The sequence below is a fragment of the Felis catus genome, chromosome C1 (assembly GCF_018350175.1).
Source record: "Felis catus isolate Fca126 chromosome C1, F.catus_Fca126_mat1.0, whole genome shotgun sequence".
Taxonomy (NCBI): Eukaryota; Metazoa; Chordata; class Mammalia; order Carnivora; family Felidae; genus Felis; species Felis catus.
The window spans coordinates 66,449,936-66,522,024 of record NC_058375.1 but is presented as its reverse complement, the minus strand read 5'-3'; positions in this window follow the sequence as shown (position 1 = coordinate 66,522,024).

Sequence of the window (72,089 nt, the reverse complement as noted above, 5' to 3'; positions counted from 1 at the left end):
TTTTACTCTATTCCAACAGAAACAGCGAACTCCCTATTTAACTGGATAATAAATGAACTTTTTAAAATGCCTAAATCTATGTTTACACACACAAGATGAGATCGGTGTTTACCTAAAGGGACCGTCTTTACTCACTAATGTGCACTTCACAATAACCTAAGAAAACAAAAACAACCTTCTCACTCTCCCGGAAGATTGTATTTGTGATAATTACAGCAATACTACACAGCTTTGCTTTCCCAGACACTATAGAAATACATTTGGTTGAACACATTTTTGTTCTGTGTCTATAGAAAGATTTCTTTATGTTTTCTTTGGGTAATTGTTAACGTTATGGTCGTTTATACCACAGGACTTGAGGACAAGGCTTGCATTTCTGAGGGTCCCAGCTTTTGCTGATGTCTGCCACATGTTGGTTTACTTTGCATTATTTCCCTCCACCTCCCCCGCCCCCAAAACATCCAGCATCACAGATGGCATTTTATAGACAGCTATTTTGGTGTAAGTGTGGGTGTTTAAGCTTGCATTCAGCTGAGGACAGAAAATGTCATGAGGGCTTTGTCCTCCAAAGTGCACTGTTACATTGTTGCTTCCCTTTAAAGCTAATTGTATGTTTCCTTGTCACTGATTAAGTAGATGTCCTGAATGTGTCTGTAAGAAGTCCTTTCTAGTTTCTCCTGTTTGTCTAGGTCAGATTGCAATTGTAAGGACTCAGGACAGCAGCTATTTTGAGATCTTTATAATCTGAGATCTAGAAGAAGCTGAAACACACTAGGACAAAAATTATAGACATACACTAAGGGCAAAATGTAAGCTATTTTGCTAACAAAAATATTCATTTTCATATACAGAGTAGTTATACCTATGACTATTTCATCGGGTGGAATCCAAACTGTGACTGTCTACCTCATGATATAATCTTTTCCTGAACTGAAGAACGCAAACAAATGAACAAGACAAAAGGAATATTTTTATGGTATTTTTAGCCTAGTGACCCAATCATTATTGAACAAATATGTTGTAAACAAATGACAATTACAGAAATCAAGGGGGTTATAGTAAAGACGATATCATTAATTTGTCTTCCAAAGAAAGAAATATTCTTATTGTTTAATGACATCTTTAAAAATTTAGCCCTTTCCACATAAAACCAAGAAAGTTCAAAGAAAAACAGGCTACAGGAAAGAAGAAAAGTAGACAAAAAGTGAAGAAAGAAGATATCAAAGATTATAAACCATCCGTGGCCGGCTTGTCAGCAGAAGTTAGAAGTAGCCACTAAACAATAAATATATAGTCACAAACTCAGATGCCTATGGGGCAGGTAAATAACATAAGTGAAGGTGGAAGTAAGGTGATTTAAGTCATGATCCTGCAGCACTTATCATTTAAATTCATAAGACTATCCTTTCCTCCACAAATAAACATGCTCTCTTATTTTTCTTGTGCACTGCATGTGATTTTCTCACTTTTGATAGAGATACGGGGACGAGGGGGTATTTCACTTACCTCAATGCCGGGTAATAGGAGTGCAAGTGTGCTGATAAGCGGTGCTTGGCAATAGACCCCACCGCAGAGTTCGGGAAACATAAAGCACAGCTGCTAATTCAATATTTTTTTTTAAAGTATAGAAGATTTTAAATTCACCATGGGCAGAAACATCCGTTATCCATCCACAAGGTTCACTCTAGGGCTGGACCCAGAGAAGGCATTCATCAAAAGTTTATAGAATTTAACTAATGTTTACAAATATAAAGAAGAGCCAGTGACGGGATAAACTGGAAAGGCTCCTCAAAGAATGAGAGATGTAGGGAAATGATAAAATAAGGTCCCTTTCCAAACTGTAACATATGAAAACTGTTTCCACTCATAGAGCATGTGTGCTTGAGTATGTGTGTATTTACTTGTGTGTCAACATTTACCTACAGAAAGCTTCATATCCGGGGCCACGTGGCCACAAACTCGCACTCATCGGGATAATAGGGCAGCTTGGTTAGGGGGTAAGGCCTGGAAGGAAAGAGCTGGATGGTGCATCATGACAACTTTATGCCGCCTGCCCTCATCCCCATATCAGTGTTTTGATACAATAATATGTACGCCCATAATGTGTCACTAAGGAAGTCTGAATTATGCTCCCTGGATGAAGATTCAATGAACAAAGAAATGAAGAATGCATTGTTTAAACACCTCGAGTTAGAATTGTAAAGGCTCAAAGTAGAAGGGAAATAACCCCGCTACTCCTGAAAATTTTTGCACAAACTCTTTTGTGTCTTAATGGCCCAGGTTAGCAGAGGTTTGTGTAAAGTGACCCTATAGATATTGTCTCTCAGCAAGTCTTGAGGGATGCTAGTGTTTTGTTTGAGAGAAGAGTAAAGCTCAAGTCCTTACCCAATTACATTTAACATTTTACCTTTGAAGACTTCCATTATATGTGAAATAATAGCCTGTCCTATGTTGTCCTGAATAGATAGAAGAAGTGTGCAAAATTATTATTAAACCAACTTTGCAGGGTCAAGTGAAGTAGGAAAACAAGGTACTTATCTACACAAATCAGTTCAAAAAACTTCTATTTGTTTATACTACGCAGATTTTGAGGAAGCATTATATACCTGTAAGATTGACCTCCATACTCAATTTTTCTTAGCGAGATGAGAACCCACCTTCATATTCTTCTCTAAATTTCTTGATTTGTTTGAATTACGAGGGGTATTATCACCAGATCACTTAACTACACATATTTTAATTATTTTATTTGATGCGTACACATTATTCAGGAAAGAAAAACAGCCTCCTTCCCAGTGAACAACTGATTAGCTAATTAATAAATTACTTCAACAACCATTTACTAGATAGCTAGCATGGGTCAGGCATTGGGTGCTTGTTGGCAACGTGAAGACATTGGTCCCTGCTTCCTAGATCCACGGAGAGCTCTGACTACTTGTTCACATTACAGTTGGTAACATTGTGATTTTTACTCATCTAAATGATTTATTTATTCTACAGATCTATTCTTTGCACCCCTTGTTTATAGCATGCCTGTACACCATAAACTCTTAAATTATTTTTCATCTTGGTGTGGAGGAAAACATACAGTCCCATGAGGTAAGATACTTATTTGCCTCTCAGATTTATAGCCCTACAGAATTTTTGGAGCACACAGTATTCCTGTGCTGGGGAATTTTGTTATCTATGTTTCATTAATATTTTTAGCAAAATCATTGCCTCCAAATTTGATAGGAGTTAAGCTATATTTGTTTTCTATAGGGCACAAAGTGAAATTTGCAGTGGAAATTGATAGCATCGTTCTGGTCAATTAATAATTGATCAAATTTATATACACAAACAGTTTAAAACAACGCAAAACAAACTAAGGGTGCTACGCCACTCTTCTGATTCCTTCTTCAATTGTTTGCCATCTGTTACTAGATAAGAAGAGAAGGGTGCTTCTTCCATTCTAAGATAAATGATCTTCAGTATTCATTTCATAATCTAAGTGGAAAGTTTGAGGTACAAAAAGAGAATAACAGAATAAAAAGCCTGTAGCCCCTCTTCCTATAAATAGTGGTTCTCAGGCACAGCATGATTTTGCCTATAAATATATATATTATATAATATATATATTATATAATATATAATAAATATATAATATATTTATTAATTTAAAAATTTAATATATAATATATTATATATATTTCCCCAGAGAGAGAGAGAGAGAGAGAGAGAGCAAGTGTGAATGGGGGAGGGGCAGAGGGAGAGGGAGAAAGAGAACCTTAAGCAGGCTCCTCCACACACAGTGCACCCAGAGCCCCATGCGAGTCTCATGACCGTGAGGTCATGACCTGAGATCACGACCTGAGTCAAAATCAAGAGTCCACCCTCAACTGATTGAGCCACCCAGACCTGTTTGTCTACCAATGTAAACAACTCGGGGATAGTGGCGTAATACTGTGCATGAGAAAAATGGGCACTCTTTAGCAGTAGCTCATAAACAGGGATAATCATTGCAGGTTAATACTTCTACCAATTTGGGCATTTTTTTCAAGATTTCTTGAAAAGTGCTTTCTAGATTTGTACTTCTGTGGTTCCACCTAACAGCTAGATTTTAATCCTAAATCTCCTACAAACTAGATTATATCAACTGGTGAGGGTTGTTTTGCTTTGTTTTGTTATTGTTGTTGTTGTTTTTTAATTTATTCATGGCTTAGTTTAATGAACAGATAAACCACGTGATCTCTAAAGCTACTTTTCAGATCTCTGAATCTACATTTTATTGCTAATTTATTTGCCAGATCATAGCAACATGTATTATTTTATCGTCTTACTATGGCAGCCAGTTCACCTTACCTGACTTTATGGGGAACTGCCTCAGAGAGGGGTTAGGGAAAGTATTAAGATACTTTCTTAAAAAACAAAACAAAACAAAACAAAACAAAACAAAACAAAACAAAATAAAACAAACAAAAAAACCTTGGACCAGTTTCCTGGCCATAAAATGCATTGGTATGAATCTTGAACCTGTGACTAATTGTTTCCAGGGGCCAACATTTTATAAAGAGTGGAATATACTAATGAGATATTGTTCTAATTCCATAGTTATCATGTTTTTCTGTTTTCCAAAGGGTTAGTCAAGCACTAAGACATCTTGTTCATTGTAAAACAAAACAAAACAAAAAACATTAATTGCTTTACTACCAGAAATAAATTTACTTTATTTTTTGCCATTTCTCTCTAAAGTACAAACATTTTTTTTTTCCAAAATGCATTTGGCACGTGACAACTTTAAAATGTATGAGATCAACTCCTTCCCATAGATACCTTGCATGGTGCTCTTATAAGTAATATTCTCTTACACAGTTGAAGTCCCAATTAATAAACAGTGTAGAACTCGACCCTCAAACCTCTCCCACGATGCAATCTACTACAAAGATTCTCACTGTACAGTGTCTTGAATAACTGAACTCATCATAAGGATTACAACACAGAAGTGAACTCTCCATAAATATTAAAAATTATCTAGCCCTCACAGATGTTCACTCTGCTTATTATCTGCAAACTTTCTGGATCAAATGTTCAATATGAATATGTTAGTATCCACCACAGATTGGTTTTGGCAGGGTATATGTTGATATCAGCAGGAAATAAATAGGAAAACATTAAAAGGTATGAAACTTTAAAACAATAGCTTAAAGGTGTTTTATAAACTACAGATGGCTTACACCATTTAAGCAAATATTTGCTGTGGGATGAGAAACAGTCAGGACTGGGAAAAAAGGAAATCATTTGAAAATAATGTCTCCCATGCAATATGTTGTAATTAAAGCAGAGATAAGCAATGTGGAAATTGCCTCTTATTATCTCTCCTCACACTATAGGAGAGATGAAGTATGCGAGGATATATGGGCATATTATCAGGAAAAAATTGAAAAAATGTTCAAACAAGTAATTTTAGAATTCTAAAATGGGATTCCTTTATTAATGTAATGCCAGATACATATGCATACACACCACAACACCCAAATACACTTAACCCCACGCACCTACACAAACCAGCTTTGACTATTTCCTTTGCAGTTACTACCGTTGGTTAAAAACTTTTTTTTTAAGGTGAGGGTAGAAAAAAAAGAATAAAAATGAAGCGTAGGGACACTGGGTGGCTCAGTGTGTTGAGCTTCCAACTTTTTCCTTCGGCTCAGGTCATGATCTCACGGCTCGTGGGTTCAAGTTCTGCATCAGGTTCCGCGCTGGCAGCACGGAGCCTGCTTGGGATCCTGTCTCCCTGCCTCTCCCTGACTCGTGCTCTCTCTCTCCCTCCCACCCCACCCCCTCTCTCTCTCAATAAATAAATAAACTTTTTTACAAATGAAGCTTAGTCTCAAGGCAGATGGAAGCTGAAGGCTGAACAAGTCAAGTCGGCAGGCCTCAACGGCCTTCCTCCTCCAGAAATACTTCCGGAGTTGGGCAAAGCACCCCACACCTATCCCTCCTCTACTGCTGAATGGGTAGATCAAAATGAACCGAAGCCTTCCCATTCTAGGTTGTGGTCTCCCCAGTGCTCAGAAGGCGAGCAGCACAGAGCACTGAGGGCATCATCAGGGTGTGGTGGGAGATGACTGTTGGGGGTAGGCAGAGGAGAAAAGGTGCCAGTTCATGGATGCTTTCTTCATTCACAGCTTAACTAGGTACTGGCACTGGACTAGAAGGCACTCTTGCTCCAAGTATTGTCTCTGTAAAGTGACATTAAGCTCTGTTCCCTAATAAAACTGTACAATGTTTTTAGAATAATTAAGGAAGTCTGGACTTTGTAGTAAAATCCTGATGAGTTCTCTGTTATATTCATACATTCCTGCCTAAAAAAAAAAAAGTTTCTTTTTATCCCTACAATGAGCTAATGCATTATGTATATACTTAGCATTTCTCTGAATAAAGGACTGTTTGTATTAATACATAAAGGAACACACTGTAATACATTAAACTAAATATATGCTTTGGGTGCTGGGGTAGGACAAGGTATTGGGTAAAACATACCTAATGATGCAGAAGCTAATATAACTATCATGAATCAACAGGTTTTAGAAATTATTGCAAGGTTGGGTTAGCATAATATATGCAAGCATTTTTTTGCATAAAAACTGAAGTAAAATTACAGAGAAAAACTTTATGTTCCCCCCAAAAGCATCTTTAACAGTTATTTCCACATCCAAATCACCATCTATGACACCCCTCCCATCTTAGATGCCTTCTATATTACTATATATATTGTAACTCTCTTCATCAAAACACTCTCCTCAATATTAAATCTATGTAGCTTTCAGGACGCCTGGGTGACTCGGTCAGTTGAGCATCTGCCTCTTGGTTTTGGCTCAGGTCATGATCTCGTGGTTCCTGAGATGGAGCCCTGAGTTGGGCTCTGGGCTGACAGCTTGGAGCCTGCTGAGGATTCTCTGTCTCCAGGTCTCCCTGCCCCTCTGTCGCTCATGTGCACCCTCACACACACTCTATCTCAAAGATAAATAAATAAAACTTTAAAATAAATCTATGTGGCTTTGATTATTTGCCTGAACCAACCAACCACTGTTGATTCTCCACCTTACAGGTATCCCTATCTTGAAACACTTAATGGAAGATTTACTTAAACATAAAGTTCCCTACGGGCTGCTGTGTTGTAAGCACAGGGGACTTTTACCAAAACACCGTATGGAATTCTGGAAATTGGTCTGATTCAAATGTGATTGATTAAGAAATGGTTCTTCACAAAGTCCTCCTAAAACCCTGGGAATTGGGGGAAAATATATAACACTCAAGGAGAGAGCACATGCACAAGCCCAGGAGGAGCAAGAATTGCCCATCATAAATGGGGGGGGGGGGCAATAAGGACTTGGTTTTCATTTGGTTTTAGTCAGCAGAAAAGTCATGACCACCAGAGTGACGATGGAATTATACCTGGACCAAAGAGCAGCAAGGAAGCTTTCAGAAACAGAAGCCTGAAAGAAGAATGCAAAGAATGAAGAAGAGTGGCTGAGGAAAGCAGACACACATAAAGTTCCTGGAGAGACAGTCAACTCATTTTATTGCTTGGGGAGCAAAAAAGAAGATACCTCAAATCAAATCAAGTCGTGCGATAGATGTGGGATTTCAATTTTTACAGGTTGATTAGATTCTATTTTCACTGAACCCTGTGGACTTTCTGAGAGGACTTGAAACTCCTTTCAGTGCATTGCAAAATTTCTGTACATGTAAATTTTCTGCAAAGGGATTGCTCTGTATATTAGCCACCAAACAATAGCGTGGAGAGGATGGATGCCACAAAAGATACCGAGTCAAGGGTCTGAACCACGTTTGGGATTCTCCAGCTCCCAGACCATCTGAGTGAAAGGAACACCCCCCCACCCCGACCCTGCCACCATTAGCAGTCATATGCTGTTCCGGAGCAGTGTACTCTTCCAAGACTACCCTTCCTAAAGGGTAAATATCCCCCCCCACTGTTTTTTAATCCCTTAACACCATGTGCACAAACACAAAAGAGCGAGTGGTTCTGGCCCAGCGAATACTTGGCATAAACTGAGGTATCAAGAGGAACAGAAATTCAACACAGAGAAATGCAAAGCATGGCCGCAATTGAGCTCTCAGGTGAGGGCGCATAGCTCCTGAGGACCTTAGCACCTGTGGCAGGTGCAAGACACCAAACGTCCTCTTGTCCAAGGGACTATAAGCAGATGCATTTGAGGGTCCCGACCGCATGCATGCTAGACAGAACTGTGCGGTGTTTATTAAAGTTGTTATATTACTAGGCACTCAGCGTAGCTACAGGATCAGAGAAACATGCAAGTATAATGCAACAGAGGGAAATCAATTTCTCCCTGGCCCTACTCCGTATAAGCCATGTGAATACAAGTGGGGAAGAGCCGAGCAGTGGCAGACTTAGGATTCTGAGCTAGCTAGCCTGTTGAGAGAGGAAGTGTCGTGTGCCACGTTGTGAATTATTATGGCAAGACCCAGGTGGGTAAACGGGAAGTGAGAGGTCTATGCTCTCGGGTTTTCGTTTGCAAGATGACTTCGTCGAGGTCTTTTCAATTTAATCCTAGAAATAAACAACTGCGGAGAGCAAGTGGTGATTGAAAGAGGAAGGAGAAGAGGACTTCAGCGGGCTGTTTCTGAGGAGGCTCGGTCCCCAAGCCCTTTAGGATCTAAAGAGGAGGCCAAGGGTTTTAATTGGATTTTAAATTGTATTAGTAGTCAGGAAAGGGTTAGGGTGCACTGAGGCCTGCTCTGTGGGCACAACAGGCAGCTGTGTTTCCAAGCTGACCTTTATCAGATGGTGGTGTGTTTACTTCTGTCTGTCACAGAAAAAGGATGAGAAAACACTGCTCCTAGGCCGTGCAATTTTAGTTACAATAAAACAGAACGAAATTCCACACTGAGGGTACTCTGCCACCTTGGCTAAACTCCTAAATGAGGTGATGGGGGAAAAAAAACCAACTCAGTAGGGGTCAGGGATGGATGAAAGCTCTATGTGAAGGGAAGGAGGCTGGACATTCCTTGCCCAGGAACTGAGGAGAGGAAAATCAAGCTCAGGTAAAACAAAAGTAGAGAAACTTAAAATAGGTGGCAAGCAGGCTTTAATTATTCGATAGAATTCAGGGCAGAACTGACAGTGGTCTACTTAACTTCCCCTCCAGCTCCCCTTCCCTCATCAAGGTATTTTTTAGGTATCAAAAACTCCAGCACCTTCAGAGACTTGGCTCCAAGGTTAAGAAGGAAATACTACGCTGTACTTTTATATAATAAAGTTCGGCTATATCTCAAACTCTATTTCCTTTTTAATTACAATTTTCTTACCTGAGCCTCAAGTGATTCTAATGTTACCATTAACCCTGGAGGCCCGAGTTATTTTATGTTCAGCGACAAGTATTGGAACTGCAGTTTCTACGTGGGCAATTTCTCCCCTCTGTGAACTTTAACCAAGTGGATAGCATCAGACCAAAGTTCCTAGTTATTCATGCCCTATAGAGAGACAGGTGCCCCAGGGAAAGCTTAGAAATTTGAAATAAACTGAAGATTATATTGCTTCTGAAATATTTGGGCACTGTGGAATTAGAGAACAGACAGCAGAATTTTAAAGTGAGGGGTATTCTAAAACTGGGCTTTTTATAAAAGATGCTTTAGTGCCTATTTTAAATTTTAAACTGTCATGTTGAGCCACAATTTATTTGGAAAGTGTTATTAAGGAGGATCATTAAGAAAAAATGAAAACTAGACTATTTAGAAACCAGTCTATTTGTATAACTGAGAAAAAAAAAAGAACTATTTACAAATCTTTAAGAATATTGGATAATGATCGTCTCCAACTGCATCGATGAAGACAAAGATGGAAAATACAGGGCACAAAGACGCCCGTGCCAACACTTCATCTGTGGCAGGTCCAGTCCATCTATGCCTCTATGTGTACCAGATATTGCTACCTGGATCATTAAATGGATTTTCCCTTCCTCCTGGGCACATAGCTAGATTTCTCTTCGGAACTCCACGCCCCTTCCCATAGTTAGGAATGACCACGGGACAGCTCTAACCATCAGAATGTAGCAGAAAGGATATACAGTATATTTAGCAGTGACCCCCCAAATACCATTTACACACGATTCTTCCTGGTGGTCGGAATGGAGATATTCCCAATGTGGCCAAATTTATTATAGAAGTGCTACTGGAAGGTAGAGCTGCCAGAGCAAAAAAAAAAAAAAAAAAAAAAGCACCCGGGCAGGCGGCAGGTGGCGCTAGAACTGATATCGGAGCCTGGAAGACTATAGACCTTGGCTGTACAGTAAAATACCTTACAAATTCGCTGTCTATGATAATTTGAAAGCATACCTTACCTGTTGAGCAAGTAACTCTAGGAGGAGTGTTGGAAAGAGCCAAGCGTTGGCCACTATTGCCTAGTTTTAACAAGCTATTCGAGAATGAGATAATAATAAAAATGGAGAACCAAAGATTAAAAAAAAAAAAAAAAAGTCTTATGGATTTGGAAAACTCAACTACTTCTAGACCCCATACAATTAAGTCCTAAGATTGAAAAAAGTCTTTAGTGACAAAAATCTAGTATTGTTTCTTGGGTAAACAAGTGACTCAGCTCTCCCTGAAAGACCATATTAAGGCTGTTCCCTTCCCACTGAAGTGTATTATTTCAGGTCGCCTCTTTGAGAAACACACACATAGAAAGAGAGAGAGAGTCTGACAGAGACAGGGAGGGGGAGGGAGAGGCTGAGAGGCTTTTCTATGAGGCATCAATAGAGTCTCAGCGGACCTCATGGGGAATTCTGAAGGTGGGATGAATCTTTGTTATCTCCATCTCATTAACTTCTCTTACTTGGCCACGAAACTTATTTTTCTCAGCTTCTCTGAAACCCCATCTCTAGCTCCTTGTGCCGTTTAAAATCTTCTCTCACTATAGAAGGCGAAAGTTGTCTACAACATACTTGGTATGTGTATTTGATTTCTTATATGTTTGTCTTTCAGGCAGGGAGTCTTATTTCCTTATCTAGGTGTAAATATCTAAGTCAGGGTCTATATCTTTTATGCCTTTTAGAACCTCTAAAGCTTCTAGCTAAGTACTCTGAAAATAGCTTAATACAATTTTGATGCATTAATAAATTTCCAGTGCATTCAGTCATTCCCTGCTTTGTTTCTCTTGGCTGTAATTAGTAACTGATTTAATCCCTTCACCTACTTCTTAAGCCTTCAGGGACTCCTTACTCCCTGAAGTTCCATGACTGAAATACACATCTCTGCTCTCAGGCTCAAAGTTTTCTAAGTTCCCCTCTATGTCTATACTGACATTATCATCTCAGTTCAAATGAATCATCCCCACTCAGGGTAATAGAACATTTAGAGCCAATCTAGTCAAATTCCTCTTCCCCTGTTACCCACCTGGTTTCCTTGCTTTCCCTTTCTTTTCCTTCCTCCCCCCACATCCGCCACTCCTCTTCTTTTCCTACCTTCTTTCCTTTCTCTTTTCCTCTTTTATGTGGATGAGAAAACTGAATCACAAAATTGGTAGAGAGGTTTGGCCAATACCACATAGTGATCAGTCAGGGCTCGTGTCTTCCTCCTCCCCTTCTTCTTCTTCTTCTTTTTCTTTTGCTGCTTCTCCTCCTCCTCCTCCTCCTCCTCCTCCTCCTCCTTCTCCTCCTCCTCCTCCTTCTCCTCCTTCTCCTCCTCCTCCTTCTCCTCCTCCTCCTCCTTCTCCTCCTTCTCCTCCTCCTCCTTCTCCTCCTCCTCCTCCTCCTCCTCCTTCTCCTCCTCCTCCTCCTTCTCCTCCTTCTCCTCCTCCTCCTTCTCCTCCTCCTCCTCCTTCTCCTCCTTCTCCTCCTCCTCCTTCTCCTCCTCCTCCTCCTTCTCCTCCTCCTCCTCCTCCTGCTTCTTCTTCTTCTTCTTCTTCTTTTCTTCTTCTTCTTCTTCTTCTTCTTCTTCTTCTTCTTCTTCTTCTTCTTCCTCTCCTTCTTCTTTTCAATGTTCACTCATTTATTTTTGAAAGAGAAGGAGAGAAGGAACAGGCAAAGGAGGGGCAGAGAGAAAGGGAAAGAGAATCCCAAGTAGGCTCCACACTGCTAGCACAGAGCCCGATGTGGAGCTCAACCTCACAAACTGTGACATCATGACCTGAACCGAAATCAAGAGCTTGACACTCAACTGACTATGTCACCCAGGCGCCCCAAGGCTCGTGTCTTCTAGTTCTTTGTTAAATATCCCCTTTACAACATCCACTTTGCATCTCATGTTAGCTCACACCCAAAACTAAAAGAAGTGCATGCCTTCAACTGTAAACTTTTAGCCTTTTCTTTATATCCATTAATTGTTTGGAAGATAAAAACTTGCCTTGGTATTCAATCTACCATGCATGGATTATATATGGCATGTTTATTCAGATTCTACAATACTGATAACATTCTGTCCCAAATTATAAAGAGACACTGACTCCATCATCATGCATCACCTTAGGAATCTATCCATGGGGTCCAAGGAGCCAGCCCTCAAAGGAATGGGACCTTCTGGTTATACTGACACAAATGTACTTTCTGTTCTCCAAGCATGATCACAAACTGACATATTAAAAAGCCCTTAGATTTAGAAAACTAGCAAATTAGAATTCACATACCTTATCTCAAAAATATAATATTTAAAATTTTTTCTTTTACCAAAATAACACATGCACAGGCTAACAAAGAGTATGGAAGTTTGTGGTGAAATCTGATGTCCCGATTGCCTCCTTTACCACCTGTTCCACTCCGTGTACTCTTTAAAGAGATCTTTTTTGGCTCTTCTAGTGCTTACCTCTGTTAAACACCATACCACAAAGTGTCTATGTACTTTTTTTTATACATGAAGATCTAATTCATTTGCATGCTCTTCTTCTTCTCTTTGTGATTGATAATCAGCAGTTTTATTTTAAATCCCCCTATTAGTTGCTTTTAAACCCAGTTGCTAGTTACAGTGACTTTGAAAAGTGTCTCTTGATTCTCCATTTCATCAGTTAAGTATTTTAAAACTTCTGCATTTTCCTCAACTTCTCCCACTCCTGTTTTTCATTACACCATGTCTCATCCACACACACACACACACACACACACACACACACACACACACAATAACATTTATGCTATCTATCAATCAATGAAGGACATATTTACAATCTATACTGAAAACACACAGAAATCTTATGGGAATGCCAATTGATTCGAAATTTGAGAATCTGCATGGACATCACTATGGCTGTGTGTATGTTGTCCACTACTGGCCAGGACAATGGTGCTCAGATCAGGGCCAATTCCATCGACCCTGGACTGTTGTGAAAAGGAATGTTCTGAACATCAATATCTGGTATATTCTCCTTTCTAACACTCCTTCAACTTCTCAGAACTATGCCACTTTTCACTTCAGTGTATAACTCAAACATGTTGAACACATTTCTGCTATTTTGAGAGCTGCTAAAGTGATTTTTATTTTATAACTTGTATACCTTTTTTTATATTTTCACGTTTTCCAAAACAACTCCACTTTTTGTTCTCTTAGACTTTTTTTTTTCCTGTTCATCACTATCCAGAGCCTCTAACTTCCTGTTCCCATCGGAACTCATTTATTTCATAGACTGCTGCGTAGCAGCCTCCTGGGAATGCCTTTCTTTCTTCCTTTTCCTCCCCTAGGTTGTGTCAAATGTTTCCTTGATCCCATTCATCCTGTGCATTTCTCTTGTTTTGTTTGACTTTCGTTTCGCACACCGCCAGATACTTTCTGAGAGAAGTTTTGGAGAGATCGATTTTTCCAGTTCTTGAATGTCATAAAAGGCCTTTATTTTGTCCTCACATGTGGCTGATTGCTTGGTTTGATATAAAATCTGGATTGAAATCGTTCAGTCTCAGAATGTAAGTGCCTTACTGCTTTCTGGCTTATAGCACAGTTGAAAACAAGTCTGATTCCTCTCTGGTTTTTACTAAACTGTAAATGACTTTGTTTCTCTCTCCCTCTGGAACCTCTTCCTTATTTGTTTGTTTGTTTGTTTATTTATTTACTTATTTATTTATTTATTTATTTATTTAATGTATGTGTGTATGTATGTATGTATTTTTCTTCTGGGAAAAAGTAGAAATGGCTGTATAACTGCCAGCTCTTTGGAAGCAGGTCTTTGTTATTTAGGCCTGCATCTCAGTTCTGCCGCTTACTTGCTGGGAAACATGTGTCAGTTACTTAACAATTGTGTCCTTCAGGTTTCTCATCTGTAAAAGGAAATGCTAGTATACTCATCTCAATATTGCTGTGAGGATTAAATAAATTAATCCATGGAACATGCATACAGTGGGCCTGCATAAGGCCAGTGCTATATAAATATGATCTATTAATACCTTCTACTTCTATTGACTTATTTTAAGTTCAGCTTTCATATTTTAATCTCCTAAGAGCTCGTTCATGATTTTTCTATCTTTTTTGATATGCTGATAGCTTCTTAAATATCTCCGAGAATATAAATAAAGAATTTCTAAAACCTTTTGGTGCTGTGGATTATCTGTTTCCTATGAAACAAATTTTCCTGTGTGTTTATTTGATGTTTCCTGTGTTGATTTGTTTTCTCCATAGACTTAGTGATCTTTATTTTTCAGTTCATCTTGAAGACAGAAGGATTTATAGCTGGTGTTGGCTTCCTCCATTTTTACTTCTGATACATCTCTTCCCTGAGTGAGGAATTCTGCCTGAACACTCACTCCTACTCGGGGGCAGGATGCAGTGTAGCCTGTGAATGTGTTGTTCTGCTTCACTTTGAGAAGAGCAAGCAGACAGTGGGGTCAAATGGATCCCACATGCCACACCAAAATAACAAGGCATTTATTGAAGGCATCATTGGTCACCCTATAAGCCTAAAGTTTGCCCTCATTGTAGAAGTTAAAACGAACTTAGGATATAACATAGGAATCAAATACAGATTCAATATTTCATTCATGTTTCTCTGTGCTTATTTTCCTTAAAAACCTAAGTCTGTTCATTCTATAACAATACCAACAATACTTATTCAGCATTAAACTTGGCAAATTCCTCTCATGCGGGATATTGCTTGATCCCATGAGATTTTTAGAACAATTGTTATAATCAAATAAATAATATACATGAAAAAGGTCTTTGAAACTCTAAACCATTATGCTAAATTACAAGTTATTACTTTCGATCTCATATATATTTATTGTATGCTCTATTTGGAAAGTACATGTTCTCGTCAGATAACACGTGATTTATTTTTGTTCTACACTGACCTCCCTCTAAAAACAATTGATGTGAATTATGTGAAAAAAAGATACTAACTAGAATACGAGAATGATTGGACATCAAAGGGACTTAGAGCTCTTCCCCTTCTACCCTGTACTGATGAAAACTCAGAAGCCCTGTGAGGCAAAGCTCTCCACCCAAGGTCACAGGGCCTGCAAATGAGTCAGCGCCTCTATGGCAGGACCAAAACCACCCCCAGTCTACGTTTTTTTTCCCTTTAGCTTTCTTTCCCTCGATAAATTTTTACCTAGCAAACACCCTAAGACATTCAATTCTTCCCAGCACTCCAGATTTCAGAAGTTTGCGGGAAAAGGCACAAAGGAGTACAAAGATAAGAAGGCCATATCATGAGTCCATGGTAAATGTCCCGCACCCCAACCGCAAGACTTAAGGCACCCTCATCAGTAATGCAACAAAGGCAGTCGCTTCTGCAGCCTTTCAGGGTCACAAGCAGCTTTCCAAGGCCGCCATGATTACAGCCAAGCTGTGGCACTGAGCTCTGTCGCTTGCAGCACTTTCCGCTGGAGTGTAATAGAATACTGGAGCGCTATTGTATTTTTAAAGGCAATTAATATTTTATTATGCACAGACTTTTATTTGCACCATTTGGATTCCTCTTCTCTAATTAAATCTTGTGATTTACACAAACAGAACTGCTGTTCTTTAAACTCTGCAAATTATAAAAATTAACAAATACTTGTTAAAATGAAGCAAAAGCTGCCAAGGGTCCTATTTTTGTGACAGAAACAACTGGAGGCTACGGAGTGAATTGATAGTGTCTCTTATTTGAGTGGGGCAATGTGGCAATTACATACAAAATACCTTAGTTAAGTAGAACTGATAGAAATTCCATCTGTCTGTGAGAGAAAGGTTAATTCTTTAAATAAATAAAGCCAGAGTATTTTATGTGTCCATGTAGGATTTTTGCTTCATGACCTTGTGTACAGCATTTTTTGTTATGGGATTTATAAATCAAGAGTGTAGTTTCAGGCATGCATTACCCCAACTCTGCATTTGTGGAATGTTTCCTAGGGCCAAGTGAATGATCTTCAAGGGAACAGAAAGACTCTAAGCTTAGATGCCCACTAACAGAATAGCCTTGTTGCTCTTTCTGTTTCTAAATGAACTGTTCTTAGGTAAATCTCAGAGGCATCAGTGTTACACCCACTGCCACCCCTGGGAATTTGTGGAGTAAAGGAGAATACACTGTAGGGGAAAGACAAAAGCCTCTCACAATCTCATGGTCTCATGATCATCTGGGAAGACAACAGATGGGGACTGGGTTGAGGGTCAGGAAGAAGATAGGAGTGGGACAAGAAATTGTCCCCATCCATGGGGCGCCTGGGTGGCTCAGTCGGTTAAGTGGCCGACTTCGGCTCAGGTCACGATCTCACAGTCCCTGAGTTCGAGCCCCGCGACGGGCTCTGTGCTGACCGCTCGGAGCCTGGAGCCTGTTTCAGATTCTGTGTCTCCCTCTCTCTCTGACCCTCCCCCATTCATGCTCTGTCTCTCTCTGTCTCAAAAACGTTAAAAAAAAAAAAAAAGAAAAAAAAAGAAATTATCCCCATCCTAATTAGCCTGGAGGCTCTTATAGAAGCTTCCCTAGAAACTGTCTGCAACATCTGTGAAGGGCATTACCCCCAAGGTCTCTGGTGAAGAAGAGGAGGGGCATCAGGAAGAAGGTTGGGTGATGAGCAAGGAAGTCACATCATGAAATAAGCCAGTATCTGTTTTCTTTATGGCTCTTTTTCCGCCCTCGGCAAAATGCAATTTCAGTCCAGTAAACAGAATGAAAAACAAAGGGTTTAATGTGGAGAAATTCACTTTCTGGACAACATTTCAGGGCAGCCCTTATTCCATATGTATAGGGCTACTATCCAGTTCTGCAATTTCTATTCGCATTTTGCATGGCTTCTCTGCATTCAATTTGTAAGTCACATGCTTTTATCCTTTGTGTGCCAGCAGATTAATAAAGGAAAAACTCCACATGAAATTTTTATAAAAATAATTCAACATCCACCTAAGCGAATCTATTTTCTCCACTTAAGTATATTCCAGATAGCTTTATTATAACCTTTATTGATAACAAAGACATCAGGATACCTTTCTTATAAGGGTCTTGCAATACTTTTGAAATATAAAACAGACACAAGTACACACCATGCATATAACTTTATAAATTTAAGTACAGAAAGTCTCCAATGTAAAAACATCCCACATAAGAGCAAGACTCAAGTTAAAAAATAAATACAAGCAAAGAATAAATAAACAAACTTTCCTATTTCTCTGTTTTATTATTCCCCGCTGTTTCTACTACCTTTATAGAATTACTGTGAAAAATCTTGATTTTTTTTAGAGAACGTCCATGCTACATGCCTGAAAAGCTTGCTTTGTGAGCCTTCATGAAAGGGGCAGATGGATTCGGATGGCAAAGAAAGTTTCATATAATTCAAACTGTTCCCCAAAATTAACATTGTACCCCAAAAGAACAGAAAGTTCTTTTCTTTTTTCCCATCCTTCTCCTCTTTCTATTCTCTGTTTCCCTCCTCCTCCTTTTCCCCTAAATGAGGCAGCATTCAAGATTAAGAACCAAGGCATATGATGCCGATATGATCCTGTAGTACGTTTTTAGAGCGATTGGTGTTTAAGGACTACCCCAAGAAATTAGCTACTGGTGGAACTTTGGTTTTAATGAGAATATGCATTCTACAACATGGATGAAAGCAACCACTCTAGCTATGCACTCGCTAGAAAATGCCTACACCAATAACAGCAATTAATGTTTTATGACTACTCACCACGTGCTAAACTCAGTACTGAATTGTTTACTGCATTTATCCCATCTCTTCCTCGCAAAAATCCCATTTTGGAAGGGATTATTAGGATTCCTTTATAGAGAAGAGATGAGGGAGGTGTAGAAATTTAGTTTCATATACAAAGCCATGCAAAGACTAAGTAGAAAAGTCAAGAGTGTAAAAATGAGAATATAGGTGTATCTGATTTTGAATACGGTGCTATTTAACATTGTGCTACCCCAAAATAGGTGAAGGTGAGATAGTTTATTTAAGTATAAAGTTTAAATATATATAGAACACCTTAATTTTTTTTTAATTTATACTATTGGTAAGATAAATAGGCAGGTTAATTTTTTTATTACTTTAACAAATCACGTCATTTATTTTTGCCAAAAAAAAGATTAAATTGACATATGTGGGTAAGTGTGAATCTTTCATATTACTTATGCTTATGGATTACTGCATAAAATTCATAGTTAATCTTTTAATAAGTAGTGTTACAATGGTGTAATGACACTAATAAATTGCTATTTTTCTCTACCACAATAATAGGTGTTTATCAGAGAACCACACTTTATAGGTACCACACTACAAGAGGCCCATCTGCTTAGTTATAAGTCTCTACTTTTGCTGAGTCCACAGAGGTGTTTAATAAATATTTTGATTGTCGGGCGCCTGGGTGGCTCAGTCGGTTAAGGGACCAACTTAAGCTCAAGTCATGATCTTGAGCCCCGTGTCTGACTCTGTGCTGCCAGCTCAAAGCCTGAAGCCTGCTTCAGATTCTGTGTCACCCCCCTCTCTCTTTGCCCCTCCCCCACTCTGCTCGTGCTCTCTCTCTCTCTTTCTCTCTCTCTCTCTCTCTCCCCACTTCTCCAAAGTAAATAAACATTTAAAAGGTTTTTAAAAAATAAATCTTTTGATTGAACAAATCAGGTATTCAATTTTGAATAAATGAAATATTTAATTGAATAAATTATAAAGTTATCTTTGAATATGGCAGAGAGGACTCAGCAATAAAACAATGCACCCAAGTTTAAAATGAATGGCTCTGATATTTACAGTGGTACTTAAATGTAATAAGATAATGGTTTCTATATGATAAAATTAATAAGTGAGCATGGTAAAACAATTTCAACTAATTACAAAAGTTCTATAAATTCAATTAGTGTTCTTTCCCTGGCGGGGATTCAACGTGTCGGGATCCAGAGACAGCGTCTATGCAGCCTCATGGCCAATGCAGCGTTTTCTCTGCCTCTTTCTTGGCAGGGCTGGCCAGGAGGAACAGGGAATGTGTCCTCCAGGACCCGGCCAGAACTGGAAAACCACACCTCTGCGAGTCATATTGATTCGCAGATAGCTTTTCCTTCTGTCTTCACTAGATGGCTTGAGGCAGTGGAAGGGGTAGTAATCAAAAGCAAATACAAGTAGAATCCAGTATTTGTCTTTTCAGCCTTTACACTTAACTAGAATTCTTGAACTGAATTCAGAAAGAACAGATCAAAGCACAAGTGCCTGGTCATTTTCATGGAACCCTTTGTACCAATGAACTTAAAAGGTAAAAATCAAACAAACAAACTTTTGTTGATCTTTTGGAAATTTGAGTCATGGTTAGCATCTCCTGGGCATGCCAGCACACAGTCACCACCAGCCAATGGCAGTAGTCGATAGCTGTAATCTAAGTGAAGAGTCATCATTGACTTCAATGTTGCATTTCGAGAGGTCACAGAATAACAGTGAAATGGATATTAATAAACGAATGATAATACTAACAAAAGAACAATATTGAACCTTGATAAATAGCTTACATTCATCATGTCATGAAATACTCACCACAGCCCTGGGAAGCAGGTAGACACATTTCTCATTCTTCTTTAGAGACGAATGAACTGGAGCTGAGGAGCTTAAATAAGTAGCCCAAATTTTACAACTAGAAAGGAAAGGAGTTGAAATTCGAATCCAGATCAGAAATACAGGCTACGCAGCTTCACACGTTTGTATATGTGTTTTGCTAACAAACAAAAATAAAGCATTAAAAACAGATAAAGAAAGGCCTTTGAGATTCGGTAATAATCCACGGAGGCGGTACTTTAAGAGTTGTATATTTTTACCTAGGAGACGCCCCAAACTCTCCCCAAAGGAAGAGCAATGACAACTACCTTATTCACTTTACAGAAGCCTATCTCCTTTCGCTAAAAGCCTTTTAAGAGAATTGGCTTTGCCCAGAGTCAATGTCACTACTTTCCATGGGAATTATAGAGTTTTCTGTAAAAGCTTTTTTAAGTAAGCTGCAATATTATACCCAATGTGTTTTGACTATTCACACTGAACACTGTTGATGAGGCAGAATGTTTCCTCTGTCTCTTTGCCTTACTAGTTTCTCACTGAAAGTGAGAGCACACAGGAAAACCAAACAAAAAGAAGTAAATAAAGAGATGATTGTTTTCTGCCCACTTAAATTCCCAGGACTCTAGTTCACGTAACATGGAGCCAGCGTGGGTTGTCCATAGCAGCCAGTTTCTTTGCCTCTTTCAAGGTCCTGCTCCTTGCCCTGTGATGCTCCCGTGGACTCTCTAGAGCACACATCTGGAGTAGTTATTTCCCACTGCTCAGACATGCTGACACCTAGACAAACTTTCTCTGCTGACAGAAAGGGCTTTTTAAAGAGTTCAAGACTCTTTTGTAATGAGTTTAAACATTGAGTGTAAACAAGACTTAATCTACACAGATAAGCAATGCTTACTTATACAGGAAGAATATTATTTTTGTGTGCTCCAGGAACTAAGAATCTTTTCGCTTTTGGACAAGGAATCCTTCTTCCTTGAGTTTATGAAACAGGGAGAGAGAGAGAGAGAGAGAGAGAGAGAGAGAGAGAGAGAGAGAGATTCAACCTACAGTATCAAGGACAAACTACAAACCTCCACTGAGAAAACTTTCTCTACTGCCAACGTTCCCAGCCTATTCCCTCACTTGGGGACTCTACAGATTCTCTAAATCCATGAAGTTAATTTTAGATAAGAAACATAATTTTAGGTTCTGAATTCCAGTGTTACTTCTATTGTTTGGTAACAACCTGAATGTAAGCAAATTATTAATACCATTTCCTCTTCTGTAAACATGGTCAAATAATCTCTCAGATAACCTTTTGGGGCCATGGTAGGCATCCGATGAGAAAAAAAAAATATGTGCAAATTTGTGTGTACCATAATGACACATAAGAAATCTGCATTGCTATTTGTCACTGAAAATATGTGTACAACTGGCAATGGGGTATTAGGAAGGAGTCCCTGGGTGTATAAAGGAGGAAGAAATCACGATGCATAGCCAATTTAGGTTCAAGTTTTAGCTTCTGACAAATGTTACGCACTGGGATGAGCAAAATAATCACCCAGCATAAGCATATAACTTCAATGCTGTGAATGGTGCTCTTCCAGCATTTTATGTGAATCAAATAGTTTTAATAAGGAAGTTTGAAAGTAGTGACCAGTTGGGATGATGAGCTGACTAATAATTGTAAAAAAGTGGTTGAATATTCTAGAGAGTTTTGTACCTGGGTGAAGTTAAGAGCGTGGGAGAAAACAAAAGACTTTAAAATACTAACAGCTAATTTCTATGCTAGCTACAGTTTAAAGAACTTGCTAGGGTGCTTGACCAGACTGTTTGCCTAACACCTTATATGTCCTTTAATTGCTAAAGCACCTTTGATTCAATCAAAGTCTTATAGTCTTAATAAAATGTATTTGTAATGTAGTATTAATCCTATTGTTTATTTTGTCCTACAACCGTGTCTAAATATTTAGCAGTCATAATTAGAAGGCTGAATATAGTAATTTAATGGAAAGAATTACTGAGCACTTTTGTTTGATTTTAGACATTTTAAAAGAATTAGTCTTTACTAAAATATATATAATTCATTCTATTTCCATTATTTAAAGCCACTGGATTCCCTTCAATAACTTATTGTCTAAACCTTATTTTTAAAAAGCCAAGTGTCTATAAATAACAGATAGCCAAAATATTTGATAGTAAAATAAGAGGAAAATATTTTCTTTTTTTAATCTATGTCTCCAAAATGTACAGGGAGGTAGGTCAAATCAAATGTAATTGTCTGGGCCTCATTCTCTAATGGATAGACTTTTACACCTTAGACCTAATGTGCATACATAGGCCTCTTGGAAATAGCATGGTTTGTGAGCTAATGATGTGCATTGCTAAATATTTTTACATCAGGGTGACATTTATAAATTATATTTTAATATTACAATTATTTTAGATGATTGCCCCCAAAGCCCTTTTATATTTAGAAAATACGAAGCACGCCTGGCCCACAGACACTCAAAACCCAAGATGTTCCAAATTGGACTCATTATCTCTCCACCCCCCGCCCTAGAGCTGCTGCTCCTTGGTGTCCCCTTGCTCCAGTAATGGGGCCCCTCTCCTCCCAGCCACTCAGGCTAGCAAACTTCCATCATCTTTTACTCTGACCTCTCCCGACCCCTTAAATCTAATCAACCAAATCCTCTCAAGTTTATCTTTGAAATGTCTTTGGAATTTGTCCTCTAGGCTCCCTCTATGCCATTCCTTCTGTGGTTCAGTCCCTAATTGTCAGATGCCCTAAATTATTCCAAGGGGATCTCTGCCAAGCTCCTAGGAACCAGTGCATTCTATCTCCAAAATACCCTCCTTATATTGCTAGTGTGATTCTTTTAAAACACAGACACAAAGATATAACCACTCAGATGCTAGAAAACATCTTTGCTGATAGCATTTTATAGATAATGACATTTAGATTCCTTAGCAAGGCACCAATCCCTTTACCTTTTTCCCATTGCTAATTTTTCTTCAATACTTCATCTTCTAGCCCAACTAGACCATTGGCCATCTGTAACTATTCTATATTTTTTTCAGACAACTTCCTTTGAATGGGTAACCATTGCTACTTTCTACACATTGGGAAAACCTAATCACTCTTCACATCACAATCCACCCTCTTTGTATCTTTGGGAAGAATTAATCATCTTTGGCCATCCAGGTGCCTAGCAGTTGGTTTATTCTTCTCTTATAACACTTACAATAATCTAATAAAAATTAAAATTTATCAGGTAAGTGTTTGTCAAGCCCAGTAAGCAGAGAGTTCTTTAGAACTGCACGGACCTTGTCTTTCTAATGGTTATATGCTTTCTTATTTCCTTTTCCATAGAAAGTCCCAAATATGTGCTTATTTTTAAGCCTTTTTTTAAAACTCTTTTGCAAATTACTATTGATGCTGTTCACATTGTATCATGAAAATAGCATTTTTTTTCTTAGCTGCAGATCTGTGTTATGTATGGGAGAGATCAATACAAATCAAGCATTAGGAAAAAATACCCAAACCCCTGACGTGACATACAATATTTTTCATCATACCTTCGCATTAGGATAATTCATACACTTTTAAAAAGCCAAAGGAGCACATATATGTTGCAAAATGTTATGTTTCCTCAAAAACCTAATGAGAAAAGATAGAGACAGATGGAGTTCAATGGGCTAATTTTCTGCCCAGCTGCCTAGATGAAAAATAAAGATGCACTGACCCTATGCTTCTGTGTGCTAAACTGTTCAAATATTCAGTCTGCGTTATTTAACCATTATGCCAAGGTTGAGTGGCCAGTATCTAGATTAGCAGACACTATTCACCTGGCTGTCCCTTTTGTTCTCAGTTTTTAACGTGAAGAAAGAGAGTTCTAAAAATAGAACAAACCCTTGCAACTGGCTTGCGTTCCTGAATACGCAATTAGATCACTGTAAAGTGATAAAATTATATCACATTTAATTGAAGTAGTTCAAACACTATACACATGTATACATATATTTAAATTGCTTGTACTTTTTCCCCCTTCTAGACCTTCCCAATTTTTAGAACTCTTGCTGTAAAAAAAAAAAATAAAAGTTCCAATTTGCCCTTTAAAAACCAGGCAATCTCTAGATTTTTCTCATGTTGAAGTAAAATGGGAAATCATGTCCATTCCTATGGGGTAATTCAAGCCTCAAATGATTTAACTTCAACTCCCTATATGGTTTAATATTGTGTGTGTGTGTGTGTGTGTGTGTGTGTGTGTGTGTGTGTGTGTGAGTACATTTTGTGGGGCTCCTTCCTACCAATATTTTAAGTGGTAGTAGTTGTGTATGAGAGAAATCTTCTTTCCTAAAATCATCTTAAAAAGCCTGACCATCCCAATCTCCCTGATTCAATGGCTTCTTCTTATAGGGTATCTCTTAGGTTCTCTTCACACGATCAAAGCTTTAACTGTCTCGTGACTCTACACACCTTTCTCTGCTTCCTCATTTATCTGTAGTAAAATTAGAAATCTGTCAAATTTACAAAATATTTTGTCCACGTGGTGATTTTTGCGTGAGTTTCCAATATACACAATTATAAGATTTCACAGAAAACATCCCAGCTTCTGTGAAAAATCTGAATATCTAATAACATGTATTCTACCAAGCAACAGTTAACTGGAGGTGATGGGGTATGTATCATTCAGGGGCAAGTCAGAGGAGAGGAACCATGACAGTTATTTGCCCAAGAAGAATTCAATATGGAAATTATTAACTAGTAACAAGGGATAAATTACTAAAAGGTGTAGAAGAGAAACCTGAAGTATATACAAAAATAGCATCTGTGTGCATCTGCTCTGATCCTAGGAAGGAGACAGAGTACCCACAGAAGAAACAAATTGAGAGAGAGCACTCACACCCCAACCCCTAGGTTTCTTACAGGAGAGGGTACGACTATGGCAAACTGAGTAGAGAAGAAGTTCACGGAGGTGCCAAGAATAGGACTGGAAACAAAACTGTCTGCTGGACTGCCAGCAGGGCTCACGAGGAGGCCACCCACCATGGTGCCCGCAGAAACTTGCTGGAGAAGTTCCACTGAGTGTCCAGCATACTGCCGGCCGTCACACACTACGGAAGCAAGAAGGAAAATTACATCCTAGAACCTTGGAGAGATGCCTCTTCCTCCTGCAGTGCCCTTCAATACTCCCTCCCGTCAAGTTTGGTATTGTGCCAGCTGGCACAAGACAGGTTAACAGGCACCAGCCCCAGTATTCCAAGACAGGGCAGCAGACGGTGGATTTAGAATGGAGAGCCCCTAAGCTGATAACTGGCACAGAACACATAGTCTCCTTGAGTATGAGAGTAGGCATTTGACTTCATGGCCATTGGCCCAAAATATCAGCAACTCACTTGGTATGCGTTTCATGTCACAAAGCCTCTTAGAGACTGGAGACTCTGAGGCTCAGTAAACAAACAAGTAGAATTCCCAACACTACTGACATGTAGAACTCCATCTAAAATAAGGCAAAAAGTATTAAAAACATGAATCCACTATATATTTACCTAAGAGGTATTGCTTTGCTGTTGTATGCTGAGATACCCAATGTGAAAAGCATTACATTGAAGTGAGACATGTTTTTATAATCTGACCATAGTTCTATGTTAGCTACAAAGACATTACCACCTCTTTATTATATACTTGGATACCTTTCCAAGAAATTTTTGAAACCTGTATTTTTGTGTTCTTCAAGTTGTTTTTAACACTTTGATCAAAAATATTTGTTTCATCTTCATTTCAACTCGCTACTACTCCATCTACTCTCAAATCTTATCAAACGTTCCCTGAAAATGGGCTGGAATGAAGGTAAGTGATTTTGATATTGCTTTCTCTTTCCTTGGATTCTTTGGATGAAAGGAGACATAAATTAAATTTGGTATTTAAGAGGAATAACTAATTCTTTTGGAGCTGCTTAGGGACCTTCAAGAAAACAACATGTGAAGTCTTTGAAAGTATTCTGCGGAGAAGGCTTGTAACTTTTGCCTCTGGCTTCTACCCATGGTTTATGGGCTTTTGAACCTAGAAAAACAACGAGCCCGTTTCTTCTATATATTCAGAAAACTTAACTGGATTGATTTTCAATAGCTATGAATTTTTGCCTGTGCCTCTAGAGAATCTTGCAGGTACTGATAACAACTTGGCAAGGTATCTGTCGTTTATATATGAGCAAGTCAAAATAATACCAAAGTATCACACTTCTGTAAAGTAAACTAGAATTCCCCCGGGACTTTAAGTAAGATGCTTACCTCGCAGCATCATCCATACTGACTGCAGGTGCCTTTGACAGGTTCAACACATGAAAGGACAGTTTTAACCATCTAGAGATACCAGGCCCCCAGATTCCTGCCCAAGAGTTACATGAAATAATCTATTTCCCTCTCATGTTTCCTAACTTTGGTTGATAAATGCTTGATCATTTTATTCTGAAGACAATAATATCGCTTCTCAGCCTTTTGACTAAGATTAAGTGTATTCTGAAGACAATATTTACTATTTTTTGTTTGATTTTATATCCACCACCCCTCCCCCCACACACACACACATGCAAGCACACACACACACATACACACAATATAAGGCATGGCTTTTCCTGAGTATCACTGTACCAACTTTGCAAGATAAAATATTGAAACATGAAAACATTAAGTATCTAGAAGAATCTCTGTTTTTTCTCTCTTTCTTCAATTTAAGTGTTCTCTTAAAATATATATAATTTCAGTATCTTTTCATGAAAGAAAGTAGATATAATGAGGGCATTATCCTTTGTAAAAGAAAAATAATTCATGTAGCTCTAAGAAATATGCTGCATGCTATTGGGAACTTAGTATTTTTAAGAAAAGATACAGAAGTATAAAAATATAACTAAACTTCAAAAGCCCTTGTGATAGCCTGACTGGTGTTACATAACCTTCCTTGATCTCCCATAAATAAAGAATCATTTCTGCAAACCTTAGAGGTAAGAGCAACAAGGTTTAAATTTTAAAAATGTTCCTATTAATGAAAACTCTGAGAAAACATAGGGAGTGTGGGGAATTAATGGGAGATTTGGCTTTATGTTGCACTCAGTACCGGCATTGTGGCTCCTTGCCAATGGGTAAAGAGCACCTGTCAGGTATTTATTTAGTTAAAACCTTCTAACCATTATTTAGCTCATTTATTAAGTATGTTGGAAGGTCTCTGGGGCTGCATAAGACATTTTTAAAACTATTGTCAGGGTAATAGTGCCAATGGAAATTCAGTGTTTGAAGGAAGCTACAGTGTAATATCCCTGAACCTCTTTAATGGGTTTCCTTGAGGACTTGTAAAGCTCCCTTTGTGTAAATGTACTACTTGCATTAACCTATCAAGAGACATGTTTGGCTTGCATTTCTTCAAAGAAAAAGGCATATGGATGGCAAATTTGGATGCTATTATAAATTGGGGTCATATACTCAGACAGATAATGAAATGAATATTATCATTTTGCACTTACTCGAGATTGTAGAATTATTGAAAACAGAGGGGAGAGAGAGAAATCAAATGACGGTATAGAAATATGGTCTCTGGTAATCAGGCTTCTTACTATTGATTTATTTATTTTCTGATTTTTTTTCCTCTCAATTATTTTACATCCTATTTTCTCTACATAAAATTCAATAGACATGTGAGATGAGCCAAAAAGTTAACGGTTTAGATTTAGGTTATCCACTTGCTTTTAAATGCTTATTTATTTATTTTGAGAGAGAGAGAGAGAGAGAGAGCAGGGGAGAGACAGAGAGAGAATGAGACAGAGAATCCCAAGCAGACTGTCAGTTTTGTTAGCGCAGAGCCCCATGTGGGGCTAGAACCCACGAATCATGAGATCATGACATGAGCCAAAATCAAGTCTGACGCTGAACCAACTGAGCCGCCCAGGCGCCCCTCCACTTGCTTTTACAATCCAGCTGTGTAATAATGAAATTTAAACCAAGTACAGTAAAACAGAAAAAGACATTTTCAAAAATTTATTGGGAATGGAATAAATGAATAAATAAATCTTATTGCCTTCAATCAGCATTTTTTACTATATACTTATTTGTATTGTCCTCTGTTGAGGACTATTCTATTTTAATCCTCTAATGTTTAGGTCACCACACTAATATCGAGAAAGTATATACACTTGCATAGGAATGAGTACCTCATACCTAGTAGTCACTCAATAAGTATTTGTGACTAATCAGAAGAAAAACAAATAGCATGAGTTGGGTAAGGCGAAAACTCTAAATACGTTTCATGTTCAGATTTTTAGCTGTACCCCAGGCAACCACATACATTCCTTAAATTCAAAATGTCCTCAAAATACATTGTTATCTTTCCCTTCAGTAGGGTTCCTCCCCTGCCTTTTCCTTCCCCTCTGTCAGTGAATAGAATTGTATACACCCGATAAAAATGTCATCCAACTTGGAACTGACAGAGACATCATCCTCCCTTTCAGTGCTGGCCACCAGTCTCCACTCCAGATGCACCCTCGCATCATTTCTCACCTTGGTTACTGCCTCTGTGGGCTAGCAATTCTTCCTGATTATACTTTTGTTCTTTCTTAACATTTTCTCTATTGCACAACCAAAGCAATCTTTCAGAAATGCAAATCAAAGTACGACATATTCCTTCTTAAATATTTCTTTTAATTCCCATTACTTACAAGATAAATCCTAAATTCATTTGTGCAACATGTAAGCTCTTTTAAGAGACAGGCTCTCTCAGTTTTCTACTTCAAATCTTCCCTTTATCCTCATACTCACCAAATAACCCCTTAGAATTCCTTTTTATACTTTCCCCGATACAACGTGACTTCCCTTGACTCAGTGGCACTGTTCAGCTAGCCCCCTGTTCTTGGAAACCCATTCTTGCTTCTCCTCCCATCCAACCTCGCTAATTTCCACATCATGACTCAGCTCAACGTCACCTCCTCAGAGGAATGTGTTTGTAACTTCTGCTAACCCAGGTGCTTTGCCACGTGCAGGTTTAGCACTGTGCACGTAATTCTATCATAATTCTCATCTCTGGATAGATTAATTATTTTCCCTTGCATATAATTATCTCTAGATTGCAAGCTCTGAGAATACAGAAAGAATTAGTCATCTGTGTATTTCTTGATGTATGTGATACACGTGTCGTAGGAAAGGTGCAGCTGAGATAGAGTACAAAGGAATAAAGAGCAGAAGGAAGGATGGGAAGGAGTTTGGGAAGGAAGGAAATAGCTTCTGTTTCTTCATTAAATAAAGTGATTGGTTATATTAGCCACCTAATAAAATTAGCTTATTGATTGATTTCACCTGAGGCTCTTATCACTCTACTCCCCAATTTCCCAAAATGCTGTGATAAATCCTTTGGAAATGAATTTGCTTCTCCAGCGATGCTCAGCATCTATCCCTCGTTAGTAATTTTAATGCATATTGAAAAACATTTTTCTCTCAAGTGTACTAAGAAATAAGAACTAATGATATTCAAAGACAAAGAGCTGAGTCACACATAACCTTCCTTGAGTTAAGTAGTTAAAGCCAGGTATTCTGATGTTTACTTCTCTATTTGCATTCTCTCAGCTTTCTCCTTCTCTTTCTCTCTTGCCACAAGGCTTCCATTCTGGATGTGGCCGTGGTTATTTACTTGTAGAGTAATAGTATTAACAGAAAAATAATTAACATATATAAGAGCTGACTCTATCACAATCCCAGAGTTGGTGTTCTTATGAGCACCATCTCATCAAAAAATACAAAAATTCTATGAACTAAATAAATGGTATTATCATCATTTGAGTGATGAGATGAAATAAATCTCTATCTTAACAGCTAACACCAGAGTTTCACTTATGAAGGCAACTTGTTTTAATAAGCTAAGAGACCCTAAAAGAATAGGTGGTGGCAGGAGCCCAGATAACAAAATATGAGAGTAAAACTTTCTCTTATAAAAGAAGGGAAGAGGTAAGTGTAAGTCTGTCTGTGCTGCTCTAACAAAATGCCACAGAGCAGCCTATGAACAACAGAAATTTATTTCTTAAAGTTCTGGAGGCTGGAAGTCCAAGATCAGGATGGTAGCATGGTTGGATAAAGGCTTTTTTCCATGCAGTGTGTGTGTGTGTGTGTGTGTGTGTGTGTGTGTGTGTGTGTGTTATCTATATAGTACCACCATATAAGCATTAAGTGTTTTATGAGGTAAGAGATTAGAATAATCAGTGTATATTTAAAAGTTACTCATCTATGTTGGTTGCTTAGTTCTCTGTACTGAAAGTTTATGTTCTCCCAAAATTCATAGGTTGAAGCCCTAATCCTCAAAGTAATGTGATTTGGAAGTGGAACTTTGATGAAATTGATGACATTATAAAAAAGAGGAAGAGACAGGAGATGTCTCTCTCTCTCTCTCTCTCTCTCTCTCTCTCTCTCTCTCTCTCTCTTTCTATCTTTATCTCTATCTCTATCTTTCCCCTCCCCTCTCTCTTCTCTCCTCTCTTGAGCAGGCACCAGGGATCATGTAAGGACATAACAAAAAGAAGGCCATCTGCAAATCAGGAAGAGCATCCTCACAGATCTGTCAGCACTTTGATCTTGGACTTCCCAACCTCCAGACTTGTGAGAAATAAATATTTATTGTTCAAACCACTCAGTCTATGGTATTTTATAATAGCAGCCCAAACTGACTAGGATAGCCTTTAAATATATAAATATATATTTTATATATTTATATATATAAGTATATATATATATAATATATATATATATATATATATATATATATATATATATATATATCAGGCATCTGAGCTAATTATATTCTTTACATAAATTATATAGATTGACTCAAAAATGTAATCCATTAAAATTATACATTTGTGAGCTATAATTGTGCCTCACTTCCTCCAACCTTTAATATTGCATATCTTAAGAGTAAATCTAAACTTAAGTATTTTTAACAATTCAAAATGGACAAAATGTGACTTGTTTAAAAAAGAATATAATCCAAAAAAAATCAACTTAACAAAAATAGAAAAATCCATACACTAAGTAATAATCATAGATAGGACACTATAGTATTTCAGACAAGTTTGAAAAGTAAGATTTTTTTAAAGAGAAGGTAGGAATACTATAATATATCAATGCTACAGTCTACAACTAATATTATCTTACTGATTCCAATTGTGAAAAGGTTTTAGGTGTCTCATCATAAACTATAACGTTCATTATGTCTGAAATTCTGTCTGAGGCTATGTTAGTCAAGGCTCTCCAGAAAAATGAAACCAATAGAATATATCTATATATATACAAAGAGATTTATTTTAAGAAATTGGCTCATGTGACTATGGAGGCTGGCAAGTCCAAAATCTGCAGACTGGGCTAGCAGACTGGAATCCCAGGAAAGAACTGATTCTGTAATTCAAGTCTGAAAGCTTTCTGCTGCAGAATTCTGTCTTGCTGGGAGCAAGTCAGTCTTTTGTTCTGCTCAGGCCTTTAACTGATTGAATGAGGTTTCATGGGGCTATGGGGGGCAATCTGCTTTACTCAGAGTCCATCTATTTAAGTGCAAATCTCATCCAAAAATACTCTCACAGAAACATCCAGAATAATGTTTGACCACATATCTGGGCACTGTGGCCCAGCCAAGCTGACATATAAAATTAAATATCGCAGAGGCTAGCAGCATTTGCATCGTGGCTCTTCTGTAAATTATAATAAAATTGGAACATGGGCTTACTATATAATCATTTCTTCGTATGTGGTAAGAAAACACAATTAGCCATATGGTAGACATGGTTAACTATACTTTATGCTAATTTCTGTCTTCTGTTTGGCTCACCTAATTAACTCTGCACTGTACTCCACACATGACTTTCCTATAGGAACCCTTTGGGGATTCTTTTGAATAAACTTTGAGTACCAAAGAGTCAGATGAGCAACAAAAAATTGAATACCAAAGAAATCAAAGTGTTAGTTTTTTTCTTAAGAAGAAGAATTTGTAATAACGACCAGTGATTCTTGAACAGTTATCTAGTCATTTGCGTACATGTGATATATTCTATACTCTTTCTACATGTGTGAAATCATTGTAAGAAGTCATAATCATCAGATGGAAAAATGTATGAACCTATAATGTACAAAACAAAGTGTCTTATCAGCCAGTTTATTGGGAAGCAGTTTAGATGAATCAGTTACTCCTTACTAAACCAGTTTGCTAGGATTTTTTGTTTTGTTTTATTTTGAATCATTTTAAAACTATTTTTTAAACTTTTTTATTAGAAAAATTTCAAACGCATATAAAAATAAAGAATAGTATAATAAATCCTCTCATACCCATCACCCGCATTCAACAATTAGGAATTCATGATCAATCTTGTTCATGTATACCCCCCTCCTTCTCCCACCAATCCAGACACCATAGCATCCATGAAATGTCTGTATACATCTATAAAAGACAAGAATAACCCACCAAGAGATCATGAGGTAATTATTACGAAGTTAGCATTATTTTTTTTGATATTATCAAATTACCTGTTCAAATTTTTTTTCATTTTGCTCGTCTACTTGTTTGTTTGCTTGAAAATGTATCCAAACAAACTCCTCCATCTGCATTTGATTGATTTGTCTCTTAAGTCTCTTTTAATCTATAAATTCCACTCTCTTTTCTCTTTATTTTGCAATTTATTTGTCGGTGAAACTGGTCATTGCTCCTATAGACTTCTTATGTTCTAGACTTGGGTAATTGAATCCCCTTGATGTTGTTTAATGTACTTTAATTCTTTAAATTGCTGGTAATTAATTCAGTTTGAGATTTGATTTGTTTCAGGTTCAACTTTAGGCAAGAATGCTTCGTTGAAGGTGTATACTTTCATAAGGAGACAAATAAGGTCTATTTCCTGCAGTTTCTTGTGTTTGTAGCTACTGATGATCATTCCTAAATCTATCATTTTGTTAGGGGCAAAAAACTAATAAACTTAATTTTCCACTAGATATAAAACTTAATTTTTATCACCAAGCCCTTGTATCCACACTAAAGAACATATGTCGTTAAGATATCGTGATTCATTATTTTATTAAACAGAATGCACTGAAATCTTACTAAGTGGAGGTCAGTGTGCTAAGCACTGAGTATACAAAGATGGTTATGATAAAACCCAGCTCTTAATTAGCCAATAGGCTGTATAACAAACTAGACACATGGACAAATGTGTTGAAAAGAGACAATCACTGTCTAGATATATGTAAAAGGAGAAAAGGTAACTTGATGGATAAATAACCAACTGATAGGCAATTTTTGAGATTATTGCTCTGTAAACCTAAGATTCACTGTGTGCTTTTTATTTTTCAATGGTTTTAAAATTGTAAAGGTAATTTGACTATTCATAATAAATAAAGTTATTTAAATGCCCATTTATTGATCCAACAGTACAACTATTATCATTTTGTTGACTGGGCCTTATACTTCTATTTTTATATAGTTAAAATCTTAACATATGCATTTCTATATCTTGCCATGCTTATAGATAAAACACTTCACATACTAAGTATTACCTATTTTGCCAGTATCTTTAGGACTATCATTTTAATTGACTAAATAAATGATATCTCTTTCAGTGAATTAATCATATGTCGACCGATCATTTTTTTTAATGTTTATTCATTTATTTTGAGAGAGAGAGCGAGCACAAGCAGGAGAGGACACAGAGAGAAAAGGAGAGAGAGAAAGAATGCCAAGCAGGCTCCGCCTGTTGCCAGCACAGAGCCTCACATAGGGCCCAAACCCACAAGCCATGAGATCATGACCTGAGACAAAACAGAGTCAGACACTTAACCAACTGAGTCACTCAGGCACCCCTCATTTTTTGTCATTGCATATTGTTGAAGGAACATATATAGAGAGATATATAATCATATTCTTTTTAAGTTGTGTATCTTTTTAAAATGTTTATTTATTTGAGAGAGAAGAGAGAGAGAGAGAGGGAGCGAGAAGGAGAGAGAATCCCAAGCAGGCCTGTGCTGTCAGCGTAGAGCCCTATACAGGGCTCAATCTCAGGACTGTGAGATCATGACCTATGCCAAAATCCAGAGTCAGATGCTTAAGAGACTGAGCAACTCAGGTGCCCCTTAAACTGTATTTTTTAATTATGGGAAACTAGACAAGAATATTTGGGTGCCACTGCCCTATAGTATTAGTTTAGTTATATACAGATTTGATGAGACAGATGAAAAAATATGCAAACTAAGGAGTAATATCCCTCAATCAACCAACTTGGTTTAGGGGTGCTTTAGGGGTACTGATTTTTTTTCATGTTATTGATGCCACTATGAGTTATGAGTTAATTAAGTTCTATTTTCTTTCTTTCCATGGTTTGATTTTAGAGCAGCTACAAAGCAATGACATAATCAGATTCAATGTTATCTGTCTCATGGCAATCTGCAAAAGAAAAACTATGCTGAATACTTTCCAGTTATGGCTGATGAGAAGAAAATTAACAAAAATTAAAACCCTATTATCATCTGGCTTAGAAAGAAACCACTAATTGACCTCCAAACATATTTAAGAATTTAGCAGTATGGCATATATTAGCAAGGCACAATGCATAATAATTTTTCAAAGTATTCAAACAGCACGTTTAAATTATTGAGGGTATGGCATTGTCTCTAACCATATGTCTTAGGTTTTATCCATATTAATGGGTGAACTGTGATTCTATAAGTTGTATATACTTTCACATTCATATTATTAATAATAATAAAAACAAAAAACAAAAAACCTTAACTGGTGAAAGCCTGTCATAGTGGATTAAGTACCAGCCTACCAGCCAGGAAATCCAGCTATGGTAGCCTACCGTGTGCCCTTAGGCAGGTTTTTGACTTGGGCATTAGATTTCTTTTCTGCTTAATGAGGAGTACTGGCTTCTTAGCCATACATACATATAAGTCTGATGGAGCTCTAGTTCAAAAGTTGAAAATTGTAGGCTTTGCAGCCTACAAAGGTGTTTTGTTTGATCTTCACAGTATTTTAAACGTTTGGTTTTTTTTAATAGCTGCCAAAATTAAAAGAGAGAGAGAGAGAAGGGAAAAAATGGAGGATTGCTTAAAAAGTCTAGACTTAAATCTTGTGAAAATTCAGAAGACATGTCTGCACTGAGCCAACATGTGGGCACATTAACTGAAACTGAAGACACGAATAGCCCCTTTTAGATCGGTCATTTGCCATTGTCTCCGTTAATCTGTTTTCCTCCTTCTACCAAATCCAACTGTTAGGTAGCAATCATCAAACCACTTTTTCCTCTGTCTTTATGGCTTTCTTAAAAATAATCCTTACTGCTAAACCATTTACATTGGTCATATTTCAGTTTTCTACCTCTTCTTTAATTAGAGGACTAAAGAACGTAGTGCAATCAAATCCTGCTATGATTTATGATTCACTCGGCAGAGAAAATCTTTTACTTAGACTAGGTTGATAACACATATCCCAGTGGAATATCATTTTGTGTGTCCCTCCAACATCTTGAGACACAGAGTTCCTATTCCTGTTTTCCTGGTTTTATGTCTATGTATGCCTAACGCAGTTCCCCTAATGAGTCTTATTTTCTAGGGTAATATTTCTCACCCTCTTCATCTAAATCCTTCTCTACTGGACACCAAAACAGGGTTCCCCATCACATAACTTGAAATACTCACTTGCACTTTAGTGACCTTTGCAATAAACATTCACATTCCCAGTTCGACAATCCAAAAGTAAGCCAACTTCAAGTTCAAAACCTACAGAAAAATGTTGCCATCTAAACATGAAAGAGTAACTCTAAAGTTGAAAATTTCCTTTAGTGAGTTCCAGATATCTCCTAGGTGCTCAAAACCCATCATCAAGGCACATACCTCTTCTACCTAGAAGTAGGGCTTTTTGTGTCTTTAAAGTGAAATGGAAAAATAAGGCAAAATATTTTGCTGGAAACATCCATATCATTGACATAAGCTTTGTTTCAATGGCAAGAATTATCTAAAGAAACAAATCAGGTCTCTTCATTTGTATACACACTGTTTTATAGAACAATTAACTATTAGAACTGAAAGAGACGCCTTAGATATCTTCTGGGCCAAGCCTCTCATTTTATCCATGAGGTAAGTGAGGTTCATGGAGGTTAAGTGCTTTGCTGACAATCATTTAGTCTAGCAGAAACCAAGGTCTTGACTTCCAGCCTGTGTTCCTTACATTGTGCTACACAATTTCTTAATGAATGTGAAGAAAGATGTATCTAGTTTAATCATCTCTCCATTGACAGACTGGCGTTATGAAGAGAGAAGGCCACATTCCTTAACACCGGGCAGAGACTTAGGTTAATGTTATCCCTTCCGTCAAAGGGACTACTGGCGACTTGAAATTATAATAGCAGACTTCATCTTAATCTACCTCTTCGTTCTTTATTGGGAATGAATGAGAGCTTCAGATTAGTTTATTGTAATTACGATTTACTTTAATTGAGTAAGGACAGGATTAAAGCTTACCTTGGAAAAAAAATGAAAGATTCTTTATCAATTGCCATTTATTCCCCCCTCCCCCCCCCCCCCCCCCCGCCCAGAGAATTCTGTTCCTGGTAGTTAATAGGAGGAAGGGGATTGTTTTCTAGGACTAGTAACAGGAACAGATGTGCTTTTCAAGGTTGGTGCTTTTCTAAACTCTTCAAATAAAAGCTGAAAATTCATATGAATCTCATTAAGTGTAAATATGCCTGTCTTAAGTAAACTTTCAGCTGTTACCTTGAAGCTGAAATAGACTTCTGAGTTCAACTAGTTAATAAGGGCTTGATTGGAGTAACTTAGATTTTAATTTTAATTTTAAGGTTATGAAAATGTAAAGAAGTATCAGCTTAATATTTAATTGAATCCTTCAAAATGCCATGCTGACTGGTCTCTTATTTGATCCATTTGCTTTGAAAATCCATTGTATTTAGAGATGGATGTTTGCTTTTGTTGCTTTTTGGTGTTTCTTTCCTGTATTTTTTTTAATTACCTTGCTTGTTTTATGCTAGTAACATGGTGCTATATCATTCCTATTAGTGTTTGCAACTTGAATCACAGATGTGTCACAGATTCTGACAGTAAATAATTAAAGTATTTAAATAAACTTGTGTATATGCTACAGTTCTCTGGTTGAACAAATTTGTAGAGCATGATTTTATTCTGATCTATAATTATAGCTGCCAGTGACTGGCATGATCCTTACTGAGTCACATTAATTTACACATTAAGCAGCCATCTGTAGAAATTTTCATAGTACCTCATCTGCAGTGCTGTATAGCACATGGGAATTCTGAAACTACCCTGCCCACTAAGAAGCTTTTAATACCACAGTTGTAGACATACAGCTATGAACAAATTATTCCAGGCGTTTATTTATTATTTTTTTATCTTATTACAAGGTTGCCTAATGATCCAAAAAAAGTATACAGCAGTTTGGAGCCCTAATGGCACAACAATTGGTAAACTGAGAATGTTCTTTGTATTTTCTTTTAAAAAAAAATGTCCTTGGTCCTATGTTGAATAACTTAACAAGGCCTGTGGAGCAGAACAGAATTAATATTACTCTCTTTGAAAAAGATAAATATACTTAGTATTTGGACCATAGTTGCAAACTTTATTCTAAATATATCAGTATGTTTTGTTAAATAAAAAATTAAATGAGACTCTGTTATTGCTATATAAGGCTGATCTAAAAAAAGGTAAAATTATTTTAACATCTATAACAGAGATATTAACAAAAGGGGTGAAAGGTATTTTAGACACCTGATTGTTAATTTATATAATGTTGTTTAAATTAAAAACATCATCCATGCAAAAATTATTTGAAAATTAGAAGTGAACATTGCATTCTTTTTAGCAATAGTTCACTTATGGTACATTAAACAATTAGGAAAAACTAGCTCTGATTATTCAGAGCTGCTCAAATATCACTAACTTAAAGTGCTCCTAAAATATAAAAACTTCAGCCTCTGTAGTGAACACTGGTTGCCTTTGAAGTTCATGGCTGGGGAATATATTTCAGATGTGTGATTTACCCATTTCTTTTTTAGCTGGAGACATTGTATTATATTTATAAAGAAGAAAAGAACATATCAAAAAGAAAGCCCATTAATAACACAATCAGGAACTAGTGGTTTTAACTGTCTAGTTGAGAGGTAGAAATATAGGATAGAGAGAATCCTAAAAATTTAACCTTTAACATTCTAAAGAGTGATTTCCCATTTATGCTTAACACAATAATGCCCCTTCTTACAAATCATTTTAATTTAGTGAATCACTCAGAGTGCTCCCATAAAGAAATGAGGAATGTAACACAGAAAAAGGACTAAGAAAAGAGTTTTCTAAGAAAAATACTTGGGCCAAGGAGGGAACAATCATAGCATGTCTGCACTACATCATTTTACCAGGCTACGATATGAGTAATAACACTTACTTGTGTCTAGTCATGAATTGCTTTTACAATGTGTACCTGAATGATACCATAACAGGTAGGAGCCAGCACTTTCACTGGGAAAGATGAGTTTGATTTCTCACGGAGCACTGGTCATACAGACTCTGGAACATTCTGCCCTATAGCCATGTTGGTTTAATATTTGGGTCTTTTAAGCTCTACACGATAAACAGACGTGTAGAGCAGATGTTTTTTATCATTCATACCAACGCTGGAGACAGTTGATGAACCTCGAACAAATTTGCCATTTTTTTTATTAACCCCGGAAGACAAAGTGTATGGAATTTTTTATGTTTCATACACTGAGGGTCTTAACCAAGACTCATAGTTCATCTGATCAAGCTTATAAGTTATTGACACAGAAGAGGAGCAAAATAGAAATGTCTCTCCTGGTCTGTCAACTGTAGATATCACTTGAGTACACCTAAAATATGTCATACTTTTCACAGTTTCAAGATAGCAATTCACTATCAATATCAATCAAGTATAGAAATTAAACTCTGGCTGTGACATAATTACTTGAGAAATATCATAAACTTGGGCAAATTAGTCATTTCTGGAAATTATTAATTTAAAAACAACAAATATTAAATGGTGAGGGATCAGATTAAAGCATAGACCTCACATTGATTTATAGGCATTGTGCTATTTCTCATTAACAACCCCTCTCCTCTAGGAAAAAAATTGTTCCACTGTAGATCACAAGTTAATCTCGGTGGGGTAGATATTTTTTCTATTCTTACTTAAATAAAATTGTTTCCCAACCTTAAAGTTGAAGAAATAAATTTATATAACCCACTATTATAATCTGCTAATCAAAGGAAGACATATTATATGACCAGTTTTGCCTGGTGAAGTCACATAATTCTCTAGAATAGAGAAGGTGAAACGCAGTAGGGCATTTGGCCATCTTTCCAAATTAAAAAGAAAAAAAATGAAGATAGTTCATCCTCTTTATGGACAAGAAGAGAATACCCCTAAGGAACAAGGATTTTCAACAATCTTTTTATTATATTTTCTCCTAGTACTAATGAAGTTCTTGGCAAAATATAGAATGTTTACAGAAAATATAATACCTACTGTATTTCTGTTGTTTTATTTGTAACACTCTATGCTATTTCTAGAAGTTCTTTTGATCCAAATAGTAAAGCACAGCAGAGCTTCTAGCCATGCTGATGTATTCATTTGGCTTTGAAAGTTGACCTAGGTAGAAAGATGACATGTTAACAACTCCATAAACTCTTCACTTAAAAAGGCAAAAGCGAGCAAACAAAAGTCTGGAAAGAAAAAAAACAAAAACAAAAACAAAAAACTTAAGTTCCCTTTAATCCCTAATGTCTTAAAAACAAGAAAAGAATGTATAGAATCTTCTGAATAGCTATGTTATCTTTTCCTGAAAAGATATTTGAGCTGAACAACTTAGAAATTACAACAAATAGCAGGTCAGAAAGATGACTACTTAAGAAAACAGCATATACTCATATTGTCTATTTACTACCTCTATTAAAGCTGTTGGCACAACAGTCCGGGATTTGTTTGCTAGTAACTAAGATTTAATTCCTCAAAAAAGAATTGGGAAACAAGCTAAAATTTTGTATCATGTAGCAGACATATTTAGAGTTAGTAATAATTGTATCAACTCATTTCCAATTAAATGTTGCTGAATTACAAGTAATTAATAATGGCTTGATTTTTATCATCTGAAAGTAATCACTCTAAGAAAACTCAATAGATATTACATTCAATCAAAAGCTAAAGGTGATTCCACAATTGCACGTCCAATAACTTAGGGGGTCTAGATAGAATCATGGGAGAATAAGCACACTGGTAATCAACTTACCCAGTGCAAGAAGAGTAATGAATATATCCAGATACGTATAGTATCAAGATTGCAAAGAAGTCACCAACTTTTTCCCCAAACCATCAGTAAATTTTCAAAAAGAAAAAATAAACTAGTTATATTTAGAGTTTAAATAAAATTTTACTGTCTTAATATTTTTTAATGTTTATTTCTTTTTGAAGGAGAGAGAGAGATAGAGCGTGAGCGGAGGAGGGGCAGAGAGAGGGAGACACAGAATCTGAAACAGGCTCCAGGCTCTGAGCTGTCAGCACAGAGCCCGACACAGGGCTTGAACTCACAAGCCGTGAGATCATGACCTGAACCGAAGTCGGATGCTTAACCGACTGAGCCACCCAGGTACCTCTGGAACTTAAATAAAATTTTAAAAATTATAATTACAATTGGAGAAAATGCTTTTACAGTGGATAGACAAACATCAATTGATCAAATTGACATTACATGACTCTTAGGGAGTTACACTGAGCTACATGTGGTATGTAGCATTCATTCCATAAATGCTTAATTTGAATTAAATCATGAGACAACAATTATACAAATACAAATTTTATATCACAAAAGCAGTTGGTTTATATTATTCATAACCTTCAACATTATAAGTGATTTTTAAAAAGTTATTATTACTATCACTCTTTTAGATGAAAAGGGACAAAAGTTTTAATAGACAAGGAACATGTGATCCTTGATTGACTTTTCACTCAACACAACAACAAAGTAGCTATAAAGGACAACATTAGAAAAACTGAGTCCATTTGATAATGGACTGCACATAAGATAACATTGTTTTATCGACTTAAAAATCTTTGAGTTATAATTATGCAATTACTATGATTATGTGAAAGAATATCCTCATCCTTTTTTGAATTCAAATTTTTCTATATACAGAAGCATTTAGAGTCATGGTTTATACAACTTATTTAAAAATGGTCCAGGATTAATTTGTAGGTGTGTGTACATACATATGTATGTTTGTGTGTGTAGAGAGAGTGAAAGTGATAAATGTTAACAGTTAGTGGATATAGCTGGGTAATAGGGTTTATATTATACCATTCTTTCCACTTTGCGCTTGATTTGAAATTCATCAAAACACAAAGTTGGGGGAAATTCTTTTTTTCATGCAGTTGTAAATTGTGGTGTCAATTAACCTCTAAACTCCAAACATTTTTCCCCCCAGAGGAGTATTACTGAATACTCACACTTCTTGAGCAGTCTTAACAGCAACCGTGAGATCTGATTAATATCATATGACAAGGTAGAATAATTTAGGGTCAATTTTTAGAGTGTAACAAGTGCACAAGTTGTGAAACTGTGCTTACTGCATCTCAAATATAAAGCTCTGGACAGTACAGAAACAATATGTGATAACAAAATGTTGGATAACCTTCGTGTTGATAACAAGCAAGATGGAATCAATAAATGTTTTACGTTTTTTGAGATGCACAACATAGGGTGACATTACATAGATTCACTATCAAGAAATAAACAGCAATAGATAGAACAAGCTGAAATGACAAAGCCACGGGAGTATTAATTCTTTTTAGGCGAAAGTACTGAGCTGACTTTAAAGTAATAAACGAGATATAACATATGAAGAGATCCAAATCAGAGTGTTGTAATTGGTATGTAGTGAGTTGTCAAAAGACATTTCCTGAATGAAATAATGACCCCATAAAAGAAAATGCATTCAACCCACACCATTACTTTGGTTTTTTTAAAATGTTTTTGTTCACAAGCTATACTGATAGCTATTCGTGTGGGGATTGTTTGGGTTTCCCAGAAAAAATTAGGCATAGAAATTTTTAATGCACCTGCCATCGACTCTATCTGGGTTCTGCTGGAATGCCTCAGCACGTATTCTTTGGTGAGGGTGCTTTTCCAGAAAGAAAAATAACATTAGCAGAACTGGTTCAAAATGAAATCGCTGTTACTTTTCTCATCTTCCCCTAACATATTGCTTTTATTGCTCGTTTATTCAAAACTCTCTGGTGTTCACGTAAATAATTAACATAGCATGCATTGTTATTGTTGAGTGAGATACCAGATTTTTTTCCTTTGGTTCAGAATTAACAGAAGTGCCTTGAGGAATCGAGATGGAAAGTTTTGTGAAACTTTCACTGTAGTTTTGTAAAGAGTTGTTCAGGGACACTGGAATGGGCAAAGTAATTATAAACAAAATGTATAAAGCACAATAATTCTCATCTGACAGACCCTCAAATCAAAAGTAGTTTCACAGGGAATCCAGTGGAAATGCATGCTGTTGAATATTGCTGGCTACTGGACTTTTTCCTATATACAAAGAGAATGCAGTAAACATAATTGAATTGCCTCTCTAAGCTGATATGTTGAGTTCTGTTATAATTAGGGCATAGTGTCTTCTGCAATGACTAAAAATTACCAGGATGATGTCTGTGCCATGCATCTTTGGCTAACTTTCCATGAGCAATTTTTGTGTTTTGTTTTTTGTTTTTTTTAATCCCTTTACCACTAATTGCCATCTAATTCCAGAAAGGAATCAGATATTCATAGAATATGCATAGAGTTTTGTGTCTAAAAGATAGTGACAAATGATGTGGTTTATTTTCATATTTTTTTAGGTAAGAGAGTTGAGGCACAGAAAAGTAAAATGATTAGCCTAGCATCTAACTAATGGCAGATTCAAGGCCAAATTCAAATCTTTGGTAACTCACTTCAGTGTCCTTACTCTGCATTAAACTGTCTTGCACTAATGCCTTCATTCTTTGAGGGTCAGAATAATCCTCTCCTGCCTATAATGTGTTATTACTCCAATTATTAAATTTTCTAAGTACAAAAACGAAAAAAAGTTACCATTGACTTTAACTTATGTAATGTGGGATGGACTTTAACAAGGAAATGGGTGGGAAAAATTAAGGGATTACCAATTATGGAAATTTTCACGCATGTAATCAAGATGGGAAACTCAAATCTTAGATTCAATACAAAATAGTATGAAGTTATATTGGTCACTACACATGATCAGATCCTAGCAGATACTCTAGAGGTGAAGTTATAGTTACTGATTAATTTTTAAAGCACTGAACTCCTTAAAAATGCTAAGTGGGCAGTGTCTCTACACTGGAAATGTTCTGGTATGAGCTAACTTGAAGTTTTGAGAGGTCCCTAAATGATCATATGCCACACTAGTTGTGCAACAAAAATATAAATGTGACAACTCAGTCTGTGGCTGTCTAGTAGGAACAAAAACTCCAGAACCTAGCCACAAGTTTGGTTAAGAAAAAAAATTTCAGAACTCATTTTTCTCCCACCAACTAGTTCTCTGAAGACCAAGTGAGATGAATTCCTCTACTTGATAACTTGTCTATGACCCCACCATGCTCTTCAGAATGGTGACTACATCCTACTCTTTAGCTGCACTTTACAATTTTCAGGAACATTGCATTTCATCTTCACAACAATATTGTACGCAGTATAATTTTACATGAGGTTAAATAATTTGTGTCAGGCACATTGCTAAGAAATGAACAAAGCTGGAATTTAAAAACAGTTCTACTTAATCCAAGCCTGAGAGAAGTTTTTCCTTTTCCTTTTTCTTTGTCTCCCCATAGGACCACACTGCTTAGAGTACAACAGTCGTGATCCTATGCCCTTAGAGGACACCAGACTATTGCCAGAGCAAGTAACTGCACCTATGTAAGACCTGAGAGTCAATGTTATCAGCATCAAGTGGACAATGATCCCACAACAAAGAAAAGAAAAGAAGAACAATGGAGTGCAATTTAAATTAGAGATAAATTAGAAAGTGATCTAATTTCCCCTTTATTTGACTTCTAACAGTTGAAGAAGGTGGATGATAATTTTAAAGTCTCTCTCTCTCTCTTTCTCTCTTTTTCTCTCTCCCAAGTTAAAACTATAAAATATTTATCAGATATTAAAGAAATGGCAACGGGGGCACCTGGGTGGCTCAGTCGGTTCAGCCTCCAACTCTTGATTTTGCCTCAGGTATGATCTTGCAGTTCATGGGATGGAGCCCCGCTTCACCTCTGCGATCACAATGAGGAATTCTCCCTCTCCCTCTCTCTCTTCCCCTCCCCTGCTTGCGCTCTCTCTGTCTCTCAAAATAAATAAACATTAAAAAAAAGGGAAATGACAATGTATATTGGTATAACTAGAGATTATAAAAGAATTTATTTTTAAGTTTAAACTTGTCTTTAATTTATTTTTATACAGTCCCCACATGGTTTTATTTTTATTTTGTTAAATGTTTATTTATTTATTTTGAGAGAGCACAAACAGGGGAAGGGACAAAGAGAGAGAGGGAGACAGAGAATCTGAAGCAGGCTCCAGGCTCCTATCTGTCAGGGCAAAGACGAATGCAGGGCTCAAACTCAAGAACTGTGAGATCATGACCTGAGCCAAACTCCATCGCTTAATATGCTCCCCTCCCCCATGATTTTAAAATTAATGCTAGGACTAAGAGAAGAATGTAGGCTAGTATAGCTATGATCCACTGATTCAACCAAGAGAAATAGGAGTCAGATTCTAATCTTTCACCTCTCTTAATGACCATATTAAACTAGACTCATTCACAATTCCACTGACTTTACCTTACAGCTGTTCACTCCAACTATTCCCCTGTTGGCAGGCTGTCTTAAGGCTCTCATCATCTCATTCATTAAAAATTTTAATTATTGAGAGCCTGCTATGGGCCGATGTTCTGCACACTTTTGAATACACTATTGAACAAAATAGCAGATCCATACCCTAGGTTCTAGCGAGGGAGAAGAAAAATCAGCATAATAAAGTAAATTATATATATGTTTGAGAGTGACAAATGATTTGGGGCATACAACTGGAGCAGGACGTAGAAGACTGTGAGTGCTATGTGAAGATAGATGTTTGCAATTTTAAAGAGGATGACCAGAAAAGTCCTCAATAAGAAGATGACACTTGAGCCAAGATTTAAAAGCAGTGGAGAAATTAACCCTGCATTTGTGGGGCAAAGGTCCTAAGATGGGAATATATCTGGCATGTATGAGGATCAGCAAGGAGGCCAGTGGGGCCAGAACAGAGAGAGCCAGGGGAAGAGTAGTGAGAGAGGTCAGGCAGGTTCTAGGAACACATAAGCTATGGGTAATGAGGATTTTACTCTGAATTATTTGAAGAATCAATTGTAAGAGTTGAGCAGAGAAATGGCATGACCGGATTTGTTTTCTTTAAAAGAATGGCTCTGACTGCTGTGTTGTGATTGAATTACAGGAGGCGAAGATAGAACAAGAAAGCAGTTTAAGAGTTTATTACAGAAATCTAGAAATCCATTTCCTGTTTTGTCTATGAAAGTAAACTTTAGTTGAAGCCTTAGTCTGTAAGCCTTTCAGTCCATCTGTCAACCTGACATCAGTTACTTTCTGAACTGTAAGCTCAATCACGTGACTTGTCCATTTCAAAATATCAATGGTTACTCCTTGCCTACAGAATTATGCCCAACCTCCTCATATAAATCTCTTCAAAATATGACCCCAATCTATTTTTCCAGATTAATCTCCAACTGCTTTCGCCATTCCTGACGTGTTTGCTTTAGTTATAAAAGGTCAGCTGCTATTCCTGAACATGCCATGCTCCATCATGCCTCTGTGCCTTTGTGTTTGTCATTCTCACTCATAAGAAAGCACATTTCTTTTTTTCTGCCTAGTGAACTTTAAATTTTCTTATTGAGATTCAACTCAAACATGGTCATTCGGTGAAGACTTCTCTGACTTTCTATTGCAAAACTCACCCTTCTTTTCACTACATTCCATTGCCTTTCATATACGTCCCTCTTATAGTACTTACAAATTCAAAGGTATGTATTCATGCATCTGCTTCCCAATACGCTGAGTTTTGTGAGGGTAGATACTATGACCTGACTGTTTTCATATCCCATGTCTTGAGTTATAGCCCATCACAGATTAGTGTTGAATAATTGTTTTTTGTTGAATGAGTGAATACATGAAAATCATGTTTAACGTGAAATATATAACATTATAGATCACATGTTTAGTAGTTATTCAAGCATAAAACTGCAAAATTAAGCCCTTAAGAAATTTAGAATGGCATAGTGGAAAAGACAGTAGTTCACACTTTCTATATCTGCTTTAAGACACATTTAGGAAACCAATTTTAGTGAAAATCTATGTCCTAGACATATGCTGTTTGTAAATTATTAGTTTTCTGCCCAGATCCAGTTTAAATGACATCCCTTTATAAATCATTGCCAACTGACCCATGCAATTACTATGGATACAAAGATAAATAAATAATATTCTCTGCCCACAAAAACTTCATGAAAGAGAGGGTCAGTCATATACAAGACAGCCACCTGAGAAAATGAGGAGTGGCATTATAAATCACTGGGGAAAAGATCATTCAATAACTGGTTACAAAAATGAGCTTTTCATATGGGGAAGAAAAGAAATTTTCCTATGAATTAGTGATCTAAATGAGGAAGAAAATTCAAAACTTTTATGAACATATAGTCAGTCTTTTTTTTAACCTCAGAAAAAGAATATTTTAAAAAAGATATGAAGTTCATATAAAGGGGAAATTTGAGTCACTTCACTATAGCAGTATAATAAAAGATTAATGTAATAAAAAAGATAAAGATATCTCAAGTGCCCTCCTTAACATCCATCACCCATTTAGCACATCCCCTCACCCACATCCCCTCCAGCAACACTTAGTTTGTTCTCTATAGTTAAGAGTCTCTTTAATGGTTTGCCTCCCTGTCTTTTTTTTTTCTTTCCCCTATGTTCATCTATTTTGTCTCTTAAATTCCACACATTAGTGAAATCATATGGCATTTGTCTTTCTCTGACTTATTTCACTTAGCATAATACATTCTAGCTCCACCTACATTGTTGCAAATGGTAAGATTTCACTCTTTTTTATGGCTGAGTAATATTCCATTTTATATCTACATATATGTATATAATATATATATAATATATATATCTACATATATATAATATATATGTAGATATATATATATATATATATATATATATATATATATATATATACCACACCTTCTTTATCCATTCATCAGATGATGGACATTTGGGTTCTTTCCAGAATTTGACTATTGTTGATAATGCTGCTACAAACATCAGAGTACATGTGCCCCTTTGAGCCATATACTAATTTAAATGACAAGAGGCTAGAAGATATTAACAAAATGTGTAACTCAAAAAAAAAAAGGAAGATTTATATCTAGGAGATATGCAGAGGTATTACAAATAAATAAGTATTAAAAAAGCAACATTCAAATAGGAAATGGGCAAAGCATATGAGCAGGCAATGCATAATAGGGGCAACTGCTTAACGTACCCAAAAAAATAACCCAAGACCTAGAAAACTGACTACTTAGTTTAATAATAATTACATTAATAATATAATCATGTTATTATATGCTAATCTGTATTAATGCTCTCATTATTTTTTACATTTTATTCTTCTAAGTGTTTTGCAGGTATGCAAACTCTATTACCACACATAAAGTACAATTTTAAGATCTTTAGTGCAAACAATTTCTATAAAGTACACCATTGCTACATTGTAGATACTATTTTTATCCCTACTGACACAAAAAGATCTTCTGTAAAAAAGCCTGACTTAATAACGTGAATTGTTTTTGTATAAGTGTAAAAGACTAAACACAAATAATTCTATATATAATTATAAAGCCTTACATGATTTGGACCCTTTGTTATCTCTCTGTTTCTATCTACTATGTCTCTCTAATGACAAACTCTACTCTAGACATACTTTCCTTCTCCCTGGTCCCAAAATCCTCCCACCTCTGGGCCCTCACTGGCCCAGTTATTTGCATCTCTCATTCTCTCATGTCATGGGCCTACTACCACTTGTTCATTCCCATTTAAAATAGGAAACCCAGAGGCATCTGGGTGGCTCAGCTGGCTTAGTAGTTCAGTTGGTTGAGGGTCTGACTCTTGATTTCGGCTCAGGTCATGATCTCATGATATGTGAGCTCGAGCTCCACTGGAACTTGGAATTCTCTCTTTCTCTCTGCCTCTCCCCCATGCACATGTGCTCTCTATCTTACTCAAAATAAATAAATAAGCTTTAAAAAATAATAAAATATAAAATAAAATAGGAAACCCAGTCCCACCCTGGCACTCTCACTCCCTCTCATCTGTTTTTATCTGATAGAATTTATATGGTTCTAGTATACTATATTATTTATGTATTTATTACACTTACTGCTTATTTTCTGTCCCCCCCACTAGACCTAATTTCCAAAAGGAAAAGAGTTTTGTCTATATCATTCATCAATGGAGTCTCAACATATATATGTAATATGTATATATACTTTATATATTTTTGTATTTATATTATATATAATGTTTACTAAAAGCAGAAATAAAATATGACACAGAATTCACAACTGTTAATTCCAGGTAGTCTATGGATGTAATTATTTTTCTTTGTATTTCATAATTTTTAAATGTTGATAAAACAATTAATTAAAATATAACACATTTGAAGATTATAAATTATGTAGAATAGGATTGATTTTCCGTCATTAGCATTTAAGTTACAGTAGTAAAAACTTGAGGTTATTTTTAATGAAATAACCAGTTGTTTTGCTAACATGAAGGTCCAGCTAGCTTTCCTTTTAATTAAACTAATATAGGGGCACCTGGGTGGCTCAGTCAGTTAAGTGGCCAACTTGGGCTTACGTCATGATCTAGTGGTTCACGAGTTCAAATCTCATGTCAGGCCCTGTGCTGACAGCTCAGAGCCTGGAGCCTGACTCTGATTCTGGGCCTCTTCTCTCTTTCAGCCTCCCCTACTCATACTCCATGTCTCTCTCTCTTAAAAAAATTAATTAATTAATTAACATTAATTGAATTGATATATTATTTAAGCTACGCATTCTATCATTTAGCTTAAGTGTATAAAGAATAGAAAATTACATAAATTTCATCAGAAAATAATTTGGTTTTTGAACTTGAGTATTTCCCCTCAATTTGATGCCCTAAAGAAACTCCTAAAATAAAAGCTTGAAGGAAAGGTTGATTTTTGGTCTATCACCCATTTAAAAATGGTTTTAGGTTTTGTATGAATAAATAAAGGTAGAGGACTAATTACCTTCAATTTAAAGAATTAATGAAGGACATCTATAACATATATAGCAGAGAATTCTTACCAGACTATAATTATAACCAAAAATCAAACAAAACAAACAGAGGACTTAACTTCAAAATCAAGCCGGTTTCTAGCAAAGTAATTTTTCTGAAAATTGCATCATGTCCCAATTTACTAGAGTGAACAGAACCAGGGATGTGCATGCTTCCTTGTGAGGTCTAATGTACGGATATTTAGCTTTAAGCACATGAGCCACATTACAGCCATATGAACAGGGAGTTACTGGACCAGCTACATGCAAGGCATTTATGAAAAACTAAGTGAGAGAATCTGGTCCCACTATGGGTAAATCGGGAGGACAAGGTGAAAAATCTAAATTCAAGCAACCAATAAACCAGATGGCTCCAAGGGGAATTCAACTGTTATATATAAAATTTAATATGGAACAGGCACCGTCAAGGTAAGTTGCTCCTTAAAACTCAGTGTAGCAGGCAAACCTCAGCGACTGGGAATCATAGGGTATTTCTACATTTCAGATGGAAAAGTCCCATTGTTCAACGGCCTGCCCACTAACTGAAATACAAGCAGAATGAAAAAAGACCGTAAGAAAACACAGATATAAAAATATTCTTATTTCTCAGAAATCAGGTTTAGGAAGAAAAACAGAAAAATTTATTTCATCCAATTTTTCACACACAAATTTCTGATTATTTTTTATTCATGTGTAATTTCAATTTACTTTAATGACAGGTTCGGGACTAAGTAAGAAGTTATAATAGAAAAAAATGAAGTGACATTCATATGGATAATGGTAACTTTATTTTTTTCTCCTTATTATAATGTTGATGAAAACATGAAAATGAAGAAATTAGCAGAACTGTGAAATTTGACTTTGTCAATATTCAGCTCTCTTGAAGCAGTTGATCACATACCATGCTCATGTAGCAATGCAATGGGAAATTTCATAAACTTACTTTTAAAGAAATGCACATTTTTTTCATCCCAGGAATATTTGGAGAGGAGTAGCAAGTGAGTTTTATTTACATTTGTAGCCATAGGAGCAGAGACACCTGCTGAGGGAAGCTAACCTGGAAGCAGGCTTTTTGCTAAGCTTTACCATAAAAGCCACAAATCTCTATGTGCAAGCCTGGTCTTTGTGAGTTGAGCCCCATATTGTGTGAGTCACAAGAAGTCCTTTTGCTTAGAGAGTCACAATTCTATACAGCGTCAGAAACGTTCCTTGGACCCATGTGCCCTGCTTCACATTTGACTTTCCTGGGTTTCTATCCAAAGACAAGAATCATAACATGAGAAAAATAGAAAGTTCAGTCCCTAGAGAGGTATGTCATTTGAATATAAGGGCATCTGTACTCCATGTACCCAAAAGCCCACATCAGTGTGTGTGTGTGTGTGTGTGTGTGTGTGTGTGTGTGTGTGTATGGTGTGTGTGCGTGCGCGCGCACATGCACACACTCATGCAGGCATTACGGGATGCGACCAAAATTTGTTTTTCTATTAAAGAAAAGATGATCACCACCTACCATAAATAAATGATACAGCATGAACTGAAACTTAACTGGCCTAATGGGAGCTTCCAGATGATCTGTTCTCTCCTCTGCATGTCTTCCAACAACTTGGCCTTCACATACTCTCCCATCCAAGTTTTCTCAGGTCCATACCATGAGAATAATTTCACACAAGTTTTCAGGATGGCTCTCTGAGGTAGCTGCTACCCGTTAAAGCTACAAGGCAGTTCATTTTTTGTATGTGAGGCTAGCTGCACTACATCTAACTTTGGCCTCCCCATTTATTCAATCAATTCCCTATTTTCCCATTTTCCACAAATATGTATTAACTACCACCAGTAGATGTCATGCACTGTTCTAAATCTCATGGAGCTTAGGACCCCAACTGCTTCCATTCATTTCTATGGTCTTGTAAAGAAAAGTGTGAAGTGCACAGATATATGATATGAGCACAGCTCTCAAAATTTGTTATTATCCACAAGCCATTTACATGTTTTCTTTTTTGTGTTCTGAACTTTGAATGTGTTTACAGAGATCATGAAAATAGGAGCAAATACTTTTAAAAAATAGAAGTGTTTTGTTGCAAGCTATTTGTGGTGACTGGCTATCACATCTACCCAGAGCCACGTTCCCTTGAATATGCCTGCCTTAGGTTTGCAGGAAATGTCTCAGCTGATTACTGACCAATGAGAATGCCAGAAGCTACCCCAGCCTGCAAGAAGGCATGGAGATAAAACCATCACATTCATTTTCATCACTTTTTAAGGAATTAGGGACAAGTTTCTTTGGGGGAGAGGACAAAAGTGTGGAATTATTGTTACTATGACTCATCTTGAAGATGAATTTTCCTTGGGATGAGCACTGGGTGTTGTATGGGAACCAATCTGACAATGGATTTCACATAAGAAAGAAAGAAAGAAAGAAAGAAAGAAAGAAAGAAAGAAAGAAAGAAAGAAAGAAACGGAAGATACTGAGTATGTAATCCTGATTTAGTCTTTTTTCCAAGGTTGAAAACCATTAGAAATTTCTGATTCTAGGGGCGCCTGGGTGGCGCAGTCGGTTAAGCGTCCGACGTCAGCCAGGTCACGATCTCGCGGTCCGTGAGTTCCAGCCCCGCGTCGGGCTCTGGGCTGATGGCTCGGAGCCTGGAGCCTGTTTCCGATTCTGTGTCTCCCTCTCTCTCTGCCCCTCCCCCGTTCATGCTCTGTCTCTCTCTGTCCCAAAAATAAATAAACGTTGAAGAAATTTCTGATTCTACCAATAATCTGTAGGAATTAAAAAAAATAGATATTAAATAAAATTTTATAACTCACACCCATGTTCCAATAATTCAAAATTGGAAATTATTAGTTTTATCAAATTTTCATATATATGCACATATTAATCACACACAAACATAAAAATACTCATATAAACATATATAGAGAGAAAGGTTTTTTTCAAGTTTATTTATTTATTTTGAGAGAGAGAGAGAGAGAGAGAGAGAGAGAGAATGGGGAGGAATAGAAAGCAAGGACAGAGAGAATCCCAAGCCAGGTTCTGGGCTGACAGATGTAGAACAGAGCCCAATGCAGAGCTCAATCTCATGAATCATGAGATCATGACTGGAGCTGAAATCAAGAGTGGGTCATTTAAACCGACTGAGCCACCCAAGCACCTCAGGAGAAAGGTTTATGTTAATTTTTCTATTGCAAAATGTCCCCATTTCCCCTAACTTATTTATTAATAGAAACAATTACAATAATATGATGTATATGTCTCCCTGATCATATGCATGAATGTCTCTAGAGTGTGTTCTATAGATAGCAATCTAGATTTTGTGTCATAGTGTTTACTCATATTCAAACTATTGTTTTCCACAAAACCACTCTCTAAAGTGGTCGTACCAACTTTAGTTCCAACGGTGTTTAAGAGTTCCTTTTCTTCACCTTCTTTGGTCATTGTAATGTTTTTCTATATAAATTGCTTATTCCCACAGGTTGCTCATTGCTTCTAATTTTTCCCACTCATTTTTTCTTTACTATGACAGTTTCCTAGGTCTGAAGGGCTGCTTTTCCCAAATATCCCGATATCCTGCTGCCCCCACCCAAGCCCCACACTCAACAAAGTCATACGCCATGTTAACATAATCTACATAATGTGGTCAAGAAATGACAACATAGAAACTTCCTAATCGTTTCTAATCATACTGTCACTATACAAGCACCATAATGTCTGTACTTCTGGACCAAACTTTCTTTAGTCAAGTTCAGGTGAAGGGAAATGCTAAGCAGAGACTTGTAAGTCAGTCTTGTATGTAAAGTTATTCTCCACACTCAAAATATATATATGTATATATATGTGTGTGTATGTATATTTCCCTGACTCTCAAGTCACATAGTTATGTGCAAGCAAATTAGAGAAAAAAAAAGACAGAAAACTCAGGTTATTAAATAATGATCAGCCAAGTAATACTTATACAAAGAAGTAAAACATTCTTAAGTTAAATGCAATAAAAAAAACAAATAATTGGAATCCTAAAGTATGTTGATGAGGACTCAATAATTAAAATCTTATATATGAGCTGTCATAGGCTGATTTTTCCCTCATTTGGTGTAAAATGCCTCGATTTTAGAAAATGGCAGCTTAGAGCAGAAATGAGGTTAAGGCCAGTATTGGGCACAACAGCAAAGCATAAGACAAGAAAAGAAAGAAAGAAAGAAAGAAAGAAAGAAAGAAAGAAAGAAAGAAAGAAAGAAAGAAAAGACTAAATTTCCCACCAGAAACAATTGCATTAGCAGTAAATTCTCTAATCCCTTAAAGATATGGTAAGGTCAGTAATTAACAAACCATTTTTAAGGAGAACAAGAAAATAACTACTTTACCTCCCACTGTGTAATCTGGGTTGTAAACTCCAAACCCACTGGGTAGTGATGAAGAGAGTAAAGACTTGAAATTACCGAGTAAAAATAGCTCTGACTCTTAATGTTCCATTGAGTCTCTTTGGGTAGACTCCATCTGTTGTAGGTGAAAGTTTAGTCTTTCAAAGATTTATTTTCCCGCCCAACTCCAATCTATCCAGGAGGTCAGATTGCAAAAAAAAAGTGATGTTGTGCAGACATCTGCTGTGGAAGTTCATGTCTGTGGCCATTTGCCTCTGTTCATGAACCCTTGTACACCATGAGTTCTTCATCTGGACCACAAAAAGATATCAATCTCCTGATCCTCTTACATCTTCTATGTTGAAATTCTACATGTGCAGTCTGTGAGGAAACTGGAATGCTACTTTTTGATTATTTACCTGAAGCACATAAGCCTTTGCGAAATCTTTGCTAGGTTAGATATGGTACCAAAGTAATGTGGTACTATTAGAGGAGGGTTTTGTCCTTTCGTGGGCTCCCCTATCTTAATCTATATATTTCTCTCACATACCATCTTGAGGATTCCTTTAGAAAAATGTGAAACCAGCTCCTACTTTCTTTCACTAAAACTTTCTCTCACAGAATTTCTCCCTCTTCCTACTCTGACAACTTTCCACATCCTATTTTGGCAGGTTGGATATCTATGACATCATATCCTGAGTTTTCTGAGTTCTCTCTATGTGGCTTAGAATAAAACTGACTATTCAACCCTGACCTTATCAGAACTGGCTCTTGATATGTAAATGGAAGTTTAAGGAATTTAGAAAATCCTCTTCTCTCTCAGTAATACCTGCTTTCTAGAATATAATCTCACAAAGGACTCAGAAATTCTTGTGACTTCAGTGGTTAATTTGACAGTCAAAACTTAGTAATGATTTTATTGTTCTAATTGGTATATCCATCTTTTCCAGTGTTAAGCTTCTTGGCTTGTCCTTAAGAGAACACGGCAGAGGAAAATTATTTATGAGGAATAAAAAATAAATGAAATTAATATTTTCCAAATATTATCTCATTATAGGATAAAAGAATTGGCATTAAAAAACAAATCCCATAGTATAATATTTATAATTTTTGTAACTATATGCATGCTATGCTGTTGAATCCACTCTATATAATTTAATTTCAATATCCCTAATTTAATAGAGTATTATTTTTATAAAATTCCACTCTCTTTATTATTATAGATGAGAGTTTATAGAATGCTGGCCCTACAGTGTCTTAAATATACTTAAGCCATATGAAACGGAAGATTTCTATCTTCTTTTGAAAAATTCAAAATTGAGTATATTCAGACTTATATGCCCTGTAGAACACTTAGCTGGAGCTGAATAGTGCCTGGCATCCCTCTGTGGCATTATCTTTTTGGTTTATCTCAGTCCTCTCTACTTGCCATTTTCTCTGACACAATACCCATTTTATTGATTGATGATAACTGCATGGCCTCTGTAGGTAAATGACTGTGCCGAACATATTTGGACTATATACATAAACCTAAGATAGCCATATTTGGAATGGGTAGGCTCTGAATTATGATCACAATCAACAACCCAGTGCCCAGAGAATGCAAAACTAATAAGCAACATCTTTTGAGTTCTATATCCTGTGCCAGGCTTATTTCTGTCAATGTGTCCTGCCACCTAGAAGTTCCACTGGCACGAACAGTAGCCCAATGCCTCAGCTCTTGAATCTAGCACTTCTCGTATTTCTTGTCCTAACATAGGACCAACTCTTTAATGATCTCTGATTCCCCTACCCCGTTCAGAAGATCTATAGGTCTGGGGTGCCTGGGTGTCTCAGTCGGATAAGCTCCAAACTCTTGATTTTGGTTCAGGGCACGATCTCATGGTCCTGAGATCAAGTTCCACTTTGGGCTCTACACTGAGTATGGAGCCTGCTTGGGATTCTCTCTCTCCTTCTCTGCCCCTCCCCCACCCTCAAAACAAATAAATAAATAAACATTAAAAAAAAATCAATAGGACCATCACAGCCAGTAGCGACCATATGCATATGGAGTGTCAGAGGTTATGGGAATAAGAGCTGTGAAGCTCAGAGAAAGAAAGCAAATAGCAAATGGCATGCAATTGATATGACAAGGACAAAGTCACAAGGATATAGAAGCAAGACAAACTAAAAAGTCCAAGAGGGTTTCAAATTCAGAGTAGATAAGAGAGCATAAAGCAACAGGCTAGCGCTGTTTTTGATGTGTGCTGAAGGATGCGAGGCTAGATTTTTACCTCCTGCAGATAACTAGCAGGTAGGCTGAATCTATGCAGAAGGCCTGGGATGAAATGGATGAAAACGGAATCTGAAATTCAGTTCAGTACTGGAATGAGTCAGTAATGAAACTTCTTTTGACTTTATCTATTCTCTAAGTTTGTGAGACAATTTAGGCAATAGAGAAGAGCTTGGAAAACCCATCTAGTAGCATAAAAAGGCAATAAGATTAAAACATTTAAAGTGTGTGTTGCTCACAATTTGAATAATCTGAATCTGTGTCAAATTATGATATTTCTGTTTAAAAACATATGATATGTTGTGTATTTCCATTCAGCATTTTCTAAGAACTTAAAATTGTGTCAAATATGAAAGATAAAAAAGTAAAAGAAGTCTTTTAAGGGCATAGGAAGAGTTTCCTTTTAAGAAGTTCAAATCACTTTTTTGGAAATAAGATATACATTCTATTTAGGGTAATTTAAAGCCTGCAGTAGCCACTTACTATTATCACAGTGTTTCTTTTAAATGCCAAACACGACGTTAGGTGCCAGAAGTAAAATATCTCATTCAATCTTCAAGGTAAGCAAAGGAAGCATTGTTATTCCCATTAAGCAAATAAGGGAACTGAAACGCTTTTTGCCTGCATTATCTTGATAGTTTTCCTAAAGCTCAGCTCCATCTCATCCATAGCCTTTGTCCAGGGCAGAGGTGAAGCTATTTTCAAATTCATATTTCTAAACTATATTTCTGATCTTGTCACTATCATCATTTCCTCTAGAAAAAGTTAAACTTCTTGGGGCGCCTGGGTGGCTCAGTGGTTAAGCATCTGACTTTGGCTCAGGTCATGATATCACAGTTCGTGTGTTCAAGCCCCGTGTTGGGCTCTGTGCAGATAGCTCAGAGCCTGGAGCCTGCTTCAAAATTCTGTGTCTCCCTCTCTCTCTCTCTGCCCCTTCCCTGCTCAATCTCTTCCTCTCTCTGTCTCTCAAAAATGAATAAACATTAAAAAAATAAATTAAGAAAAAGTTAAACTTCTTAGCCTACCACACAAAGTAGCAAGATGTCTTGGTCTGCAATACTGCCATAATTATCACTGGTTTTACCCCTTTCAAAACTATATATTCCAGTGTATTCCAGAAATTTCCAACAGCTTGAATTTCCAATAATTGAACATTTGTTCCACTTTTGCCCACTCAAGGAATGCCCTTTCCCCGTTTCCTTAATAACCAAAAATTATTCTCCAAGTCCAAAACAAATGAAATTAACACTTTTCATGGACTCTTTCCTGATTTCCCCAGTTTCAATTAATCCATTTCTACCATGAACAGTTTTCTCTACCATGAACTCTTTTGAGACTTAACCAATTCTACTTTTACAGCATTGGGTGGCTAATGATGTAGATATTTAGCTATTCATTGGTTTCATGGCTGAAAGAAGTATAGAGAGGGACACTGAAAAAATGAAAGCTATTGGGAAAGGAACCTGGAAAAGAGGCAATGGAAACCCGGGGAAACTGTGGGAAGAATGAGCAAAATCACATAATCTCTGAATCCAGTTATTAAAACCTATTGGGATGACCCAGAAAAACCCTGCCCTAGTTCTAGAAATAGGACAGAGCAATAGGACCCTTACAATAAAACTATCATGATGTTACTGAACTTTAGCTAGAAATTTCACTGGTAAAAAGGTCATGATAGTTCTGATATTGTAAGAGCATAGATTTGCTTTTTGGTGATATGCACATGTAAGTAAATGTAGTAAGATATAAGATACAAGCGCCAATTTGGAAATTTATGTTTAAACCACTTTTTCTGAAGTAGCATAGACAGTGATTTCTTTTTACCTGCAACTTGAAGAGGTTTTGCAGCAAAGACAGAGGCAGCAATCAGAGCAGTTACTTCAACTCTATCTGCCTTGCAATGATATAATCCAAGAGTCAATCCATGGAAAGCAAAGAAACTTTGTGCATGGAAGCTGCATTTGGTGTTCGTGGAGGGCAATTATTTTGGAAGAGACTGTAGAGACTCTCTAACTTCAAGGAGATGCAACTTATTTCTAAATTCAACAAAGCTTGCTGGAGATAACAGAAAGAAATAACCCTTGTGCCATGACTTCATTCTGGAAATTTCTTGGAATCTCAAGGAAAAAAGGGATCTCAGGAAGAGGAATTAGATTTATTTATGCAAGTATGTTCTTGGGCAAAGTGCTTGGGGACAGCATCTGACATTCCAAGGAGAGTCTATTTTTGTCCCTCTGGGTCAGTAGATTGTAATAATGGCTTCAAATTACCCACTTTTATGCCCTTGTAATGTGACATTGCAGGTCCCTACACTAAGAAATAATAATAATAATAATAATAATAATAATAATAATAATAATAAAGAAATGAAACTTGTTGGCTATTTAGCTTGTATTTGTCAATTAGTACATTAGCAAATGTGACACAATCAAAGGCTTGAAAAGTGCTTAACACTTTTCATTTTCTCTCTCCCTCTCTCTCTCTTTCTCTCTCTCTCTCTCTTTATGCTTTTGGACCACTCTACTGTATGAAAAAGACTAGGCTAGCCAGCTAGAGGAGAAGATATCTTGTGGAGAAGAACTGAGGTTCTCAGGCTAAAGCAAACTGCAGATGTCTGAGTTATCCTAGGTCTAGAAGAGCTGACCAAGCCTACAATTGTCAATTCTTGGAATTGTGAATTAAATAAATGGGCGTTATCTTGAGCCACTGCATGCCGGAGACCAGCTCCAGCAACCAGGGGTTCCAGAAGGAAGAACGGTGTTGGTAAAAATAAAACAAAACTAAAATAAAAAACTAGAAAATAAAAAACTAAAATAAAAAACTAAAACTAAAATAAAAATGGACACAGACAACAGCAGTGTGTTGAACTGGCCGATTTATTGCAGTAAACGTGGCATTATATATGCTAGTGATTTCCTTGTAGCATATGTTATCTATGTTTTCCTAACATCACCTAATTTTGAAAATGTTCCTATGTGTAAACAACCTTTAAGAGATAACATGGTGATTTTCCCCTAACTTTCCCGCATACCCTTTGATTATAGATTAATTTCTCACATTACCATTATGCATCTGCGTTTATCTATAATCTACAAATCATTTGCTTTGCTGTTCTCGTGAAAGGCCCTCCATTTCTCAACACCTCAAGTGGAACAGTTACAGGGACATGACCTCCTAACCACATGAGGCCAGAAGAACAATGTGCTTGCCTCAGTCCGAGGTGCCAGGAAGGGGCTGAAAAAGCCTTAGAAACCCATGCCTCATACATTCTCAGAGAGACAATGCGAACCAATGAACCATTCTGTAGCTTAACCCACTAGGTTCAGTCATCATCTGGAATGCCTCCGGGGGGCCAGGTGGGCCTAGGGGTTGAAGTCACCTGTGCCCAGAGATCCACTCCTTAGTTGCCAGAGTAGGACTTTCAAATCCATATGTCTCTCCCTTATTGGCCTCCTTTGCTGACAAAGGTATGAGGCTATCCTTCCTGTCAGTAGAGGAGTCTCCATAGAGGATGGCAAGGGCTAACCGTAAGGCCGCACAATTTCTTGCGCAACCTATTTTCTTCCCTAATGGTTCTTTTCCCAGGGGGCCTGCCGAGGGCAATTCCCCAACAGACTATACCCCAGGTACTTTAATAAGGCCAAATTACCTAAAAGCGGGAGTCCAAGAAGCTTCAGTGTCGGAGGGCCGCCCTGCAGTCACCAATCCGTCCACAGCCCAGGGCCTTGCCACTCAGGCTGGGATAGCTCAGCTTCCAGCAACTGCATTTTGGAGTAATTTATTACACAACAAAAGCTATCTGATATGGTAATTTTGGAAAGCAAACATCTGAATCACACAGTTATTTACTCACATACTTCATCTCCACTTCTAAATAGTAAGGAGCTTGTGTCCAGGGTCTGTATCATACAATCTTTTATTTTTCCATAAGGGCAAGCATCATGACTTGCTGCATAGAATAGAATCCTAGGAATCAAAATTTGTGCTTCAAATAAATGTTACGTGACGACAGAAAGGGCAGAAATTCATCTATATTTGGTTTTAGTGACATTACAGAGCGTTTGCCTACCTGTATTAATCTATACAAATCTTAATCCAACAAACGTATATCCTTCTGATAAAAAGTTTCTGATAAGCTTTAAAAGCTCACTTCCGTACCCTACCTACTACATGTCCTTAAGAATTCTAAGGGGAATTTCTTCTTAGATCAAAGTACATTTCTTCTTCTCAGGTATACGGAGCACACGACTCCTCAGAATATTGGTTACTTTTAAGGTTTTCTTAATGCCTATAGCAAAGTGTGATGGTTAATTTTATGGTCAATTTGATTGGACTAAGGGATGCCCAGATAGTCATCAAACTTTACTTCTGGGTATGTCTGTGAGGGTGTCTCTGGGAGAGATTAACATTTGAATCAATGGATAGAGTAAAGAAGATTACCCTCATCAGTGTGGGTGGGTATCATTCCATACAGCCTAGGGCCTGAATATAATAAAAGGACGGACAAAGGGTGATTTTGCTCTCTTGTTTGAGCTGGGATATACATTTCTTGCCCGCTGATGTTAGCACTTCTGGTTCTCAAATCTTTGGACTTGGACTGAATTACACCACTGGCTTTCCTGGTTCTCCAGCTTGCAGAAAACAGGTCCATCATTGGACTTCTTGGCCTCCATGATTATATAAGCCAAAGCCATTCTTATAGCAAATCTCTCTCTCTCTCCCTTCCTCTCTCTCCTCCTCTCCCTCTCCTCCTTCTCCCTCTCCATGTTATAGGTGTGTGTGTGTGTGTGTGTGTGTGTGTGTTTGTGTGTGCGCACGCGCATGCGTGTGTCTGTATCCTGTTGATTCTGTTTCCCTAGAGAACACTAATGCAGGAGTTATGCATAGAAGTTTCTCCTTTATGTGACCCGTGATCTGTTAATACCCTGTTTACTGACTGCACAAACCAGTAAAACTATTTGAAGTTCTCTTCCCATTAGGCCTCTGGGGAAGAGAATAGACAGAAGAAAGTAGAATTTGTCAAAATAAAAAATCAAAGAAAGTAGAATTTGTCAAAACAAACTTGGGATCACTGACCTGTTTCCTTCATTAAGATAATATTTCTTCAGCCCTTCTTTCTCGTGGCTGGCACAGCACACATATGTCCACGCACACACACAGTCAGTGTGTTTTGACTCATTGGCCTGCATGTATTCTTATCTATTTTAGTTTGCTTTTTATATTCCTCTTAATGTAATCCTACAACTTGTTTAGATATGATTACCTTTAGAGATTAAAAAGGATATGTTTTATAAATGTTAAAATCTGTATTATACTAATATGCCTGCTGTTTGGGGAAAACAGCTCATTGGGCTGCAAAATGGCATGATGGTTGTGTCTTAAAATGTATTGCCTAAATTACTATTAATAATAACATGACAAGATAATTAACACCTGCATAGCATTTCTCATTTTAAGAATACTTTAGAAATATTAATTGTATAACCTCTTCAACACCCCACTTTACAGCTAGAAAAACCAAAGCAGAGGTTAAGTGATTTTTCAAAAGTAAAAATGCTCTGCATAAAATTTAGCAACATGCCCGTGATGTCCCTGCCTTAACCTTATACCAACAAGTGATCTCTCTTTTCCCTTCATATCTGAGATCAGGAAACTGTTCATGGCATTAATATAATACTCTGCTACCAGCCATAATAATAGTCAATAGTCCACCTACTGAGTTCTATCTAGACCCTTCCTGAAAAGGAAGAAAGCCTAATGAGAAACCAGCCAACAAGATAATAATTTAAACTCTGAGACTTCTCCATTCTATCTGTAATTTGTAAGTACAAAAGAAATTCTGAATATACTTATTGGTGGCAGATGCTGTTGTCCTTTCAAATTGGTGCAAAGGAACACAATAGTCAATAAAGTTAGGAGGGAAAGCAAGGATATGGGTGAAGGTGACACAATCTGCACATCTCAGGTGTGTATAGAGGACAGCTGATAGGCAGAGCCGACCCATTTTCTCAGGTAATGCCATTCTGCAGAGGGGCACTGAGTAACCAATATTTGCAATTTATTTAACTCTTATCATTTCCTTTGGCTACAATCTGAGAACAGTTATTCTGTTCAATAAAGTTAGCAATACACAAATTTGGCTAATACCTGGCTTTTAATGCAAAATATGAGCTATAAACCTGTACAATTAGTCTTAGATAATAAAAGTAGCATAATTCTGTCAAGGTGGTCATGTGATTTTTACCATAGTATACAGGTGCAACATAGAAAAACAAACCACAGATTTTTTACATTTCGATTCATGATTCTTTTCAAAAGCCACCAGCTAGGTCTCTGTTAAGACCTCAATAGGAAAAATATTTAGAACATACAAAAAGCAGATGGTCTTATTCAATGAATTAGGAATATAGTTTCAATGATGAGATATGGAAATGATAAAATTCAAAGTAGGGTAGCTGATAAAAAAGAATGTCAAAGCGAGGAATTACATCAATGAACTGGTGGTGACCGGGTGAGAAATGTGCTGTCATTTGTAAATAAAGCAGTTTTATATGATTAGGAGGTTGCTATCATAATCAAAATCGATTATTGTCTCAACTAATTAAATTAAAATTATGGGAAATATATATTTGACGCTTTGGAATTATATTATCTTATATTTTTCAGTTGTAATAACTGAGCTATACCAATAGTTATTTGAATAGAATATATAGATCATATATTCTATATATGTGTTATGGCCGATGATGATTCTCCCTAAATGATTTTCCATCAGGAGAGTGTGGGAGAAAAGGAATCAGAGGAGTGTGAAAGAAAAGAACACACAGGGAGGGGCCAGAAATTATGTGAAAAGAGGAAAATTTCAAATAAACACTAGATAACTTAAGCTCACTTTGATAGCTTTGGGGGCACAGAGATACAAAATGAAGCCTAAAAAGTAAGGCACATCAAAGGTGAGAAGTCTTAGAGGAGACAATCTCATAAAAGCTGAAAATCTACAGGGAAACACTCACTCAATATAATTGAGAAACCCACCTTTCACATGGGAGCATCAGAACAGTGTCTTTTGTTAGAGGGGAAAAAATACTGTCCTCTGAAAATTTATAAACAAGATTCAGGGCTCGTGTGTTTTTGTATTTGAAATTTATGAGAACTTTGTGAACTGGCAAAGCTCTAAATGGACTCAAGTCCATCATGTACCTGGGCAACTACTAAAAGCAAGTATATACCATATCTCTATCTCTATCTCTATCTCTATCTCTATCTCTATCTCTATCTCTATCTCTATCATCTCTATCTCTATATCTATATCTATATCATCTATATCTATATCTATATCTATATCTATCTATAGGTGTGTATATATATGTGTGTGTATATCTATATATCTGTATAGATATATAGATATATAGATATATAGATATAGAGACACATACACCAACCTTAACTCAAACTTGAAATAATGCCTTCAGTTAAAGATCCAAGGAAATTGAGCACTCACTGTCAAAAATTACAAAATACAGGGCAGACTGGGTGGCTCACTTGGTTAAGTGGCCAACTTTGGATCAGGTCATAATCTCACAGTTGGTGAGTTTGAGCCCCACATTGGGCCCTGGGCTGACTGCTCAGAGCTTGGAGCCTGTTCTGAATTCTGTGTTGCCCTCTCTCTGTCCCTCCCCCGCTCACACACTGTCTCTCTCTCTCTCTCTGTCTCTCTCTGTCTCTGTCTCAAAAATAAATATTTAAAACAATTTAAAAAAATACAAAAAGAAGTTAACTAGGCAACATGAGTGAAAACTACCCAAAACAACTGTGACAGACTTGGAAATGCCCAGAACTTTCTGAAGGAAGTTTGTACAGCCCAGTTACAAGAAATGAGGTCAGCAGACAGCTTCTTTCAGGGTCCACCTCAACTTCAGAGAGTAGCCTCATTCAAAGTCACACCCTTGTTGAGCAGCTCACATCTGGTGACATGTCTGTGTGGAGGCTTCACTGCAATTTGACCTCCTATCCCTGCTCTGCACACAAATTGACCCTTAATAAATATCTTGCACCTCAAATGTAATCTCAGCATTTAGAGAACCCAACCTGTAGCAACAACAGACAACAGAAACAGAGCCTTGAACCCTGAAGATATTAAAGGTATCAAATGCAAAATACATAATGTGCTTAATGTGTTCAAAGAAAAAGAGATAAGTCTAAAACATCAACATGGAAAACAGACTGTTGTAAAGAGATTTTAAAAGAACTAAATGGAGTTTCAAGACACGAGCAGTTATCAGAGTTGAAATGAAAAATTCAGTGGATGGATTAAACAGCAAAGCTGAGATGAAGAGACAGTGCACTAGAAAATACATTTGAATAAATTAGCAAGAACACAGCCCTAAGAAGGAAATGTTATTATGAGAGAAAGGCTGAAACATAGAAGAAAGTGAGATACATGTCTAAAGGTAATTTGAAGAAAATAAAATAGAGAAAATGGGAAAAGAAGTGCTATTTAAAAAGAGAAAGGCTATAATGCTTACCAGAATTGTTGAAATAAAGCAATCCTCAGATCAGAAAGACACACAAAAAAAAGAACAAAAAATCAAGTCCAATAAATAAATACGATTCCTCTTCAATTTACAATATGATGACACTATATAACACAAAGAGAAGATCTTTAAAAGAAACAAAGAAAAGATAGAGCAGCAATTAGACTAATAATAGATCGAACGTCAGAAGAAAGACAGTGTTGGATATTGGCTAATATCAATTAAATGTCATGCTAGAATATTATGCCCAGTGATACTGCTTTTAAAGAGTGTTGGAGAAACAAAGGCATTCATAAGTGAAAACCAGAGCTTGCTAACAACAGCTCCACGCTAGAGAAAATTGGAAAACATATTATTTTAGATAGACTGGAAATGATTACACAATAGGTGCTCAACAAAGTATAATTCCTATTTTAGCAGTGTATTGCTATTGTCAATAAAGTATCTTAGTAGTGCATTGTAATGCCTTTGTAGTATATCAATGTGGCTAGGCTAAACTTCATTTTCTAAAAATCCCTTTCCTGTTTCTGAGTAAGGTAGGCCACCAAAGGGATTCTGGTAGGAGATGTGGTGGCAACAGCCATTTTAGGGCACATGCACATTTGTACTGATAATGTGACTCACCTCAGCATGAGGCAGGGACTAGGTCTCCAACTGTTCACTTTTACCTAGATCTTCCTACAGTTTTTCTGTTTTCTGGGACAGGTGCATATTTTTAGCTCTTTAATGAAGGGTCCTAGCTCCTGCAGAACACCCATACACTCAAGATCAGAGGTAACAAGACTGACACGAGGCGGGTTTTTGTTTTATTGCAGTGTAATTAACATATAGTATTATATTAGTTTCAGGTGTACAATATAATAATTCAGCAATTTTGTACATTTCTCAGTGTTCATCAAGGTAAGTGTAGTCCTGATCGTCTTTACCTATTTCACCCATCCCCCCACTCACCTCCCCTCTGGCAACCACCAGTTTGTTCTCTATAGTTAGGAGTCTGTTTTTCGGTTCCTCTCTTTTTTTCTCTTTGTTCATTTGTTTTGTTTCTCACATTCCAAATATGAGTGAAATTATATGGCATTTGTCTTTCTCTGACTGACTTATTTCATTTGTTAACAAGACTACTGTGAGTTTTGATCCATCCCAAGCCAGTTCATACTTGTGGGCTCAGGCTTGTTCTTGCTTGCTCCCAGTTTAAACTAATCTTCCCTTTCCCACTGTCTTCCCGGTAGACTTTAAGCTTCAGGAGCATCAGATGCAAGGACAACAGTCTTACAGAGACTGCTTAGCCAATTCTCACAATTATATAAGGTAAAATGCACATGCGTGCGCACGCACACACACACACATACATGCACAATAATGTATATATACATTTATATATAAATAGAGCAACTGATGTGTGTGTCTGTTAGTACTTTTTTTTCTGGTTGACTTCTAACAGATACATACATTATTGTCATGATTTGTGAATAGTTGTCTTTATTTACTTCTGTATTTCTAAAAAAAAATACAACTCATTTCATGGTAGTATGAAGCTACAAACAAGAGTCATTGAAATTCTGAATAAAGATGTGGTTCAGATAGGGTTAAGCAAGCACCATTCTATCACCTTTCCAATGACACTTAAAGATTTGGTTGTGGATTTAAACCAGGAAGGGATCACATTGTCAATCAGGCTTTTTTTTCAGCCCAGAAGTGTTCGATAATACCATCTTCTAGCCTTCCTTTTACATTGGGAAATGCCATTTTGGACACATTCAATATTTGAACAGGTTTTTCGGTGTGTCTGCTACCAGAATTTTCCTTTCTCGGTTATTGCACTTACGTCCAGCCATTCTCCTTGGAAAGAATAGAGAATGAGAAGATAGAAATTTTGAAATCCAATCTGTCCTTCATCCAAAATGTGATCCAAGTCTCATAGCTACCTTCCTCTTCTCTGCTCACCACAAACAAAATCCAGAAAACCCAGGGACTTAGTGCGAGTCTAATATGAGTGGAGGTATCAATTCTGCTGCCATTTTGTGGTATTTATTGTATAACATTAGGCCTGGACAGAGTCATAAAACTAACCAATGTCCCCACCACTTTATGTTGTGGATGAGGAAACTATGGATTTACAGACATTACTGTCAAACTTGCCAAAGCCACTTAACTATTCAGTAGCAAATTCCCAAGGAAAATGTACTTCTTGTGTAAACCTGATGTCCAATGGCTTTTTTCTCCGCTACAGGCACAAGGCAATTCTGGGACAGCTAGGCTTTTCAGATTTCTTAACAGAATGTGAACAACAAACAAAATTATAGGGCTATGTGTTTATTACCCTTTCTGAAGTAGATAACACTGATTTTGAAATTTTCTGGCACTCTTTTTTTTTTCCTTAATGTTTATTTATTTATTTTGAGAGAGAGAGTCAGCCAGCAAGCATGAGATGGGGAGGGGAACAGAGAGAGGGAGAGAGAATCCCAAGCAAGATCCACACTCAGCACAGAGCCCAACATGGGGTTTGATCCCACAACCGTGAGATCATGACCTGAGCCGAAATCAAGAGTCAGATGACTAAACAACTGAGCCACCAAGGCATGCCCAAATTTTCTGGAATTCTAACAATACTCAAAATGAAGAGGAAAAGCCTGGAAAATTTAAAATAACCCTGTTCCTACTTACATAAAAGTTCATATAGTTATACTGATGATACTCACCATGTTTATGGTGGTAAGCCTGTGAAAACCAGCAGGAAATCAATGTTCCCTTCTTTTGTCTGGTTCTCTGTGCTCCAAAAAATCTCCCTCTTGATGGATGAAGATGTAATAATACCAATAAATGCTTTTATATTCTCTGAATGTTTCATTGTTTTAACTTACATCAAACTATGTTTACTTATTAGGAATATTTCTCACATTTTTTTTTAGATAGTGAACTCAGTTGGGAATGTGCTAATGAGGTCTTGGTGGTGTCATTCCCATCTGGAATGGGACAGTTTTCCATGGCCAAAGACTGAATTCCAAACTCTGTCAAGTCAGGTAAAGAAGAAATATCTCTGAGATACATTTAAGCACAGACAGTATAAATTCATTCTCCTTATTGGAAAATATATGTATATAAACCCTTAATTTTTATGCCTCATCACAAATTGCCGACCTCATTCCCTTCCCCTCAATGGCTGCATAGGACGCACAGAGGCACACACACATACACGTTCACTTGTGATCTAATCATATTGTTAGGGGAAATGGACTGAATTTAGTGCTAGTGTAGTGTTGATGGTAATGTTAAGAGTTTAAACTTCGAAGTTGGGTAGAGTGGAGTTCAAGTCCTTATTGATATATTTGTAGGCCGTATGACCGCAGACAAGTTACTTAAGCTATGCATCAGTGTCTTTATGTTTAGAATGAGAATGGGAATGATAATAATATATCACAGAATCACAGTGAGTTACATAAGTGAATACATGTAATACACATAGTATAATGCCTTATGTATTCCAGCCAATAAATATTTGCTTAATAACATGTTTTGAACAATAAGTAATATCTTGTCCAAAATTCAAAACATTGATTTCCTCGGTAACTCTTCTTGGATTATTTCTACTCCTTTCATAAATCTATACAAATTAATTTGTAGGTGTGCCTCAGAGGTGCTTTCGAGATTTTTCAAAAGATGACTTAAATAAAAACCCATCTATGAACTGAAGGCATGAGAGTAAATTATCTCTAATTCCCTTAATGGATTGAAACTATCTTTGCCCATTATTCTATGGCTAGTTCCATAACTTATGCAGCCCCAGTAACTCACCTGAATCAGGAACCTGGCAAAGGAAAGACAGTCTATGATTAGAAGCAGCACATTATTGGCAGGAGAGAGGAAGACACTGACTATAAGAGAACCAGAACAGTGAGATGCTTGGGGGTCAGAAAAGAGAACGTGGAATTGCCAGTAGAGGTAAGAACTCAGAAGGAAAACTGTCTTGGGGCGCCTGGGTGGCTCAGTTGGTTAAGCGTCCAAATTTGGCTCAGGTCATGATCTCTTGGTTTGTGAGTTCAAGCCCCATGTTGAGCTCTGTGCTGACAGCCTGAGCTCAGAGCCTGGAGCCTGCTTTGGATCCTGTGTCTCCCTCTCTCTCTGCCCCTCCCCTGCTCATGCTCTGTCTCTCTCTGTCTCAAAAATAAATAAAAAAACATTTAAAAAATTTTTTAAAAAGGAAAAAAAAAACCTGTCTTTCCAGAAAGGATACCCAAGACAGTCAAATTAAATAATCAACCAATCAGCCAATCCATCAATCTTGGAAAGGGACAGTGGAGGAAGTAGTGGGAGTTTGCAAGGTAAAGTGTTTAAGGATGGAATTTGCAAAAAAGGATATGATTAGGGCAGATTTTGGGTGCCTGAGTGGCTCAGTTGGCTGAGTGTCTGACTCCTGGTTTCAGCTCAGGTCATGATCTCACAGTTTCATGAGTTCAAGCCCCATGTCTGGGTGTGCACAGCCTGCTTGGGATTCTCTGTCTCCCTCTCACTCTGCCCCTCCCCTGCTCACTCTCAAAATAAATAAATAAACTTAATAAAATATTAGGGCAGATTTGAAACAGTTTTAGGGGAAACCATACTATGATACAGGCAAGTATAGTGGAAAAGCACAGGTGGAGCTAGGGTCAAAGAGGATGAATTTGGTTTTGACCTAATTAGACTACTGGAGCTTTTGGGGTTTTCAGCACTGAGGATCTCGAGCAAAGGGCACCTGTGAGAGATTTAGTGCACGGACCACAGTGATGCCTGTACAGTCAGTTTTGCACAGATGAAAAAACACCAGGTCTGGGTTCAGGAGCACAGTCATTTCAATAGAAATTGTTTTCTCAGGGATTTATTTGCCTGGGATCCTACCTGATTCTGCCTTTTATATATCACAACAATGTAAGTGCTTAATTGGAGAAAACTAGTAGAATAGAAATCAGTTTTCAATTCTATCATATCAATATACACAGCTAAGAACCCGTGCCAAATCACTATGGTTGTGCCACCTTGCCGCTCCCTATTTCAAAACATGCTATTTTCCATAGAGGTGTGTGTGTGCGTGCATCTGTGTGTGTGTGTGTGTGTGTGTGTGTGTGTGTGTGTGTGTGTTTTACGTAACTTATATAACTTATCTATTTTAGTTTGCTGGGGCTGCCATAACAAGTAACACAAACCAGGTAGCTTAAACAATAAATAATGTTTCATAGTTCTAGAGGCTGGACATCTGAGATCAAGTGTAGGCAGGCTGGTTCCTTCTGCTGGCTGTGAGGGAGAATCTTTTCCATGCCCTCTCCTGACTTCTGGTGGTGTTCTGGCAATCTCTGGGGTTCTTTGATGAAAGATACATCACCTCTGTCTCTGCCTTCACGTTCACATACCCTTCTTCCTAGGTTCATGCTTCTTCCAAATTTTTCCTTTTTATAAGGACACTAGTCGTAGTGGTTTAGGGCCCCACCACATCCCGGATGACTTCACGGTAACTAGTTACATTTACAAGGACTTTATTTCCAAATAAAATCACATTATGAGGTATTGAAGTAATCTTTGAATTGGGGAAGAACACAATTCAATTTATAACACCGTCTTTATATAAATATGCATCTACACCTATATCAAAATCTACCTGTTGTGTGTCTGTCTGTCTCCTGTGTGTATATGGTTTTCTAAACACAAAATTAGTTTATAGAGCACCTGGGTGGCCCAGTCGGTTAAGCGTCCAACTTCGGCTCAGGTCATGGTCTTGGAGTTGGTGAGTCCAAGTTCTGCCTCAGGCTCTGTGCTGACAGCTCAGAGCCTGGAGCCTGCTTTAGACTCTGTGTCTCCCTTTCTCTCTGCTCCCCACCCCCCACTCGTGTTCTGTGTGTCTCTCTCAAAAAGTAAAATAAAAGAAAAACATTAAAAAAATGAAAACAAAATTAATTTACAATATTATTTGTTTTTCTTTATTTCCACTATTTCTTTTTTTTATTAACTTCTCGATTGTTTACTCTTAAATGAGAAGCAGGAAACACCCTTAGAAGGAAAGTCATTTTGATTAATTTGTTTCACTCTTAGGTTCCAGACACAGAATGAAAACAATACTGCTTATTTTAATAGAGATAATTCAATACAAAGAATTGTTAATTAAGTATTAAAAATGAAAATGCAGAAAAGAAAACAAGGTATCCCTGAGGTGGCAATTTCAGGAAGTAGATCTCATTTCTAAGACTGAGGGAACAAACAAAGGGATTGGAATGATTGAAATACAGAATGTAGGACCGGGGGCCCCACAGCACTGAGGGGGACTGCTTCTCAGCCAGCACTGAGATCTCTGAGCTTGGACTTGGGGGACCCCGGGCTAGGACCTACACCTCTGAGAAGGGGGCAATAGCGACTACTGCTGGGGGTGCTGAGGGGTGGCAGGACTGCTTCTCCACATGTTGGAAAAAATTGCAAATTGCAATCAACTGCTGTACCTCAGGTGAAGAGGCGTTGCTAGGGTGACTCTAACAAGAACAGGAAACAGAAACAGGCCAGGGCAGTAGGGCAGAAAGGAGCGTGTTCCTCTGGGAGTCTTGCTGTCTCCTCTCAACATCCCTTCTTGGCAGAGTCTAACAGAAAGTCTGCTGGCAAAGAAGAAGTATGCTTTTCAGAATTGCAACATCACAGAGCAAAATATGGAAAAGGGGATTTGAGGCTGAGAGACAATAACTTACTACTTGGCACAGTGCCAGAAATATGAAAGACCATATAACTTTTCACCAAAATGTCTCTTGAAGGAAACTTTTCATACTTGCATATCCCTCAACAAGCATTTTACTGATGTCATAGGCCTTCAGTTGGCTCTTTATTACTTTAACCCTGCTTTGGCCGGCCACAGACCAGCACCTGTTCTCAGAGCTTACACCTCACCGAGTGACTCCCTGAAAAAGCCTATTCATATGACAGATAACTGGAGCATTAGGTGAACACAGCAGACTGTCAAGAAAACAAATAATGCCAAGATCCAAAGAACGAAAGACATCCCAAACCCCACTTTGAACCTCTTACGCAATTTGAAGACATAACTCCCTAGCACTAAAATTAAATTTTCTGCAAACATTTGGAAAATGGGGACTAAGTTAATGCAAATTAACTGACCCCCACTAAACTTATCTCACGTTCACATTTCTCCACAACCTCACTACTGAGTGTTAGTGGGTATTTTAATTGTTGACTCTTGGATATAGATGTGGAAATGGTATTGTGTGATTTGCATTTGTTGAACATCTCATGATAGGTTTATCGGCTATTTGGATGATCTAAATCTTGATATGGCCAATATCATGCCTATTTCCTTCTAGGTAAGACCAATTAGAATCCCATAATGATTAATTATAACTTAATAGATTGATAAATTGTATATCTTTCATTGACAATTATGTTTCACCCAAATACTAGGATTGGTAACAATTCTACCCAACAAAACTTACAGTTGAAAGAGAATTTCAGTATGGATTATTCGGCAGCTCTAAAGAGTTAATCAAA